The sequence below is a fragment of the Salmo trutta genome, chromosome 15 (assembly GCF_901001165.1).
Source record: "Salmo trutta chromosome 15, fSalTru1.1, whole genome shotgun sequence".
NCBI classification, from domain to species: domain Eukaryota; kingdom Metazoa; phylum Chordata; class Actinopteri; order Salmoniformes; family Salmonidae; genus Salmo; species Salmo trutta.
The window spans coordinates 5,941,574-6,013,662 of record NC_042971.1 but is presented as its reverse complement, the minus strand read 5'-3'; the positions used below and the strand labels follow the sequence as shown (position 1 = coordinate 6,013,662).

General features: G+C 42.7%; 1 protein-coding gene across 1 annotated transcript; it reads left to right on the top strand.

Annotated features, from left to right (window-relative positions):
• The first annotated feature begins 14,873 nt into the window (after window positions 1-14,873).
• On the top strand, window positions 14,874-67,481 carry LOC115149598 (zinc finger protein OZF-like). Its single transcript, XM_029692551.1, has 2 exons — window positions 14,874-15,063; window positions 66,136-67,481. Exons 1-2 carry the CDS (start codon window positions 14,874-14,876, stop codon window positions 67,479-67,481), a joined length of 1,536 nt encoding a protein of 511 aa, XP_029548411.1.
• The last annotated feature ends 4,608 nt before the right edge of the window (window positions 67,482-72,089 follow it).

Below are 72,089 nucleotides of genomic sequence, written 5' to 3'. Positions count from 1 at the left end.
GATATACAGCTAGAGACAATACTGTTAAATATATATCAGAACAAATAGCAGCAGGAATGGTTATACAGCTAGATACACAATACTGTTAAAATATATATCAGAACTAATAGCAGCAGGAATGGTTATACAGCTAGAGACAATACTGTTAAATATATATATAAGTATATTATGTAAACCAGGTATTGCAGGTAAAAACAAATATAATTAACCACATATACAATCACTCACCTGAGCCGCATCAACCCCTCCTGGGACCACCCCAACCCACCCTCCAACCCCTCCTGGGACCACCCCAACCCCTGCTGGGACCATCCCAACCCACCCTCCAACCCCTCCTGGGACCATCCCAACCCACCCTCCAACCCCTCCTGGGACCACCCCAACCCACCCTCCAACCCCTCCTGGGACCACCCCAACCCACCCTCCATCCCCTCCTGGGACCACCCCAACCCCTCCTGGGACCACCCCACCCTCCAACCCCTCCTGGGACCACCCCAACCCACCCTCCAACACCTCCTGGGACCACCCCACCCACCAACCCCTCCTGGGACCACCCCAACACACCCTCCAACCTCTCTTGGGACCACCCCAACCCACCCAACCTGATCGCTATGAAATAAATTACAAAATCAGTAAAAAAAATCACTAAGGCCACATTTGCACTAAATTTATAATGAACGTCAATCAGTTGGGTAAAAAACACACTTGTATAGTTTCAGCTGCAGATAACCAGCTGTCAATTGTTTTATAAATTATATCTATAAAAGTGCTGATCCAATGAGGTGTGGTGGTAGCCATCTTAGGTCCAACATCTGTTTAGCTGCTGTCAAACCTGACAACATTAAACCTATTTTCTGTAATGATAGTGGTGAATGATCATTAAGTGATAACAGTTTGGGGGAACAAGGTATGATGATATCCACTACAGCAGATAAGACAGAGGGTAACTCTTTCCAAAACATGTCCCCTGGTCACTCCCAGTACATCTGATTAAAGGAGCCCAAGGCACCTTGATGACATAGATCACACAGAGGAGAGGTTCTGATGTTCATTACATGATGTTTTCTAGGTGGAAGGTCTTCATTACATAGATCACACAGAGGAGAGGTTCTGATTATCATTAAATGATGTTTTCTAGATGGAAGGTCTTCATTACATAGATCACACAGAGGAGAGGTGATGATTTTCATTAAATGATGTTTTCTAGGTGGAAGGTCTTCATTACATAGATCACACAGAGGAGAGGTTCTGATTTTCATTACATGATGTTTTCTAGGTGTGAAGGTGAACCCTGTGTATGAGATTACAATGTATCAGCTGGTGATTAGGATTGTTAGATGAATCCACTAAGTTCCTGATGAACTCAACTGGTGAGCCTCTTTAGCAGCTAGTTCCATGGACACACTGATTTCAATGTCCTTCACCAAGGTCAGATGACTTTCAGTCAACAGTCGCTTTAGTGTAGCTTCAGTCCGTAGCCCACATACTAGTCTGTCTCTAATGATGTCATTTACAACACCATTCAACTCACAGTGTTCTGATAGTTTCTTTATTGCAGCAGCAAACATTGGTACTGATTCTCCCTCTTCCTAATGTCTCCTGTGTGTCACAGGCAAGCTCATAGCCTGTGGCAAAAATGAGAGGACATCAACAACCAGTATAGGCCGCTGTAGCAGGCATTTAGTGAAAGGATGGAATGACTTAGTGTTACTACCATTTAGTGAAAGGATGGAATGACTTAGTGTTACTACCATTTAGTGAAAGGATGGAATGACTTAGTGTTACTACCATTTAGTGAAAGGATGGAATGACTTAGTGTTACTACCATTTAGTGAAAGGATGGAATGACTTAGTGTTACTACCATTTAGTGAAAGGATGGAATGACTTAGTGTTACTACCATTTAGTGAAAGGATGGAATGACTTAGTGTTATGGAATGACTTAGTGTTACTACCATTTAGTGAAAGGATGGAATGACTTAGTGTTACTACCATTTAGTGAAAGGATGGAATGACTTAGTGTTACTACCATTTAGTGAAAGGATGGAATGACTTAGTGTTATGGAATGACTTAGTGTTACTACCATTTAGTGAAAGGATGGAATGACTTAGTGTTACTATCATTTAGTGAAAGGATGGAATGACTTAGTGTTACTACCATTTAGTGAAAGGATGGAATGACTTAGTGTTACTACCATTTAGTGAAAGGATGGAATGACTTAGTGTTACTACCATTTAGTGAAAGGATGGAATGACTTAGTGTTACTACCATTTAGTGAAAGGATGGAATGACTTAGTGTTACTACCATTTAGTGAAAGGATGGAATGACTTAGTGTTACTACCATTTAGTGAAAGATGGAATGACTTAGTGTTACTACCATTTAGTGAAAGGATGGAATGACTTAGTGTTACTACCATTTAGTGAAAGGATGGAATGACTTAGTGTTACTACCATTTAGTGAAAGGATGGAATGACTTAGTGTTACTACCATTTAGTGAAAGGATGGAATGACTTAGTGTTACTACCATTTAGTGAAAGGATGGAATGACTTAGTGTTACTACCATTTAGTGAAAGGATGGAATGACTTAGTGTTACTACCATTTAGTGAAAGGAAGGAATGACTTAGTGTTACTACCATTTAGTGAAAGGATGGAATGACTTAGTGTTACTACCATTTAGTGGAAGGATGGAATGACTTAGTGTTACTACCATTTAGTGAAAGGATGGAATGACTTAGTGTTACTACCATTTAGTGAAAGGATGGAATGACTTAGTGTTACTACCATTTAGTGAAAGGATGGAATGACTTAGTGTTACTACCATTTAGTGAAAGGATGGAATGACTTAGTGTTACTACCGTTTAGTGAAAGGATGGAATGACTTAGTGTTACTACCGTTTAGTGAAAGGATGGAATGACTTAGTGTTACTACCGTTTAGTGAAAGGAAGGAATGACTTAGTGTTACTACCGTTTAGTGAAAGGATGGAATGACTTAGTGTTACTACCGTTTAGTGAAAGGATGGAATGACTTAGTGTTACTACCGTTTAGTGAAAGGATGGAATGACTTAGTGTTACTACCGTTTAGTGAAAGGAAGGAATGACTTAGTGTTACTACCATTTAGTGAAAGGATGGAATGACTTAGTGTTACTACCATTTAGTGAAAGGATGGAATGACTTAGTGTTACTACCATTTAGTGAAAGGATGGAATGACTTAGTGTTACTACCATTTAGTGAAAGGATGGAATGACTTAGTGTTACTACCATTTAGTGAAAGGATGGAATGACTTAGTGTTACTACCATTTAGTGAAAGGATGGAATGACTTAGTGTTACTACCATTTAGTGAAAGGATGGAATGACTTAGTGTTACTACCATTTAGTGAAAGGAAGGAATGACTTAGTGTTACTACCATTTAGTGAAAGGAAGGAATGACTTAGTGTTACTACCATTTAGTGAAAGGATGGAATGACTTAGTGTTACTACCATTTAGTGAAAGGAAGGAATGACTTAGTGTTACTACCATTTAGTGAAAGGATGGAATGACTTAGTGTTACTACCATTTAGTGACAGGATGGAATGACTTAGTGTTACTACCATTTAGTGAAAGATGGAATGACTTAGTGTTACTACCATTTAGTGAAAGGATGGAATGACTTAGTGTTACTACCATTTAGTGAAAGGATGGAATGACTTAGTGTTACTACCATTTAGTGAAAGGATGGAATGACTTAGTGTTACTACCATTTAGTGAAAGGATGGAATGACTTAGTGTTACTACCATTTAGTGAAAGGATTGAATGACTTAGTGTTACTACCATTTAGTGAAAGGATGGAATGACTTAGTGTTACTACCATTTAGTGAAAGGATGGAATGACTTAGTGTTACTACCATTTAGTGAAAGGATGGAATGACTTAGTGTTACTACCATTTAGTGAAAGGAGGGAATGACTTAGTGTTACTACCATTTAGTGAAAGGATGGAATGACTTAGTGTTACTACCATTTAGTGAAAGGATGGAATGACTTAGTGTTACTACCATTTAGTGAAAGGATGGAATGACTTAGTGTTACTACCATTTAGTGAAAGGATGGAATGACTTAGTGTTACTACCATTTAGTGAAAGGATGGAATGACTTAGTGTTACTACCATTTAGTGAAAGGATGGAATGACTTAGTGTTACTACCATTTAGTGAAAGGATGGAATGACTTAGTGTTACTACCATTTAGTGAAAGGATGGAATGACTTAGTGTTACTAACATTTAGTGAAAGGATGGAATGACTTAGTGTTACTACCATTTAGTGAAAGGATGGAATGACTTAGTGTTACTACCATTTAGTGAAAGGATGGAATGACTTAGTGTTACTAACATCATATTAAACACAACACATTTACAACTGATCTTTTTATTATACTGAACAAAAATATAAACCCAACATGCAACAATTTCAAAGATTTTACTGAGTTACAGTTCATATAAGGAAATAAGTCATTTTAAATACATTCATTAGGCCCTAATCTACAGATTTCACATGACTGGGAATACAGATATGCATCTGTTAGTCAGATACCTTAATAAAATAGTAGGAATGTGGATCAGAAAACCAGTCAGTATCTGGTGTGACCACCATTTGTCTCATGCAGCGCGACACATCTCCTTCACATAGAGTTGATCAGGCTGTTGATTGTGGCCTGTGGAATGTTGTCCCACTCCTCTCCAATGGCTGTGCAAAGTTGCTGGATATTGGCGGGAATTGGAACACACTGTCGTACAGGTCTATCCAGAGCATCCCAAACATGCTCAATGGGGTGACATGTCTGGTGAGTACTCAGGCCATGGAAGAACAGTTTTTTTTCAGCTTCCAGGAATTGTGTTCAGCGACATCGGGTCGTGCATTATCATACTAAAACATGAGGTGATGGGTGAGGATGAATGGCACGACAATGGGATCTCATCACGGTATCTCTGTGAATTCAAATTGCAATCGATAAAATGCAATTGTGTTTGATGTCCGTAGTTTAAGCCTGCCCATACCATAACCCCACCGCCACCATGGGGCCACTCTGTTCACAATGTTGACATCAGCAAATCGCTCACCCGCACAACGCCATACACATGGTCTGCCGTTTTTAGGCCTGTTGGACGTACTGCCAAATTCTCTAAAAAGATGTTCAAGGCAGCTTAGCGATATGAACATTAAATTCTCTATTAACAGCTCTGTTGGACATTCCTGCAGTCAGCATGCCAATTCTCTATTAACAGCTCTGTTGGACATTCCTGCAGTCAGCATGCCAATTCTCTATTAACAGCTCTGTTGGACATTCCTGCAGTCAGCATGCCAATTCTCTATTAACAGCTCTGTTGGACATTCCTGCAGTCAGCATGCCAATTCTCTATTAACAGCTCTGTTGGACATTCCTGCAGTCAGCAAGCCAATTGCACGGTCCTTCTAAACTTGAGACATCTCTGGTATTGTGTTGTGTGACAAAACTGCACATTTTAGAGTGGCCTTTTATTGTCCCCCAGCACAAGGTGCACCTTTATAATGATCATGCTGTTTAAACAGATTGTTGATATGCCACACCTGTCAGGTGGATGGTTTATCTTGGCAAAGTAGAAATGCTCACTAACAGGGATGTAAACAAATTTGTGCACAAAATGTGAGAAAAATCTGCTTTTGGTGGATATGGAACATTTCAGGAATAAACTGGCCCAAACTGGTGTGTGTCATGTGTGTGTGTGTCATGTGTGTGTGTGTCCAGTGGGTGTGTGTCCAGTGGGTGTGTGTCCAGTGGGTGTGTGTCCAGTGTGTGACACAGGGACACTGAGGAGTCCCACATTTCTGAGGTTCAGCAGTGGTCTGAAGGTATGTTAGGTTCAGGAGTGGGTTGCTGAGGTCCAGGAGTGGTCTGAAGGTATGTTAGGTTCAGGAGTGGGTTGCTGAGGTCCAGCAGTGGCCTGAAGGTATGTTAGGTTCAGGAGTGGGTTGTTGAGGTCCAGCAGTGGTCTGAAGGTATGTTAGGTTCAGGAGTGGGTTGCTGAGGTTCAGCATTGACCTGAAGGTATGTTAGGTTCAGGAGTGGCCTGAAGGTATGTTAGGTTCAGGAGTGGGTTGCTGAGGTTCAGCATTGACCTGAAGGTATGTTAGGTTCAGGAGTGGCCTGAAGGTATGTTAGGTTCAGCATTGACCTGAAGGTATGTTAGGTTCAGGAGTGGGTTGTTGAGGTCCAGCAGTGGCCTGAAGGTATGTTAGGTTCAGGAGTGGGTTGTTGAGGTCCAGCATTGACCTGAAGGTATGTTAGGTCCAGGAGTGGGTTGGTGAGGTCCGAGTCTGATGGTTTTCAGGGTGGGGCCTTATGGCCCCCCTCCCAGCAGTGTCTGTGTGGGATAGGACTGTAGTCTGATGGTTTTCAGGGTGGGCCCCTTTGGCCCCCCTCCCAGCAGTGTCTGTATGGGATAGGACTGTAGTCAGAAGGTTTTCAGGGTGGGCCCATATGGCCCCCCTCCCAGCAGTGTCTGTATGGGATAGGACTGTAGTCAGAAGGTTTTCAGGGTGGGCCCATATGGCCCCCCTCCCAGCAGTGTCTGTATGGGATAGGACTGTAGTCAGAAGGTTTTCAGGGTGGGCCCATATGGCCCCCCTCCCAGCAGTGTCTGTATGGGATAGGACTGTAGTCAGAAGGTTTTCAGGGTGGGCCCCTGTGGCCCCCCTCCCAGCAGTGTCTGTATGGGATAGGACTGTAGTCAGAAGGTTTTCAGGGTGGGCCCCTGTGGCCCCCCTCCCAGCAGTGTCTGTATGGGATAGGACTGTAGTCAGAAGGTTTTCAGGGTGGGCCCCTATGGCCCCCCTCCCAGCAGTGTCTTCTCTCTTCAACTGCTGACCTCATCTGGAGTGGAGTTCCACATCCCTCATTGTCCTGGTACCATAGCAACTGGCCTGCCTTATCAGGAACTGAAACCAGACGTGACCCTTTGCCTCCTTCCTTAGAAATATGAATTTTCACCAATAACATGTTTGAACAGAATATGATCTTTCTGCACTTCCCCTTGTCTCACTCAGTAACTTTCCATCCCCAAAGTTCCTCTTCACCCTTCACTGAGCCCTTAACATCTCCATGTATTATTCAGAATGTGATTCAGATTGTTGTGTAATTGTGAGTTGTAATGGAGTCCTTGTTCTCAATGGGACTGCTAAAACAGATAGATAAAGGTGTTAATAAATAAATGCATTCAGCACTAACAGCTCTGAGTGTCTTTCCATCCCCAAAGTTCCTCTTCACCCTTCATTGAGCCCCTTAACATCTCCATGTATTATTCAGTATGTGATTCAGATTGTTGTGTAATTGTGAGTTGTAATGGAGTCCTTGTTCTCAATGGGACTGCTAAAACAGATAGATAAAGGTGTTAATAAATAAATGCATTCAGCACTAACAGCTCTGAGTGTCTTTCCATCCCCAAAGTTCCTCTTCAACCTTCACTGAGCCCCTTAACATCTCCATGTATTATTCAGAATGTGATTCAGATTGTTGTGTAATTGTGAGTTGTAATGGAGTCCTTGTTCTCAATGGGACTGCTAAAACAGATAGATAAAGGTGTTAATAAATAAATGCATTCAGCACTAACAGCTCTGAGTAACTTTCCATCCCCAAAGTTCCTCTTCACCCTTCACTGAGCCCTTAACATCTCCATGTATTATTCAGTATGTGATTCAGATTGTTGTGTAATTGTGAGTTGTAATGGAGTCCTTGTTCTCAATGGGACTGCTAAAACAGATAGATAAAGGTGTTAATAAATAAATGCATTCAGCACTAACAGCTCTGAGTGTCTTTCCATCCCCAAAGTTCCTCTTCACCCTTCACTGAGCCCTTAACATCTCCATGTATTATTCAGAATGTGATTCAGATTGTTGTGTAATTGTGAGTTGTAATGGAGTCCTTGTTCTCAATGGGACTGCTAAAACAGATAGATAAAGGTGTTAATAAATAAATGCATTCAGCACTAACAGCTCTGAGTGTCTTTCCATCCCCAAAGTTCCTCTTCACCCTTCACTGAGCCCTTAACATCTCCGTGTATTATTCAGAATGTGATTCAGATTGTTGTGTAATTGTGAGTTGTAATGGAGTCCTTGTTCTCAATGGGACTGCTAAAACAGATAGATAAAGGTGTTAATAAATAAATGCATTCAGCACTAACAGCTCTGAGTGTCTTTCCATCTCTTCCCTGGTATGAATGAATGATTGTGATGTAATAAATATGTGTTGGTGCTGCAGGCCGTTGCTGCTCCTTGCAACATTGTAAGTTCAACATCATCTTTCTAAAATGTCACTTGCCAAATCTAACAGTAGCCTATCACTATCTAACAGTAACCTATCACTATCTAACAGTAGCCTATCACTATCTAACAGTAACCTATCACTATCTAACAGTAGCCTATCACTATCTAACAGTAGCCTATCACTATCTAACAGTAGCCTATCACTATCTAACAGTAGCCTATCACTATCTAACAGTACCCTATCACTATCTATCACTATCTAACAGTAGCCTATCACTATCTAACAGTAGCCTATCACTATCTAACAGTAGCCTATCGCTATCTAACAGGAGCCTATCACTATCTAACAGTAGCCTATCACTATCTAACAGTAGCCTATCACTATCTAACAGTAGCCTATCACTATCTAACAGGAGCCTATCACTATCTAACAGGAGCCTATCACTATCTAACAGTAGCCTATCACTATCTAACAGTAGCCTATCACTATCTAACAGTAGCCTATCACTATCTAACAGTAGCCTATCACTATCTAACAGTAGCCTATCACTATCTAACAGTAGCCTATCACTATCTAACAGTAGCCTATCACTATCTAACAGGAGCCTATCACTATCTAACAGTAGCCTATCACTATCTAACAGTAGCCTATCACTATCTAACAGTAGCCTATCACTATCTAACAGTAACCTATCACTCGTTTTTATGTTTAACTTTAAATCAGTTAACGGTGTATCAATGAAAATCTGATATAGAGTGGAATGTACTGTTGACCAACCCATATATTTCAGCAGGGAAGTGTTCCTCACACCATCATTTCAAATGGTAGGACATGTGTCCTGTTGAAGCTAACTGGCTGATGGTAGGACATGTGTCCTGTTGAAGCTAACTGGCTGATGGTAGGACATGTGTCCTGTTGAAGCTTACTGGCTGATGGTAGGACATGTGTCCTGTTGAAGCTAACTGGCTGATGGTAGGACATGTGTCCTGTTGAAGCTAACTGGCTGATGGTAGGACATGTGTCCTGTTGAAGCTTACTGGCTGATGGTAGGACATGTGTCCTGTTGAAGCTAACTGGCTGATGGTAGGACATGTGTCCTGTTGAAGCTAACTGGCTGATGAAGGACAATAACCTAGTATGCCTATTTACAGCAGCATATTTGTAACGGTTGTTGCTGTGTTGAATGGACCAAACTGCAGACGGAATGTGGATACTCATCTTTTTAATATATACGAGCAAAGCATCCACAGGAAAAACAATAACTACTAACTACAGGCTAACATGCTACGTACAAACAAAAGACTAGCAGTGTTAGCACAACCACCCACAAACCCAAGTGACAAACATACTCCTAAATATATGACTCCCAATCAGGAACAACGATCCCCAGCTGTTCCTGATCAGGAGTCACAAGACTAACACAGAAACAGACATACTAGACAACACATACAGACTTCTTCTGCCACGTCCTGACCAAAATACTACACCACTACTCCGCTCTGCTGGTCAGGACGTGAAAATATTATTTAATAGTTGTTATACCAAAATTAATTGATGTCAATTGAATAAAAAAATACATAATTTTACATGATAAAGTTCCCAAACTATAACCTACTAAGATAGGCACCTGGCACAATTCTGATTGGTACAGGTTATGAGTCACTTTTGTAGGCATCGTGATTTATGAGTAATGAGAAAACAATCAGCAAAAGCAAATACTTAGATTGAATATGTAGGCAAATTCCATAATCAGTGGACCTGCGTGAGGGGTGTCATGAAGAATGTGGCCGTTTTCAAGGGGCTGATACAGTGTTACCACTATTTAGGGTGTTATGAAGGGGCTGATACAGTGTTACCACTATTTAGGGTGTTATGAAGGGGCTGATACAGTGTTACCACTATTTAGGGTGTTATGAAGGGGCTGATACAGTGTTACCACTATTTAGGGTGTTATGAAGGGGCTGATACAGTGTTACCACTATTTAGGGTGTTTTGAAGGGGCTGATACAGTGTTACCACTATTTAGGGTGTTATGAAGGGGCTGATACAGTGTTACCACTATTTAGGGTGTTATGAAGGGGCTGATACAGTGTTACCACTATTTAGGGTGTTTTGAAGGGGCTGATACAGTGTTACCACTATTTAGGGTGTTATGAAGGGGCTGATACAGTGTTACCACTATTTAGGGTGTTTTGAAGGGGCTGATACAGTGTTACCACTATTTAGGGTGTTTTGAAGGGGCTGATACAGTGTTACCACTATTTAGGGTGTTATGAAGGGGCTGATAGAGGGGCGGAGCTAGCTTGTTGGAGTGAACGGCTGTGTGTGAGAGGCTCCTGCAACCTTTTTGCAAAATAATCTAACTTAACCTACTTTATAGCACTTTTTACAACAAACGTTTCTTTCTAATACAATATTGTAACTTTCTATGTGAAAATGCCGAGTAATAAGCGACCAAAGGACAATAAATCCACTTCGGAGGCCTACTCCCCGCCAAACAACGAGACAGACATGACGGAAGGCACAGGTAACAACGTGACACTTACAGAACTTACCCAGGCTTTGGGAGAACTACGTGTTGCTATAGCTGAGGATCTTAAGGCTACTATTGCTGAACTGGACACTAAAATTGAGAGCACCATTCGAACGGTCGCCTCGCAGGGCCAGAGTATTGTGGACCTTGAGAAAGCTTCTGAATTCAACGCTGGTAGGATCGACGAGTTGGAGAAGCTATGCACGTCATTGCAGGATAGTGTACAGAGGCTTTCTGTGAAAGTGGTCGACCTGGAGGGCCGATCCAGACGTCACAACCTTCGCGTTGTTGGGCTGGCGGAGGGGATAGAGGCTGGCTCTCACCCCACCGACTTCTTTGCCAAGCTATTGAAGGATGCAATGGGATCGGATGTTTTGGCTTCAGATCCCCAACTGGACCGTGCACATCGCGCCCTTGTCCCAGTGCCTCGACCGGGCCAACGTCCTCGCCCAGTAATCATCTGTTGTCGCAGTTTCAAGACCAAGGATCTTATCCTGCGCGAGGCTCGATTGAGGGGCAACCTGTTACATAAAGGGCACCCCTTCCGTGTCTAAGAGGATTATGCGCCCGGTGTGGCAAAGCACCGCGCCGGCTACAGAAATGTCATGACCAAACTCTACAAACTCCATCTTCGCCCAGCCTTGCTCTTCCCTGCAAGACTAAGAATAACCCCGCCTTCCGGAGAGAAGATTTGGCTCTCCTCGGTCTTGGACGCAGAGAAGTTTATCCGGGAATATACGCCAATCCCCCGTACGGGTTAGAGTGCCTTGTCATTGTGTGTTAGGGTCTGCTCATGGACTCGAACCCATACTATACCATAACGGGTGAAACCGTACTAAACGGTCTCGACAGGGCCTGCCGAACATGTAACACGCTGAGCTGACCAATGGAGGGCGGTTAGAGCTCTCATTTAACGTCAGTTTCACTTTAATTCCGACTGGGTTCGGGGTGGTGCCTGTTTGGGAGGCCTTCCAGGTCTGATCATTGACACTTTCGGATGGATATACTCATGTTCCCCCATTTTTGTTTTGTTTCGTTATTTATTTTTCAATTCTTACATTATTCCTATTACCATACCAGTTAGTTATTGCTTGCGGGGGTCTGGGGGTGATGGCTGGGAAGGGCAGGCGCAGACACCTGGATAGCAAGTTGATGTTTTGTGCTGTTCTGCCTTTGTCATAGCCTGGCCCACTCTCACGATTAGATTCCCACCAGCCCTCCGTGGTGCTTGTGTCTGTGTAGGTGTGCGTACATATAATTACTATGTGTACTTTATTATTATTTTCTCTTAGCATTTTAGTATTAGGTATGTGTATATTTTAAATTAGTGTAGATTACTATTCTGGGGTGTGTATGTAGATGTGTGTGTGTGTATCTGTATATATATTTTTTTAAATATTTATTTCTATAAGTATATATTTTTGGATGTGTGTGTATGTGTACGTTGATGTGTATGTGCGTAAGTGTATGTGTGTGTGTATGTGTATGCACGTGTGTACGTATGTGGGTATGCATGTATATACTTGCGCATGGGTGTGTGTAGGTAGGTATGCACGTGTGTGTGTGTGTATATATGTGCACGTGTGTGTATGTATGTATGTATGTATGTATGTATATGTACATGTGTGTGTATGTATGTATGTATGTATGTATGTATGTATGTATGTATGTATGTATGTATGTATATGTACATGTGTATGGATGTATGTTTGTGTATGTGTGTGTGTGTATGTATATGTGTGTATATGTGTTTGTGTGTATGTGTGTGTGTGTATATGTGTGTATATAGGTATGTATGTGTGTATGTATATATATATGTATGTATACGTATATATATCACTATTGTTTTTTTAGTTATTAAAAAGATAATTTTTTAAATTTTATTTAAAAGGGAAAAAAAAAATGTATTTTTTTGAATTTTTATTATTATTAATTATTATTTTTTTGATTGGGGGTACGTTCAATTTATCGAAATCCTTGTTCCTAACCCACAATATGTAATTGTACTGCTGTCTATGTCGGTTGCTGATGGTTTATGTTTAGACCGGCATTGCTTAGCAATGTAATCTTGTGATGCTATATCTTGCTTATCTCAGGGATTGACCCAACATGAAGCTTAATTGCACAATATGTTTAAGTTGCAACTTATTCTGTTTAGGTTTAATAGATGCTATCGGAACACTTTAATCGCGGGAGCCTCCTCAGTTCAGATGTTAGTAGAAGTTCTAGGATAGTGAGAGGTGAACGTATAGTTGGGATTTTATTTTTGTTTTACCTCTTGTTCGAGGTCGCGCCGTGCTTTTTTGGCATCGGCCAGACAATGTGTTTATTATTTTTATTTTCATGTTTTTTTTCTCTCCTTTTTGTGTATGCCTGTTATATGTGGGTTGATGGGAGGGGTAAATGTTGGGGAAAGTAGGGGAACAGGGTGGAGAGTAAAGGTGCTTGCAGGGGGGAGGGGTGGGTTGGATACTGCTCGGGTGTAGGTGCTACATATGCTGATCGTGATGGTTTGGTGCGCTTTCTTACCTTTTTAGTAACTTACATGCTATGCAGGCCACCATAGGAACTACAAATGAGAGGAGGGCGGGGCTTACATTCACTTCCTGGAATGTCAAGGGTTTAAATAAACCAATTAAGAGAGGCAAGGTCCTAGCCCACTTGAAAGCACTCTCGTCTGATATTATATTCTTGCAAGAAACCCATCTGAAAAACAATTCTCATAACAGACTTAAATGTAAGTGGGTGGGGCAAGTGTATCACTCTAACTTCTCTGCCAAAACGAGAGGCACAGCGATTCTGGTACGGAAAGGAATTCCCTTTCAACATAAAACCACTATTGTGGACAAAGAGGGTCGTTATGTGATCGTAATAGAAGAGATCCACTCTACTTCTGTAACTCTACTAAATATCTATGGGCCAAACATTGATAACCCCTCTTTTTTCAAAAGAGTCCTTGCCCTGATTCCAGATATCTCCCATACTAACCTGGTCATTGGAGGGGACCTCAACTGTGTACTAGACCAATATTTGGATAGATCCTCTACCCGGCGAACCCCTACCTCCTATTCAAGCGAATTCTTAAATACCTACATAAACAATTTGAACTTATTTGATATATGGAGGATCTCTAACCCTACGGGTAGGGAATACTCCTTTTACTCTCATGTTCACAATGCTTATACTCGAATTGATTACTTTTTGGTTGATGCTAAACTACTCCCCTATACCTGTAATGTGAGGTATCATGATATTATAATCTCTGACCACAGTCCACTCACCTTCTCCCTGAGATTGGGTGACATCGTACCAAACGAGAGGGTCTGGAGGTTGAATCCTCAGCTCCTCACAGAACCAACATTCTGTGAACATCTTAAAGATCAAATTACATTTTTCTTTGATACCAACGACAACACAGAGACTTCCCCAGCATTACTGTGGGAAACGCTGAAGGCTTATTTGAGAGGCTGTATCATCTCCTTTCAGACTGCCAGGAGTAGGCAAAACAGAAGAGAATTGGTAGAACTGGAGGGACAAATTCACTTACTGGATAGGGAGAATGCTAGACACCCATCTAGGGAGAAACATAAAACAATTGTCTTTAAAATTTAAATACAATCAGATCCTCTCTGCTAAAATTGCTAAATCTTTTCTCTATGCTAAGCAAAAATATTTTGAGTTTGGTGACAAACTGCCCATACGGTTGCAAAACACCTCCTGGCTAGAACATCTTCCAGTTAAGCTATCTTCAGATACATTTACCTACCTTGGAATTGTAGTTACCAAACAATACTCCTTACTATTTAAAGAGAATTTCCCCTCTCTGATGCAAAAACTTAAGGCAAACATACAATTTTGGAGAACTCTCCCAATTTCTCTGCTCGGAAGAATTAATGCCATTAAAATGGTCTTCCTCCCACAACTGCTCTACCTATACCAGAACATCCCAGTATTCATACCTAAATCCTTTCATAAACAACTGGACTCTATTATCAATCCTTTCATCTGGGATTATAAAACACACATGATAGGTAAAAAACACCTCTGTAAAACCAAGATGGAAGGAGGATTGTCGCTCCCAAACTTTATATTTTACTACTGGGCCACCAACCTCCGCGCTGTTACGTTTTTGCTGGATGACGCACACCCGGCACCCAGCTGGCTTAGTATGGAGCGAGAGGAGTGCCACCCCTTCTCTATTGGTGCTGTGATTTTGTCACCTGTCAAGCTGGAGATGTCACTTTACCGTAACAATCCTATTATACATAGCACAGTCCAAATCTGGAAGCAAATTAAAGTCCACTTTGAGCTTAGACCAATATCATTCATGCTTCCTGTTGCCAGGAATCCCTCCTTTGCCCCCTCTAACCTTGATAACACCTTTGAGCGTTGGGGAGAGTTGGGGATAAGTACCATAGGGGATTTATATATAGGGGGGACCTTTGCTTCCTTTGAATCGCTGAGGGAAACTTAATCTTCCCAGAAGTAACTTTATCAGATACCTACAAATTAGAGACTATGTTAGAAAACACCTCCCAACATTTGGGAATGCTAAACCTTCCATGTTTGACGGATGCATAAAAATATGCCCCACCTCAGACAAACTGATATCTTGTATATATGACGCTTTTCAATCTGTTAGCGCACCGTCTACTGATGCCATTAAGGCAAAATGGGAGGAAGAACTAGGGACTGATATTTCGGTGGCAGACTGGGAGGACAGCTTGGAGTATAACCACACCTGCTCCGTTAACTCCAGACATCATCTCATACAATTCAAGGTATTACACAGATTACACTACTCCAAAACCAAACTGCATAGGATATTTCCTGGTACATCCCCTATGTGTGATAAATGCCAGACTGAGCAGGGTACACTACTCCACTGCTTTGCCCTATGCTCTAACTTGTATGGGTATTGGTGTGGAATTTTTGGGGTCCTCTGGAGACTTCAATAGACCCAGACCCGCTTCTGATAATCCTGGGAGTGTCCGATTCCCTAAACGGATTAACCAACTCCCAAAAACAACTCATCTCTTAGTCTCATTTCGGCCAAAAAATTAATCTTGTTGTTTTGGAAAAAGAGGGAAGCGCCCTCTACCAAATTATGGCTCAGCGAATTGGCAAACACTGTACACTTAGAAAGAATTAGATATATTCTGAACAATAAATTATCAACATTTGATCAAATCTGGCAGCCTTTCTTTCCTCTCTTACTTGGACCAGGAGGCGCTGTGAATTTGCACTTTTTAACGCACTCTCAATTGTCATATGGTAATCTACCTTTGGGCAGCATGTGCTGGCCCCGCCACCCGAGCAGTTGGGAGGGGAATAGGGTGGAATAAGGGGGGGATAAAGGGGGGTATAAGTGGGGGGGGTTACATCGACCCTTTTTTCTTTCTACCTGTCCTTGTTTTGTAATATTTGTTTTGTGCCCAGAACTCTGGGTCTTTTGGTTAATGTCTGTTCTCTTATGTTTAGATAAGAACTGTAAACTTGTCTTTTATACCTATACACCATTCTTGTGTATGTGTTCAATAAAAAATATTTGAACGAAAAAAATCAATTGCGAATGACAATAATTCCATAAAGTATTTCAGTAAAAGATTTCCAGCTCTCGCCCTTTCGATAAACACTCGGCATAAAAGGGAAAAATGTAATGCTCTGATCCAGTAGGAATGTCATAAAATACCTGATTACTTCTTATTCTTTGCACAAATAGCCTACAGCTGTGTCTGTCCCGAACTCACAGGCACGGGAAACTGAGGGCCCAGAATATTTTATACAATGTTGCAAGCTTGCTATCTCGAGTTTCGGGCCGACCCAGTTGATATGTTTCAAGTTCGTTGTAGACAGTCCATGTGCAGCCAATGTGATTTTTAGGATATTTATTTTTTAACTGCAGAATGCAATGTTTTTATTATTTATTTAACTTTTATTTATTTAACTTTATGTAGGCTATTATTTTTTTACATAGTTGACAATGGCAATAAAAGTTACTTTTGGATTTGTATAATTTTCATTTAGATTGTCTGTGATTAATCTACATTCTATGATTTTGAAATATTATTATAAATGAAATGAAACTGTTCCACAAAAATGTGCATATGAAAATCATAACTGGCACACAGATTGGTAGAAATGGTCAGATAAATTGGCACTCCAAATGAAAAAGGTTGTCGACCGCTGGTGTAGCCCATTACCGGAAACTTCAGGAGCATAACGGCAGAATTTCTCTCTCTTCTGGTTAGGTTATCTTGATGTCTGGCTCCCTCCAGTCATTTGTGTGTCTTATTTAATCAAACAGCTTAAAGCATCAGACCAGTTCAGTACATATAGTTGATTTTATAAAAACACATGGGGCGATTGGTAGAAAGAACAGATGACTCTTGGTTGACCAAGATTTATTTTAGTTGGGGACAGCACTAGAACATGATTTTGGGGCTCCCGAGTGGCGCAGCGGTCTAAGACACTGCATCTCAGTGCTAGAGGCGTCACTACAGGCTGTATCACAACCGGCCGTGATTGGGAGTCCCATAGGGTGGTGCACAATTGGCCCAGCGTCGTCCGGGGTAGGCCATCATTGGAAATAAGAATTTGTTCTTAACTGACTTGCCTAGTTAAATAAAGGTTACATTTAAATAAATAAAACAATTGTGTTTCATGACAATCCATTTTTTACAGGTATGTCTTGCCTTTAATGTAAGGGCATGAAAAAAAATAGGCTGAATATTATACAATGACTTATCAACAGCTCTAATAATTTGCCTCCACAGGAAATCTACACTGACACTTATAGAATATACTATATAGCCTAGACACCTGGTTAAACTATCATTATGACATCATGGATGAATTCTAGAATATACTATATAGCCTAGAAACCTGGTTAAACTATCATTATGACATCATGGTTGAATTCTAGAATATACTATATATCCTAGAAACCTGGTTAAACTATCATTATGACATCAAGGATGAATTCTAGAATATATTATATATCCTAGAAACCTGGTTAAACTATCATTATGACATCATGGATGGCTAGTCCTTGTATTCATAGTGTAGTCAATTCAGGGGGTAGCCCTGAGCTGAACTCAAACCTGGGTCCAGTGACTGTCAAGCCAACACCTTATAACTGTTACGCCAAGATGTCTGAACTTCTTGAAGAGGTCGCTAGGTGTTGGGTTACGGTTGCTACAATAGCTTTCTCTATGAATGTGAGAGTGGTTACACTTCTCCTTCCCCCATCCCTCAGCTGTTTACCAAACCAAGTCTCTGGGCAGCCATTTTGTTGCTGTTTAAAAAACCCACACAACCCAGCAATCTGCAGTTCAAACAATAACAAAATCTGTCATTCCACCACTGTTTTGGTTATAAGATGATGATGGGGTTGGAGAAATGTAACTACTTTCAAATTCATAGACAGACCTATGGATACAAGGACTGACCATCCATGATATCAACATTATAGTTTTAACCATGTTGAGGCTATACAGTGTTGGTTTACATTGTTTCTAAACATTGGAGTAAAAAAAGCTTATTTGGGGTTCTGATGGGGTACAACAGTTGAACTAAGCTCATGAGGCATGTGTTATATTCTTCAAGAATCAATGGCTATAAATAAATAAATAATTTAAAAGTCTAAAAATGGATGTAGCAATTGCAGATTTAACCTTTAACACCAAACATCAGTTCAACAACTGCAGAGTTTGTGCCTCTGTTTTTAAGACAGTACTTACTAGTGTTAATCAGGGAACGGTTTCTCAAAACCATCTTATGGCCAAGTTCACCGTTAGAACCATTGGACGCCTTAAGATGCGTTTGGGAAACAGGGCCCAGATATCCAGTTTCCTCCTCTTCTTCCTCCTCCTTCTTCTTCGATGTGACAGTCATCTCCCCCTCTTCCTCTTTCACTCCATAAACTGCATCCTCCTCTTTTACTGTAACATCCTCCTCCTCTTTCACTCTGAACGCTTCTTTTTCTTCTTTCACTGTAACGGCCTCACCCTCTACTTCTTGTTTTACTGTGATGTTCTCTTCTTTAACAGGAGGAGAGTAGCTCAGTAACCGCATGGTCGGGGATGTTAGCTAGCTAGGCTAATGCTAACTTAACCAGCCCGCTAGCTGAATAATAACAACAACACCGTAAATATGAAATTAAATCGGAGGACTAACTAGACGACAGAATTGGGTTTAAAACACAGTGGTTAATATACACTAAAGCATCTAAAGAGCTTTATTGGTTCGGCTATTTTGTCTAGCAAGCTACCGAGGTGGCTGAATAACTGCTGCTACTGTTGAAAGAAGCGTTCCGTCCACTACATTATACGTCACACTAACAGCATTACCTTAAAGTCGCACACCGCCATCTGCTGACTGGAGTGGGTAACGCAGTTGAGTAAAATGTATATTTTAATTTTCAGACAACAAGTTAAAGGGTAGGAAGCATGAGTTTTTACTCACCAGTGTAACAACACAGTGTGGTTAAAGACTTAGTAACTGAGTTGTAGTCACAATCTGGTTCCCTATAAGGACAAACAGTTATGATTTAATGTTATTACATATTTATTATATAACATAATATACACTACTGGTCAAAGGTCTTAGAACACCTACTCATTCAAGGGCTTTTCTTTATTTTTACTGTTTTCTACATAGTAGAATAATAGTGAAGACATCAAAACTATGAAATAACACCTATGGAATCATGTAGTAACCAAAAAAAGTGTTAAACAATTCAAAATATATTTTATATTTGAGACTCTTCAAATAGCCACGCTTTGCCTTATTGACAGGTTTGCACACTCTTGGCATTCTCTTAACCAGCTTCACCTGGAATGCTTTTCCAACAGTCTTGAAGGAGTTCCCACATATGCTGAGCACTTCTTGGCTGTTTTTCCTTCACTCTACGGTCCGATTCAGGGAGCCGTCAGTTGGACTCATTTCTCAATGTGTCCACATGACCCGTCAAATAGTAATTAAAGTAATTTGCAATGTCAGGTGGTTTTGGTAATGAATGTTATAATGGATGGGAATTCAAACATGTCTGCCACTTGTGTTGAACCAAAGTTGTCCATAGATGTTTTCCATCAGCCTTGATTTAGTGATGATAATATCCTTTCTTTTTACCTTGGTCACCAGATGTATTCATTTACAATAACTGGTCTAGCTTGGTCACTAGATGTATTCATTTACAATACCTGGTCTAGCTTGGTCACTAGATGTATTCATCTACAATAACTGGTCTAGCTTGGTCACTAGATGTATTAATTTACAATAACTGGTCTAGCTTGGTCACTAGATGTATGTATTCATTTACAATAACTGGTCTAGCTTGGTCACTAGATGTATTCATTTACAATAACTGGTCTAGCTTGGTCACTAGATCTATTCATTTACAATAACTGGTCTAGCTTGGTCACTAGATGTATTAATCTACAATAACTGGTCTAGCTTGGTCACTAGATGTATTCATTTACAATAACTGGTCTAGCTTGGTCACTAGATGTATTCATCTACAATAACTTTGCTCATCAGACAGATCTGTCCGCTACCTTTTTGGTTTCATTACGTTGAACTGTTCCATTTCTCAGCTCATCAATCCCTGGGACATCGTTTGACCTCAGTCTGTTTTCTTAATGGGGCCTTGCTTATCAACAATACTCATAAATCATTTTACAAACACACTCAGTGCCCTTTCAGGATCATTCTCACTACACACTTCCAGCCATCGCACATTCTGAACCTCATCCACAAATGAGTCCTGGCTGAACCTCTTGTAGGGCCTTGGGTAGGTTACTTTAGGATCAGCATTTTGGTATATGAGTCCTGACTGAACCTCTTGTAGGGCCTTGGGTAGATTACTTTGCTATCAGTCTTTGGTATATGAGTCCTGACTGAACCTCTTGTAGGGCCTTGGGTAGGTTACTTTAGGATCAGCCTTTGGCATATGAGTCCTGACTGAACCTCTTGTAGGGCCTTGGGTAGGTTACTTTAGGATCAGCCTTTGGTATATGAGTCCTGACTGAACCTAACCTAAATTATTGTGACTGTCAACTGCTCGGCATACGGAGTATTTACATTTTTTTAAAAACATTTTTTAGACTACTGCTACTCACTGTTTATTTTGTATGAGTCACTTCACCTACATGTACAAATGACCTGGACTTACCTGTACCCCTGCATATAGCCTCGTTATTATTATTTTATTGTTACTTTTTATCTTATTTTATTTATACTTTAGTTTATTTAGTAACTATTTTCTTAACTCTATTTTTTTAACTGCATGGTTGGTTAAGGGCTTGTAAGCGTTTCATTTTAAGGTCTACACCTGTTGTATTCAGCGAATGTGACAAATAACATTTAATTTGGTTTGATTGGTTTGATATTGCAGCCGAAAGTGCAGGCGACTGCCAACTGACTGATCTATAAATCTATAAATCACCTTGCATCATTAATAATTACTCATTATTATTTATAAATCAGTCAGCCATTAACCATTTACCCACAATGCAGCATGGATTTGATGCTCTCGAACATGGCCAGTGGTTTAGTAGATGACATAAAGGCTACGCTGCGAACGCGATATCGTGTGTGGAACATAATCTCTAATAATTTGGCTGTTCTAAATTCTGTGTTGTTCAAAGCCAAGACTAATGAACCTATTTTTGACACAATCAGCTGGAAAGTGTCAATGCTTCAGGAAGTTTTTTCCCCATCACTACTTTTCAGCACATTCTCCGGGAACTAGACTACAGGAGTTTTGTGAGGTTTTCTACCTTGGCTTACTGCTAGGGCGCTAGCTGACTGACATCTGGAATCTATCTATTTTGGATGTTGGGGATTTTCCCTGCCATCATTCTGTATGTCTCTGCTCTTTTGATCTGCAGTCATGTTTTAGTTGGGTTTTGTTAGTTGGGTTCTAACTGGTCTCCATTAGTTGGGCTCCATAGCCGTGCTGATTGGCTGCGCTAGTTAGGCTAATAGCTGGTTGGCTAAATAGCTAATGTCAGCTTGCTGGCTAAGATAACTGCAGACTGTACAGCTAACATTCTTTGATATTTGGTTAAATGGCGTTATGTATTTTCAAAACGTTCGTTTACTTTAATCACTCAAGTCATGAGTGCAAACGATTGGTTTAATTTGAATTTATACATTGGAAGTTATTTCTGTTGTAGTTTACATAATAGGTAATAGGCTGGTCCTCCATATTACTTCACAACTGACATTGTCATTATTCTGAATTCTGATTGGTTTCATGTAATAACTCCAAAAATAGAACAGTGAGGTGTAACTTTGCATTGGGATTTTAAAAATATTTTATTTGATATTTGTCTAAAAAATACAAAACATACACATACAAACGACAACATCATATAAACATTAACTACATCACACCTGCCCAGACCCACTAGAACACACCTCCATCTCCATTAACTACATCACACCTGCCCAGACCCACTAGAACACACCTCCATCTCCATTAACTACATCACACCTGCCCAGACCCACTAGAACACACCTCCATCTCCATTAACTACATCACACCTGTCCAGACCCACTAGAACACATCCCCATCTCCATTAACTACATCACACCTGTCCAGACCCACTAAAACACACCTATCTCCATTAACTACATCACACCTGTCCAGACCCAATAGAACACACCTCCATCTCCATTAACTACATCACACCTGTCCAGACCCACTAGAACACACCTCCATCTCTATTAACTACATCACACCTGCCCAGACCCACTAGAACACACCTCCATCTCCATTAACTACATCACACCTGCCCAGACCCACTAGAACACACCTCCATCTCCATTAACTACATCACACCTGCCCAGACCCACTAGAACACACCTCCATCTCTATTAACTACATCACACCTGCCCAGACCCACTAGAACACACCTCCATCTCCATTAACTACATCACACCTGCCCAGACCCACTAGAACACACCTCCATCTCCATTAACTACATCACACCTGTCCAGACCCACTAGAACACACCACCATCTCCATTAACTACATCACACCTGTCCAGACCCACTAGAACACACCACCATCTCCATTAACTACATCACACCTGTCCAGACCCACTAGAACACACCTCCATCTCCATTAACTACATCACACCTGTCCACTAGAACACACCTCCATCTCCATTAACTACATCACACCTGTCCAGACCCAATAGAACACACCTCCATCTCCATTAACTACATCACACCTGCCCAGACCCACTAGAACACACCTCCATCTCCATTAACTACATCACACCTGTCCAGACCCACTAGAACACACCTCCATCTCTATTAACTACATCACACCTGCCCAGACCCACTAGAACACACCTCCATCTCTATTAACTACATCACACCTGCCCAGACCCACTAGAACACACCTCCATCTCCATTAACTACATCACACCTGTCCAGATCCACTAGAACACACCCCCATCTCCAGCGCCCGCATCAGCACCATTTTATTTCTCTCCTTCACTTTCAACTTTTAGATAATAAAGCATTATACCTTTCAAATGAATTAACAACAGAGGATCGGTTGATTTCCAGGTTTTAATTAAGTATAATATTTAGGATGATTGACGAGAAAAGTATCGTCCAACTCTGGGGGTATCTCACTGCACCCTCAAATGCCATGTCTTGAAATATGCAGACAGACGGATTAAAAGTAAATTTACATTATAATCCTGTACTTCTGACAGCCAACTTTCTAACTCTTCCCATAACTTTATGACATCATAACATTCCCAGAAGGATTATTGAGTCATTGTTAGTTTTACACTGAAGACATGATTCTGCCATTGTGCAGTAGAATTAGGGGATTTTGTCTCTTGTATAATAAGGGACTATCATTTGTCCCAACATCACAGGCAACAGACTTTGTTATAGTTAAAGACTTCCAAAAGTTGTTTAATGGGGTTTCTCCCTGTGCACCTGCCAATGTAAATCCATTGAACGAGACAAGTTACCAGACAGGACATATTGCTAATGCTCTTCCTATTGATAACCCGAATGACAATTAACTAGTGGGTGGTGGTGGTGATGACGGCCTATTGGATTACGTCGTCCATCGGGATTCCCCCCAAAAAAGAAGATTCTCTGGATTGATCACTGGAGTCAGATGTGAAGGAGGAGGTTGATCATCAGGAGTCAGATGTGAAGGAGGAGGTTGATCATCAGGAGTCAGATGTGAAGGAGGAGGTTGATCATCAGGAGTCAGATGTGAAGGAGGAGGTTGATCATCAGGAGTCAGATGTGAAGGAGGAGGTTGATCATCAGGAGTCAGATGTGAAGGAGGAGGTTGATCATCAGGAGTCAGATGTGAAGGAGGAGGTTGATCATCAGGAGTCAGGTGTGAAGGAGGAGGTTGATTATCAGGAGTCAGATGTGAAGGAGGAGGTTGATCATCAGTGAACCTCTAGGATTGTGGCTGGGCTGGCGTTTACACTTCCAGCTTGGTCATATATTTTGATACATTGAATGTTGATATTGTGAAACTATGTTATATATTTGCACCTCCTGTTTCAGGAAGTGATGTCACTAGGTACTGCCCCTATATATACAGTGCATTCAGAAAGTATTCAGACCCCTTCACTTTTTACACATTTTGTTACATTATTCAAACATTTATGAGGAAAACATTGATTTAATCCATCTACACACAATACCCCATAATGACATCACAATACCCCATAATGACATCACAATACCCCATAATGACATCACAATACTGTCACGCCCTGACCAGGTGAACTCGGGTATTTTGGGTCAGGGTGTGTCATGTTGGGTATTTTTCCTTGGTTTGTTTTCTATGTTTGCGTTATAGCCTTGTGTTAGCTCTATGTGGTTTATTTCTATGTTGGGTTCTGTCGATTCCCAATCAGAGACAGCTGTCGCTAGTTGTCTCTGATTGGGATCACATTTAAGTTCCTTTTTCCCCCACGCTGTTTGTGGGGTGTTGCCTCTTTGTGTTTTGAGCAGTTAACGTATCGGCATTTTCTTGGTTTTGTGTACGTGTTTATTTCAGTGTGAAGAATAAACATGTGTTCGCTCCCAGCTGCGCTTTGGTCCGCTTCCTCATCACCCGACGACGATCGTTACAAATACCCCATAATGACATCACAATACCCCATAATGACAAAGCAAAAACAGGTTTTTATAAATGTTTCAAATGTAACTAAAACAACAACTGAAATATCACATTTACATACAGTACCATTCAAGGGTTTGGACACACCTACTCATTCAAGGGTTTTTATTTTTACTATTTTCTACATTGTAGAATAATAATGAAGATATTAAAACTATGAAATAACACATATGGAATCATGTAGTAACCAAAAAAGGGTTAAACAAATCAAAATATATTTTCTATTTGAGATTCTTCAAAGTATTCACAATTTGCCTTGATGACAGCTTTGCACACACTTGGCATAGTTGTGTTGTCTTCACTATTATTCTACAACATAGAGAATAGTTAAAATAAAGAAAAAACATTGAATTTGTAGGTGTGTCCAAACAATTGACCGGTACTGAATATGGATTGTGGAGGAGAACTGATCCTAGATCTGTACAAAGGCATAACATCTACAGCAGGAACAACTGTCTGTGTTAAAAAGGCCCAGCTGGATTTAATTGAGCTATTTAAAATGACATATTTGAATGTGAAATGATTTGTTCTGTTTGTCAATACAAGACAGGGTCTGTGGAGGCTTGGTCTATTAGTGGTAGATTTGGGGGATAATTTGAGTTGGAATAGTGATAGATTTTTGGAGGGACCCTTGTCACTACAGCCAATCAGTGAGCAGCGTCCCTTCCCCCACACCGTAGGCAGTTCTGTTACTCACAACACTTCCCCTGCTTTCCTCAACAATGGAAAAGCCCACTGAACTAAAGCCTTGACATTTTTTACAATTAGGAAATAATATGTCATGTTTTACTCGTACCTCAGCCAGCATTGTGAATGGTTAGGAAATAATATTTCATGTTTTACTAGTACCTCAGCCAGCATTGTGAATGGTTAGGAAATAATATGTCATGTTTTACTCGTACCTCAGCCAGCATTGTGAATGGTTAGGAAATAATATGTCATGTTTTACTCGTACCTCAGCCAGCATTGTGAATGGTTAGGAAATAATATGTCATGTTTTACTCTTACCTCAGCCAGCATTGTGAATGGTTAGGAAATAATATTTCATGTTTTACTCGTACCTCAGCCAGCATTGTGAATGGTGTCTGATGCAGTGACATACTAGACCATGGCAGTAAATCTAATACTTAGGTGTTTTTAGTCAGGCATGAAAGGTCTGGGGTGGTTCTGTGGTTATAAGTTACTGACCTTGGAATACATTTCTGGCCATGCTGGTAGGGTCTGAATCAAACCCAATGTCCACCTGGCATACTGGCAGGGTCTGAATCAAACCCAAAGTCCACCTGGCACACTGACAGGGTCTGAAACAAACCCAATGTCCACCTGGTACACTGGCAGGGTCTGAGTCAAACCCAATGTCCACCTGGTACACTGGCAGGGTCTGAATCAAACCCAATGTCCACCTGGTACACTGGCAGGGTCTGAATCAAACCCAATGTCCACCTGGTACACTGACAGGGTCTGAATCAACCCAATGTCCACCTGGTACACTGACAGGGTCTGAATCAACCCAATGTTAAGGGGAGGGAAGATTGGTCAAGAGGGTGATGATTATTGTTGTTCTACTGCCTGATTGTTATGCAACAACACTGTTTACAAAAGCTTTGTTAAATCAGCACAACAGTTTTCAGCTGTGCTAACATAATTGTAAAAGGGTTTTCTAATGATCAATTAGCCTTTTAAAATGATAAACTTGGATTAGCTAACACAACGTGGCATTGGAACACAGGAGTGATGGTTGCTGATAATGATCCTCTGTACGCCTATGTTGATATTCCATAAACAATCAGCTGTTTCCAGCTACAATAGTCATTTACAACATTAACAATGTCTACACTGTATTTCAGATCAATTTGATGTTATTTTAATGGACAAAAAAAGTGTTTTTCTTTCAAAAACAAGAACATTTCTAAGTGACTCCAACCTTTTGAACGGTAGTGTTAATCATTTTAGAATAAGGCTGTAATGTAACAAAATGTGGAAAAAGTGAAGGGGTCTGAATACTTTCCGAATGCACTGTGTTGTTACATCATGTAGCAGCAGTATAGACCTAGTCTGTTCATTATATACATCTACATGATGTATTGTTACACCATGTAGGAGCAGTATAGACCTAGTCTGTTCATTATATACATCTACATGATGTATTGTTACACCATGTAGGAGCAGTATAGACCTACAGTAGCTGGCTACTTATTTAGATGTTGTTTGACTTAATGAAACTGCCTTAAATGTGCTGTAGTAAACATGTTTTATTCTCACTAATCAATCACCACATTCCTGTCTTTGTATGTCTCAATATAATAGTATTATTTAATTAAATCCATGTAAAATAATCTTTGTCTGAAAATAAAATCTGATCCTCAACTGCGTTTCCCTCCAGTCAGCAGACGGCGATGTGCGTCTTTCAGGCGATGCTGCAGCGTGACGTATAATCTAGTGGACGGTTCTTCATAAACAGCTCGTCAACCACCTCGGTAGCTTGCTAGCCAACATAGCCGAATGATTCAAGATATTTATACGCTTTCGGTCTATATTACCTACTGTGTTTTAGACACACTTCTGTCGTATCTACTTGTTAACCTATTTAATTTAATATTACGTTATTTTTTATTAGTCAGCTATAGTAGCTGGCTGGTTAAGTTAGCATTAGCCTGGTCGCTAATGATAGCTAGCTAGCTAACATCCCCGAACATGAGCTCCCTAAACTACTCCCCTCCTGTTAGAGAAGAGGAGGTCTGCTGGACGGAGAAAGAAGCTCTGGGGCTGAACATTGTCGTGAAAGAGGAGAAGGAAGAGGAGGATGTTACAGTTAAACAAGAGGAGGAAGAGGAGGATGTTACAGTTAAACAAGGAGTAGAGGGTGAGGCTGTTACAGTGAAAGATGAAGAGAAAGACGTTTCAGTTAAACAAGAGGAAGAAGAGGATGATGCAGTGTTTGGAGTGAAGAAGGAAGGAGAGATTACTGTCACATTGAAAGATGAAGAGGAGGAGACAGGAGATCTGATTAACACCAGTAAGTACCGCCTTCAATTAGTTTTTGACTTTGGATATTCGGACTTGGCTCGTCAATACCTCTTCAACGGAGGGTCCTGGGATGATGACTGATATGTCTAGAATCAGACGACGTAGAGAACAAGCTACCCCTTGTTTTCTCCGTTCCGTTTCCTAAAAGTGACTTAACATATATATTTGAGGAGGGTCTATCTGCTGACCGCAGACTGGGGTTCACGGCATGTAGTGATTTTAATGTAGTGATGTTTTACTACACACCGTGACCCCCAATAGAGCCATGTGAGAGTTGGGTTGGCTACACCAAACATTATGGATATACTGACAAGATGTCTCTCCGTCCTAACAAGGGGAGTCGTTGTCCACAAAGCTGCACTGTGGGTTGTCTATCTCCCCCCTATCCTGTCTTTGGATTGGTGGATACATCTTATTATTGTAATCTATTGTTTATATTCTATGAGGGTTGTTGTCGTCAACCGCCTGTATTCAATGGAGAGAGATGCTAAGCTACTAGCATGAATATGCATAGCGATCTGGAGACAAATCCTATAGTGTTTTATCAAATCAAATCAAATCAAATTTATTTATGTAGCCCTTCGTACATCAGCTGAAATCTCAAAGTGCTGTACAGAAACCCAGCCTAAAACCCCAAACAGCAAGCAATGCATGTGAAAGAAGCACGGTGGCAGGGAAAAACTCCCTAGGAAAAACTCCTGAGAAAGGCCAAAAACCTAGGAAGAAACCTAGAGAGGAACCAGGCTATGAGGGGTGGCCAGTCCTCTTCTGGCTGTGCCGGGTGGATATTATAACAGAACATGGTCAAGATGTTAAAATGTTCGTAAATGACCAGCATGGTCAAATAATAATAATCATAGTAATTGTCGAGGGTGCAACAAGCACGTCCGGTGAACAGGTCAGGGTTCCGTAGCCGCAGGCAGAACAGTTGAAACTGGAGCAGCAGCATGGCCAGGTGGACTGGGGACAGCAAGGAGTCATCATGCCAGGTAGTCCTGAGGCATGGTCCTAGGGCTCAGGTCCTCCGAGAGAAAGAAAGAAAGAGAGAAAGAGAGAATTAGAGAGAGCATATTTACATTCACACAGGACACCGGATAAGACAAGAGAATACTCCAGATGTAACAGACTGACCCTAGCCCCCCGACACATAAACTACTGCAGCATAAATACTGGAGGCTGAGACAGGAGGGATCAGAAGACACTGTGGCCCCATCCGATGATACCCCCGGACAGGGCCAAACAGACAGGATATAACCCCACCCACTTTGCCAAAGCACAGCCCCCACACCACTAGAGGGATATCTACAACCACCAACTTACCGTCCGAAGACAAGGCCGAGTATAGCCCACAAAGATGTCCGCCACGGCACAACCCATGGGGGGGGCGCCAACCCAGACAGGAAGACCACGTCAGTGGCTCAACCTACTCAAGTGACGCACCCCTCCCATGGACGGCATGGAAGAACACCAGTAAGTCAGTGACTCAGCCCCTGTAAAAGGGTTAGAGGCAGAGAATCCCAGTGGGAAGAGGGGAACCGACAAGGCAGAGACAGCAAGGGCGGTTCGTTGCTCCAGCCTTTCCGTTCACCTTCACACTCCTGGGCCAGACTACACTTAATCATAGGACCTACTGAAGAGATAAGTCTTCAGTAAAGACTTAAAGGTTGAGACTGAGTCTGCGTCTCTCACATGGGTAGGCAGACCATTCCATAAAAATGGAGCTCTATAGGAGAAAGCCCTACCTCCAGCCGTTTGCTTAGAAATTCTAGGGACAATTAGGAGGCCTGCGTCTTGTGAACATAGCGTACGTGTAGGTATGTACGGCAGGACCAAATCGGAAAGATAGGTAGGAGCAAGCCCATGTAATGCTTTGTAGGTTAGCAGTAAAACCTTGAAATCAGCCCTTGCCTTAACAGGAAGCCAGTGTAGGGAGGCTAGCACCGGAGTAATATGATCAAATTTTTTGGTTCTAGTCAGGATTCTAGCAGCCGTATTTAGCACTAACTGAAGTTTGTTTAGTGCTTTATCCGGGTAGCCGGAAAGTAGAGCATTGCAGTAGTCGAGCCTAGAAGTAACAAAAGCATGGATGAATTTTTCTGCGTCATTTTTGGACAGAAAGTTTCTGATTTTATCAAAGTTGTCGGTATGTCACGTGTCCACATAACAACTTAATCATTACGAAACTTCTGTTAGATCAAGTAAACCTCACGTAGCAAATAAGCCATTCATTTTGTTGTTGACCAAATTCAACACTTTCCACATTGGGTTGATAATTGTTTCCACTTGGATACAGCCTACTGTAACCTACTGGCATGACCTAGAGAGATACAACCTACTGTAACCTACTGGCATGACCTAGAGAGTTACAACCTACTGTAACCTACTGGCATGACCTAGAGAGATACAACCTACTGTAACCTACTGGCATGACCTAGAGAGTTACAACCTACTGTAGCCTACTGGCATGACCTAGAGAGTTACAACCTACTGTAAACTACTGGCATGACCTAGAGAGATACAACCTATTGTAGTCTACTGGCATGACCTAGAGAGATACAACCTACTGTAACCTACTGGCATGACCTAGAGAGATACAACCTACTGTAACCTACTGGCATGACCTAGAGAGATACAACCTACTGTAACCTACTGACATGACCTAGAGAGATACAACCTACTGTAGCCTACTGGCATGACCTAGAGAGTTACAACCTACTGTAACCTACTGGCATGACCTAGAGAGATACAACCTACTGTAACCTACTGGCATGACCTAGAGAGTTACAGCCTACTGTAGCCTACTGGCATGACCTAGAGAGATACAACCTACTGTAACCTACTGGCATGACCTAGAAAGTTACAACCTACTGTAACCTACTGGCATGACCTAGAGAGTTACAACCTACTGGCATGACCTAGAGAGTTACAACCTACTGTAACCTACCGGCATGACCTAGAGAGATACAACCTACTGTAGCCTACTGGCATGACCTAGAGAGATACAACCTACTGTAGCCTACTGGCATGACCTAGAGAGTTACAACCTACTTGCATGACCTAGAGAGATACAACCTACTGTAGCCTACTGGCATGACCTAGAGAGTTACAACCTACTGTAGCCTACTGGCATGACCTAGAGAGTTACAACCTACTGGCATGACCTAGAGAGATACAACCTACTGTTACCTACTGGCATGACCTAGAGATTTACAACCTACTGTAGCCTACTGGCATGACCTAGAGAGTTACAACCTACTGTAACCTACTGGCATGACCTAGAGAGATACAACCTACTGTAACCTACTGGCATGACCTAGAGAGATACAACCTACTGTAGCCTACTGGCATGACCTAGAGTTACAACCTACTGTAACCTACTGGCATGACCTAGAGAGTTACAATCTACTGGCATGACCTAGAGAGATACAACCTACTGTAACCTACTGGCATGACCTAGAGAGTTAGAACCTACTGTAGCCTACTGGCATGACCTAGAGAGATACAACCTACTGTAACCTACTGGCATGACCTAGAGAGATACAACCTACTGTAACCTACTGGCATGACCTAGAGAGTTACAACCTACTGTAACCTACTGGCATGACCTAGAGAGTTACAACCTACTGTAACCTACTGGCATGACCTAGAGAGGTACAACCTACTGTAACCTACCGGCATGACCTAGAGAGATACAACCTACTGTAGCCTACTGGCATGACATAGAGAGATACAACCTACTGTAACCTACTGGCATGACCTAGAGAGTTACAACCTACTGTAACCTACCGGCATGACCTAGAGAGATACAACCTACTGTAGCCTACTGGCATGACCTAGAGAGATACAACCTACTGTAACCTACTGGCATGACCTAGAGAGTTACAACCTACTGGCATGACCTAGAGAGTTACAACCTACTGTAACCTACCGGCATGACCTAGAGAGATACAACCTACTGTAGCCTACTGGCATGACCTAGAGAGATACAACCTACTGTAACCTACTGACATGACCTAGAGAGTTACAACCTACTGTAACCTACTGGCATGACCTAGAGAGATACAACCTACTGTAAGCTACTGGCATGACCTAGAGAGATACAACCTACTTTAGCCTACTGGCATGACCTAGAGAGTTACAACCTACTGTAACCTACTGGCATGACCTAGAGAGATACAACCTACTGTAACCTACTGGCATGACCTAGAGAGTTACAGCCTACTGTAGCCTACTGGCATGACCTAGAGAGATACAACCTACTGTAACCTACTGGCATGACCTAGAAAGTTACAACCTACTGTAACCTACTGGCATGACCTAGAGAGTTACAACCTACTGGCATGACCTAGAGAGTTACAACCTACTGTAACCTACCGGCATGACCTAGAGAGATACAACCTACTGTAGCCTACTGGCATGACCTAGAGAGATACAACCTACTGTAGCCTACTGGCATGACCTAGAGAGTTACAACCTACTTGCATGACCTAGAGAGATACAACCTACTGTAGCCTACTGGCATGACCTAGAGAGTTACAACCTACTGTAGCCTACTGGCATGACCTAGAGAGTTACAACCTACTGGCATGACCTAGAGAGATACAACCTACTGTTACCTACTGGCATGACCTAGAGATTTACAACCTACTGTAGCCTACTGGCATGACCTAGAGAGTTACAACCTACTGTAACCTACTGGCATGACCTAGAGATACAACCTACTGTAACCTACTGGCATGACCTAGAGAGATACAACCTACTGTAGCCTACTGGCATGACCTAGATTTACAACCTACTGTAACCTACTGGCATGACCTAGAGAGTTACAATCTACTGGCATGACCTAGAGAGATACAACCTACTGTAACCTACTGGCATGACCTAGAGAGTTAGAACCTACTGTAGCCTACTGGCATGACCTAGAGAGATACAACCTACTGTAACCTACTGGCATGACCTAGAGAGATACAACCTACTGTAACCTACTGGCATGACCTAGAGAGTTACAACCTACTGTAACCTACTGGCATGACCTAGAGAGTTACAACCTACTGTAACCTACTGGCATGACCTAGAGAGGTACAACCTACTGTAACCTACCGGCATGACCTAGAGAGATACAACCTACTGTAGCCTACTGGCATGACCTAGAGAGATACAACCTACTGTAACCTACTGGCATGACCTAGAGAGTTACAACCTACTGTAACCTACCGGCATGACCTAGAGAGATACAACCTACTGTAGCCTACTGGCATGACCTAGAGAGATACAACCTACTGTAACCTACTGGCATGACCTAGAGAGTTACAACCTACTGGCATGACCTAGAGAGTTACAACCTACTGTAACCTACCGGCATGACCTAGAGAGATACAACCTACTGTAGCCTACTGGCATGACCTAGAGAGATACAACCTACTGTAACCTACTGACATGACCTAGAGAGTTACAACCTACTGTAACCTACTGGCATGACCTAGAGAGATACAACCTACTGTAAGCTACTGGCATGACCTAGAGAGATACAACCTACTTTAGCCTACTGGCATGACCTAGAGAGTTACAACCTACTGTAACCTACCGGCATGACCTAGAGAGATACAACCTACTGTAGCCTACTGGCATGACCTAGAGAGATACAACCTACTGTAGCCTACTGGCATGACCTAGAGAGTTACAACCTACTGTAGCCTACTGGCATGACCTAGAGAGATACAACCTACTGTAGCCTACTGGCATGACCTAGAGAGATACAACCTACTGTAACCTACTGGCATGACCTAGAGAGTTACAACCTACTGTAGCCTACTGGCATGACCTAGAGAGTTACAACCTACTGTAACCTACCGGCATGACCTAGAGAGATACAACCTACTGTAGCCTACTGGCATGACCTAGAGAGATACAACCTACTGTAGCCTACTGGCATGACCTAGAGAGTTACAACCTACTGTAGCCTACTGGCATGACCTAGAGAGATACAACCTACTGTAGCCTACTGGCATGACCTAGAGAGATACAACCTACTGTAACCTACTGGCATGACCTAGAGAGTTACAACCTACTGTAGCCTACTGGCATGACCTAGAGAGTTACAACCTACTGTAACCTACTGGCATGTCCTAGAGAGTTACAACCTACTGTAACCTACTGGCATGACCTAGAGAGTTACAACCTACTGTAACCTACTGGCATGACCTAGAGAGTTACAACCTACTGTAACCTACTGGCATGACCTAGAGAGATACAGCCTACTGTAACCTACTGGCATGACCTAGAGAGATACAACCTACTGTAACCTACTGGCATGACCTAGAGAGATACAACCTACTGTAACCTACTGGCATGACCTAGAGAGATACAACCTACTGTAACCTACTGGCATGACCTAGAGAGTTACAACCTACTGTAACCTACTGGCATGACCTAGAGAGTTACAACCTACTGTAACCTACTGGCATGACCTAGAGAGTTACAACCTACTGGAGCCTACTGGCATGACCTAGAGAGATACAACCTACTGTAACCTACTTGCATGACCTAGAGAGATACAACCTACTGTAACCTACTGGCATGACCTAGAGAGTTACAACCTACTGTAACCTACTGGCATGACCTAGAGAGATACAACCTACTGTAACCTACTGGCATGACCTAGAGAGTTACAACCTACTGTAACCTACTGGCATGACCTAGAGAGATACAACCTACTGGCATGACCTAGAGAGTTACAACCTACTGTAGCCTACTGGCATGACCTAGAGAGTTACAACCTACTGTAACCTACTGGCATGACCTAGAGAGTTACAACCTACTGTAACCTACTGGCATGACCTAGAGAGATACAACCTACTGTAACCTACTGGCATAACCTAGAGAGATACAACCTACTGTAACCTACTGGCATGACCTAGAGAGTTACAACCTACTGTAACCTACTGACATGACCTAGAGAGTTACAACCTACTGGCATGACCTAGAGAGATACAACCTACTGTAGCCTACTGGCATGACCTAGAGAGTTACAACCTACTGTAACCTACTGGCATGACCTAGAGAGATACAACCTACTGTAGCCTACTGGCATGACCTAGAGAGATACAACCTACTGTAGCCTACTGGCATGACCTAGAGAGATACAACCTACTGTAGCCTACTGGCATGACCTAGAGAGTTACAACCTACTGTAACCTACTGGCATGACCTAGAGAGTTACAACCTACTGTAACCTACTGGCATGACCTAGAGAGTTACAACCTACTGTTACCTACTGGCATGACCTAGAGTTACAACCTACTGTAGCCTACTGGCATGACCTAGAGAGATACAACCTACTGTAGCCTACTGGCCTGACCTAGAGAGATACAACCTACTGTAGCCTACTGGCATGACCTAGAGAGATACAACCTACTGTAGCCTACTGGCATGACCTAGAGAGTTACAACCTACTGTAACCTACTGGCATGACCTAGAGAGTTACAACCTACTGTAACCTACTGGCATGACCTAGAGAGTTACAACCTACTGTTACCTACTGGCATGACCTAGAGTTACAACCTACTGTAGCCTACTGGCATGACCTAGAGAGATACAACCTACTGTAGCCTACTGGCATGACCTAGAGAGATACAACCTACTGTAGCCTACTGGCATGACCTAGAGAGTTACAACCTACTGTAGCCTACTGGCATGACCTAGAGAGTTACAACCTACTGTAGCCTACTGGCATGACCTAGAGAGATACAACCTACTGTAGCCTACTGGCATGACCTAGAGAGATACAACCTACTGTAGTCTACTGGCATGACCTAGAGAGTTACAACCTACTGTAACCTACTGGCATGACCTAGAGAGATACAACCTACTTTAGCCTACTGGCATGACCTAGAGAGATACAACCTACTGTTACCTACTGGCATGACCTAGAGAGTTACAACCTACTGTAACCTACTGGCATGACCTAGAGAGATACAACCTACTTTAGCCTACTGGCATGACCTAGAGAGATACAACCTACTGTAGCCTACTGGCATGACCTAGAGAGTTACAACCTACTGTAACCTACTGGCATGACCTAGAGAGATACAACCTACTTTAGCCTACTGGCATGACCTAGAGAGATACAACCTTCTGTAACCTACTGGCATGACCTAGAGAGATACAACCTACTGTAACCTACTGGCATGACCTAGAGAGTTACAACCTACTGTAACCTACTGGCATGACCTAGAGAGATACAACCTACTGTAGACTACTGGCATGACCTAGAGAGATACAACCTACTGTAACCTACTGGCATGACCTAGAGAGATACAACCTACTGTAACCTACTGGCATGTCCTAGAGAGTTACAACCTACTGTAACCTACTGGCATGACCTAGAGAGATACAACCTACTGTAACCTACTGGCATGACCTAGAGAGTTACAACCTACTGTAACCTACTGGCATGACCTAGAGAGTTACAACCTACTGGCATGACCTAGAGAGTTACAACCTACTGTAACCTACCGGCATGACCTAGAGAGATACAACCTACTGTAACCTACTGGCATGACCTAGAGAGATACAACCTACTGTAACCTACTGGCATGACCTAGAGAGTTACAACCTACTGTAACCTACTGGACTGACCTAGAGAGTTACAACCTACTGTAACCTACTGGAATGACCTAGAGAGATACAACCTAATGTAACCTACTGGCATGACCTAGAGAGATACAACCTACTGTAACCTACTGGCATGACCTAGAGAGTTACAACCTACTGTTACCTACTGGCATGACCTAGAGAGATACAACCTACTGTAGCCTACTGGCATGACCTAGAGAGTTAAAACCTACTGTAACCTACTGGCATGACCTAGAGAGATACAGCCTACTGTAGCCTACTGGCATGACCTAGAGAGATACAACCTACTGTAACCTACTGGCATGACCTAGAGAGTTACAACCTACTGTTACCTACTGGCATGACCTAGAGAGATACAACCTACTGTAACCTACTGGCATGACCTAGAGAGTTACAACCTACTGTAACCTACTGGCATGACCTAGAGAGTTACAACCTACTGTAACCTACTGGCATGACCTAGAGAGATACAACCTACTGTAACCTACTGGCATGACCTAGAGAGATACAACCTACTGTAACCTACTGGCATGACCTAGAGAGATACAACCTACTGTAACCTACTGTCATGACCTAGAGAGTTACAACCTACTGTAACCTACTGTCATGACCTAGAGAGATACAACCTACTGTAACCTACTGGCATGACCTAGAGAGATACAACCTGCTGTAACCTACTGGCATGACCTAGAGAGATACAACCTACTGGCATGACCTAGAGAGTTACAACCTACTGTAACCTACTGGCATGACCTAGAGAGATACAACCTACTGTAACCTACTGGCATGACCTAGAGAGATACAACCTACTGTAACCTACTGGCATGACCTAGAGAGATACAACCTACTGTAACCTACTGGCATGACCTAGAGAGTTACAACCTACTTTAACCTACTGGCATGACCTAGAGAGATACAACCTACTGTAGCCTACTGGCATGACCTAGAGAGTTACAACCTACTCTAACCTACTGGCATGACCTAGAGAGGTACAACCTACTGTAGCCTACTGGCATGACCTAGAGAGATACAACCTACTGTAACCTACTGGCATGACCTAGAGAGTTACAACCTGCTGTAACCTACTGGCATGACCTAGAGAGTTACAACCTACTCTAACCTACTGGCATGACCTAGAGAGTTACAACCTGCTGTAACCTACTGGCATGACCTAGAGAGTTACAACCTGCTGTAACCTACTGGCATGACCTAGAGAGATACAACCTGCTGTAACCTACTGGCATGACCTAGAGAGATACAACCTACTGTAACCTACTGGCATGACCTAGAGAGATACAACCTACTGTAACCTACTGGCATGACCTAGAGAGTTACAACCTACTGTAACCTACTGGCATGACCTAGAGAGGTACAACCTACTGTAACCTACTGGCATGACCTAGAGAGTTACAACCTACTGTAGCCTACTGGCATGACCTAGAGAGATACAGCCTACTGTAGCCTACTGGCATGACCTAGAGAGATACAACCTACTGTAACCTACTGGCATGACCTAGAGAGTTACAACCTACTGTAACCTACTGGCATGACCTAGATAGTTACAACCTACTGTAGCCTACTGGCATGACCTAGAGAGTTACAACCTACTGGCATGACCTAGAGAGATACAACCTACTGTAACCTACTGGCATGACCTAGAGAGTTACAACCTACTGTAGCCTACTGGCATGACCTAGAGAGATACAACCTACTGTAACCTACTGGCATGACCTAGAGAGTTACAACCTACTGTAACCTACTGGCATGACCTAGAGAGATACAACCTACTGTAACCTACTGGCATGACCTAGAGAGATACAACCTACTGGCATGACCTAGAGAGTTACAACCTACTGTAACCTACTGGCATGACCTAGAGAGATACAACCTGCTGTAACCTACTGGCATGACCTAGAGAGATACAACCTACTGTAACCTACTGGCATGACCTAGAGAGATACAACCTACTGTAACCTACTGGCATGATCTAGAGAGATACAACCTACTGTAACCTACTGGCATGACCTAGAGAGTTACAACCTACTGTAACCTACTGGCATGACCTAGAGAGATACAACCTACTGTAACCTACTGGCATGACCTAGAGAGATACAACCTACTGTAACCTACTGGCATGACCTAGAGAGATACAACCTACTGTAACCTACTGGCATGACCTAGAGAGTTACAACCTACTGTAACCTACTGGCATGACCTAGAGAGATACAACCTACTGTAGCCTACTGGCATGACCTAGAGAGTTACAACCTACTCTAACCTACTGGCATGACCTAGAGAGGTACAACCTACTGTAGCCTACTGGCATGACCTAGAGAGATACAACCTACTGTAACCTACTGGCATGACCTAGAGAGTTACAACCTGCTGTAACCTACTGGCATGACCTAGAGAGTTACAACCTACTCTAACCTACTGGCATGACCTAGAGAGTTACAACCTGCTGTAACCTACTGGCATGACCTAGAGAGTTACAACCTGCTGTAACCTACTGGCATGACTTAGAGAGATACAACCTGCTGTAACCTACTGGCATGACCTAGAGAGATACAACCTACTGTAACCTACTGGCATGACCTAGAGAGATACAACCTACTGTAACCTACTGGCATGACCTAGAGAGTTACAACCTACTGTAACCTACTGGCATGACCTAGAGAGGTACAACCTACTGTAACCTACTGGCATGACCTAGAGAGTTACAACCTACTGTAGCCTACTGGCATGACCTAGAGAGATACAGCCTACTGTAGCCTACTGGCATGACCTAGAGAGATACAACCTACTGTAACCTACTGGCATGACCTAGAGAGTTACAACCTACTGTAACCTACTGGCATGACCTAGATAGTTACAACCTACTGTAGCCTACTGGCATGACCTAGAGAGTTACAACCTACTGGCATGACCTAGAGAGATACAACCTACTGTAACCTACTGGCATGACCTAGAGAGTTACAACCTACTGTAGCCTACTGGCATGACCTAGAGAGATAAAACCTACTGTAACCTACTGGCATGACCTAGAGAGTTACAACCTACTGTAACCTACTGGCATGACCTAGAGAGATACAACCTACTGTAACCTACTGGCATGACCTAGAGAGATACAACCTACTGGCATGACCTAGAGAGTTACAACCTACTGTAACCTACTGGCATGACCTAGAGAGATACAACCTGCTGTAACCTACTGGCATGACCTAGAGAGATACAACCTACTGTAACCTACTGGCATGACCTAGAGAGATACAACCTACTGTAACCTACTGGCATGATCTAGAGAGATACAACCTACTGTAACCTACTGGCATGACCTAGAGAGATACAACCTACTGTAACCTACTGGCATGACCTAGAGAGGTTACAACCTACTGTAACCTACTGGCATGACCTAGAGAGATACAACCTACTGGCATGACCTAGAGAGTTACAACCTACTGTAACCTACTGGCATGACCTAGAGAGATACAACCTACTGTAACCTACTGGCATGACCTAGAGAGTTACAACCTACTGTAACCTACTGGCATGACCTAGAGAGTTACAACCTACTGTAACCTACTGGCATGACCTAGAGAGATACAATCTGCTGTAACCTACTGGCATGACCTAGAGAGATACAATCTGCTGTAACCTACTGGCATAACCTAGAGAGATACAATCTACTGTAACCTACTGGCATGACCTAGAGAGGTACAACCTACTGTAACCTACTGGCATGACCTAGAGAGATACAACCTACTGTAACCTACTGGCATGACCTAGAGAGATACAACCTACTGTAACCTACTGGCATGACCTAGAGAGATACAACCTACTGTAACCTACTGGCATAACCTAGAGAGATACAATCTACTGTAACCTACTGGCATAACCTAGAGAGATACAATCTACTGTAACCTACTGGCATGACCTAGAGAGGTACAACCTACTGTAACCTACTGGCATGACCTAGAGAGATACAACCTACTGTAACCTACTGGCATGACCTAGAGAGATACAACCTACTGTAACCTACTGGCATAACCTAGAGAGATACAACCTACTGTAACCTACTGGCATGACCTAGAGAGTTACAACCTACTGTAGCCTACTGGCATGACCTAGAGAGTTACAACCTACTGTAACCTACTGGCATGACCTAGAGAGATACAACCTACTGTAACCTACTGACATGACCTAGAGAGATACAACCTACTGTAACCTACTGGCATAACCTAGAGAGATACAACCTACTGTAACCTACTGGCATGACCTAGAGAGATACAACCTACTGTAGCCTACTGGCATGACCTAGAGAGTTACAACCTACTGTAACCTACTGGCATGACCTAGAGAGATACAACCTACTGTAGCCTACTGGCATGACCTAGAGAGTTACAACCTACTGTAACCTACTGGCATGACCTAGAGAGTTACAACCTACTGTAACCTACTGGCATGACCTAGAGAGATACAACCTTCTGTAACCTACTGGCATGACCTAGAGAGATACAACCTACTGTAACCTACTGGCATGACCTAGAGAGTTACAACCTACTGTAACCTACTGGCATGACCTAGAGAGATACAACCTACTGTAACCTACTGGCATGACCTAGAGAGTTACAACCTACTGTAACCTACTGGCATGACCTAGAGAGATACAACCTTCTGTAACCTACTGGCATGACCTAGAGAGATACAACCTACTGTAACCTACTGGCATTACCTAGAGAGTTACAACCTACTGTAACCTACTGGCATGACCTAGAGAGATACAACCTACTGTAACCTACTGGCATGACCTAGAGAGTTACAACCTACTGTAACCTACTGGCATGACCTAGAGAGTTACAACCTACTGTAACCTACTGGCATGACCTAGAGAGATACAACCTACTGGCATGACCTAGAGAGATACAACCTACTGTAGCCTACTGGCATGACCTAGAGAGTTACAACCTACTGTAACCTACTGGCATGACCTAGAGAGATACAACCTACTGTAACCTACTGGCATGACCTAGAGAGATACAACCTACTGTAGCCTACTGGCATAACCTAGAGAGATACAACCTACTGTAACCTACTGGCATGACCTAGAGAGATACAACCTACTGTAGCCTACTGGCATGACCTAGAGAGTTACAACCTACTGTAACCTACTGGCATGACCTAGAGAGATACAACCTACTTTAGCCTACTGGCATGACCTAGAGAGATACAACCTTCTGTAACCTACTGGCATGACCTAGAGAGATACAACCTACTGTAACCTACTGGCATGACCTAGAGAGTTACAACCTACTGTAACCTACTGGCATGACCTAGAGAGATACAACCTACTGTAGACTACTGGCATGACCTAGAGAGATACAACCTACTGTAACCTACTGGCATGACCTAGAGAGATACAACCTACTGTAACCTACTGGCATGTCCTAGAGAGTTACAACCTACTGTAACCTACTGGCATGACCTAGAGAGATACAACCTACTGTAACCTACTGGCATGACCTAGAGAGTTACAACCTACTGTAACCTACTGGCATGACCTAGAGAGTTACAACCTACTGGCATGACCTAGAGAGTTACAACCTACTGTAACCTACCGGCATGACCTAGAGAGATACAACCTACTGTAACCTACTGGCATGACCTAGAGAGATACAACCTACTGTAACCTACTGGCATGACCTAGAGAGTTACAACCTACTGTAACCTACTGGCATGACCTAGAGAGATACAACCTACTGGCATGACCTAGAGAGATACAACCTACTGTAGCCTACTGGCATGACCTAGAGAGTTACAACCTACTGTAACCTACTGGCATGACCTAGAGAGATACAACCTACTGTAACCTACTGGCATGACCTAGAGAGATACAACCTACTGTAGCCTACTGGCATAACCTAGAGAGATACAACCTACTGTAACCTACTGGCATGACCTAGAGAGATACAACCTACTGTAGCCTACTGGCATGACCTAGAGAGTTACAACCTACTGTAACCTACTGGCATGACCTAGAGAGATACAACCTACTTTAGCCTACTGGCATGACCTAGAGAGATACAACCTTCTGTAACCTACTGGCATGACCTAGAGAGATACAACCTACTGTAACCTACTGGCATGACCTAGAGAGTTACAACCTACTGTAACCTACTGGCATGACCTAGAGAGATACAACCTACTGTAGACTACTGGCATGACCTAGAGAGATACAACCTACTGTAACCTACTGGCATGACCTAGAGAGATACAACCTACTGTAACCTACTGGCATGTCCTAGAGAGTTACAACCTACTGTAACCTACTGGCATGACCTAGAGAGATACAACCTACTGTAACCTACTGGCATGACCTAGAGAGTTACAACCTACTGTAACCTACTGGCATGACCTAGAGAGTTACAACCTACTGGCATGACCTAGAGAGTTACAACCTACTGTAACCTACCGGCATGACCTAGAGAGATACAACCTACTGTAACCTACTGGCATGACCTAGAGAGATACAACCTACTGTAACCTACTGGCATGACCTAGAGAGTTACAACCTACTGTAACCTACTGGCATGACCTAGAGAGTTACAACCTACTGTAACCTACTGGCATGACCTAGAGAGATACAACCTACTGTAACCTACTGGCATGACCTAGAGAGATACAACCTACTGTAACCTACTGGCATGACCTAGAGAGTTACAACCTACTGTTACCTACTGGCATGACCTAGAGAGATACAACCTACTGTAGCCTACTGGCATGACCTAGAGAGTTACAACCTACTGTAACCTACTGGCATGACCTAGAGAGATACAGCCTACTGTAGCCTACTGGCATGACCTAGAGAGATACAACCTACTGTAACCTACTGGCATGACCTAGAGAGTTACAACCTACTGTTACCTACTGGCATGACCTAGAGAGATACAACCTACTGTAACCTACTGGCATGACCTAGAGAGTTACAACCTACTGTAACCTACTGGCATGACCTAGAGAGTTACAACCCACTGTAACCTACTGGCATGACCTAGAGAGATACAACCTATTGTAACCTACTGGCATGACCTAGAGAGATACAACCTACTGTAACCTACTGGCATGACCTAGAGAGATACAACCTACTGTAACCTACTGTCATGACCTAGAGAGTTACAACCTACTGTAACCTACTGTCATGACCTAGAGAGATACAACCTACTGTAACCTACTGGCATGACCTAGAGAGATACAACCTGCTGTAACCTACTGGCATGACCTAGAGAGATACAACCTACTGGCATGACCTAGAGAGTTACAACCTACTGTAACCTACTGGCATGACCTAGAGAGATACAACCTACTGTAACCTACTGGCATGACCTAGAGAGATACAACCTACTGTAACCTACTGGCATGACCTAGAGAGATACAACCTACTGTAACCTACTGGCATGACCTAGAGAGTTACAACCTACTGTAACCTACTGGCATGACCTAGAGAGATACAACCTACTGTAGCCTACTGGCATGACCTAGAGAGTTACAACCTACTCTAACCTACTGGCATGACCTAGAGAGGTACAACCTACTGTAGCCTACTGGCATGACCTAGAGAGATACAACCTACTGTAACCTACTGGCATGACCTAGAGAGTTACAACCTGCTGTAACCTACTGGCATGACCTAGAGAGTTACAACCTACTGTAACCTACTGGCATGACCTAGAGAGTTACAACCTGCTGTAACCTACTGGCATGACCTAGAGAGTTACAACCTGCTGTAACCTACTGGCATGACCTAGAGAGATACAACCTGCTGTAACCTACTGGCATGACCTAGAGAGATACAACCTACTGTAACCTACTGGCATGACCTAGAGAGATACAACCTACTGTAACCTACTGGCATGACCTAGAGAGTTACAACCTACTGTAACCTACTGGCATGACCTAGAGAGGTACAACCTACTGTAACCTACTGGCATGACCTAGAGAGTTACAACCTACTGTAGCCTACTGGCATGACCTAGAGAGATACAGCCTACTGTAGCCTACTGGCATGACCTAGAGAGATACAACCTACTGTAACCTACTGGCATGACCTAGAGAGTTACAACCTACTGTAACCTACTGGCATGACCTAGATAGTTACAACCTACTGTAGCCTACTGGCATGACCTAGAGAGTTACAACCTACTGGCATGACCTAGAGAGATACAACCTACTGTAACCTACTGGCATGACCTAGAGAGTTACAACCTACTGTAACCTACTGGCATGACCTAGAGAGGTACAACCTACTGTAACCTACCGGCATGACCTAGAGAGATACAACCTACTGTAGCCTACTGGCATGACCTAGAGAGATACAACCTACTGTAACCTACTGTCATGACCTAGAGAGTTACAACCTACTGTAACCTACTGTCATGACCTAGAGAGATACAACCTACTGTAACCTACTGGCATGACCTAGAGAGATACAACCTGCTGTAACCTACTGGCATGACCTAGAGAGATACAACCTACTGGCATGACCTAGAGAGTTACAACCTACTGTAACCTACTGGCATGACCTAGAGAGATACAACCTACTGTAACCTACTGGCATGACCTAGAGAGATACAACCTACTGTAACCTACTGGCATGACCTAGAGAGATACAACCTACTGTAACCTACTGGCATGACCTAGAGAGTTACAACCTACTGTAACCTACTGGCATGACCTAGAGAGATACAACCTACTGTAGCCTACTGGCATGACCTAGAGAGTTACAACCTACTCTAACCTACTGGCATGACCTAGAGAGGTACAACCTACTGTAGCCTACTGGCATGACCTAGAGAGATACAACCTACTGTAACCTACTGGCATGACCTAGAGAGTTACAACCTGCTGTAACCTACTGGCATGACCTAGAGAGTTACAACCTACTCTAACCTACTGGCATGACCTAGAGAGTTACAACCTGCTGTAACCTACTGGCATGACCTAGAGAGTTACAACCTGCTGTAACCTACTGGCATGACCTAGAGAGATACAACCTGCTGTAACCTACTGGCATAACCTAGAGAGATACAACCTACTGTAACCTACTGGCATGACCTAGAGAGTTACAACCTACTGTAACCTACTGGCATGACCTAGAGAGTTACAACCTACTGTAACCTACTGGCATGACCTAGAGAGATACAACCTACTGTAACCTACTGGCATGACCTAGAGAGATACAACCTACTGTAACCTACTGGCATGACCTAGAGAGATACAGCCTACTGTAGCCTACTGGCATGACCTAGAGAGATACAACCTACTGTAACCTACTGGCATGACCTAGAGAGTTACAACCTACTGTAACCTACTGGCATGACCTAGAGAGTTACAACCTACTGTAGCCTACTGGCATGACCTAGAGAGATACAACCTACTGTAACCTACTGGCATGACCTAGAGAGATTACAACCTACTGTAACCTACTGGCATGACCTAGAGAGTTACAACCTACTGTAACCTACTGGCATGACCTAGAGAGGTACAACCTACTGTAACCTACCGGCATGACCTAGAGAGATACAACCTACTGTAGCCTACTGGCATGACCTAGAGAGATACAACCTACTGTAACCTACTGGCATGACCTAGAGAGTTACAACCTACTGTAACCTACCGGCATGACCTAGAGAGATACAACCTACTGTAGCCTACTGGCATGACCTAGAGAGATACAACCTACTGTAACCTACTGGCATGACCTAGAGAGTTACAACCTACTGGCATGACCTAGAGAGTTACAACCTACTGTAACCTACCGGCATGACCTAGAGAGATACAACCTACTGTAGCCTACTGGCATGACCTAGAGAGATACAACCTACTGTAACCTACTGACATGACCTAGAGAGTTACAACCTACTGTAACCTACTGGCATGACCTAGAGAGATACAACCTACTGTAAGCTACTGGCATGACCTAGAGAGATACAACCTACTGTAGCCTACTGGCATGACCTACAGAGTTACAACCTACTGTAGCCTACTGGCATGACCTAGAGAGATACAACCTACTGTACCTACTGGCATGACCTAGAGAGTTACAACCTACTGTAACCTACTGGCATGACCTAGAGAGTTACAACCTACTGTAACCTACTGGCATGACCTAGAGAGTTACAACCTACTGTAACCTACTGGCATGACCTAGAGAGATACAACCTACTGTAGCCTACTGGCATGACCTAGAGAGTTACAACCTACTGTAGCCTACTGGCATGACCTAGAGAGTTACAACCTACTGTAACCTACTGGCATGACCTAGAGAGTTACAACCTACTGTAACCTACTGGCATGACCTAGAGAGTTACAACCTACTGTAACCTACTGGCATGACCTAGAGAGATACAGCCTACTGTAACCTACTGGCATGACCTAGAGAGATACAACCTACTGTAACCTACTGGCATGACCTAGAGAGATACAACCTACTGTAACCTACTGGCATGACCTAGAGAGATACAACCTACTGTAACCTACTGGCATGACCTAGAGAGTTACAACCTACTGTAACCTACTGGCATGACCTAGAGAGTTACAACCTACTGTAACCTACTGGCATGACCTAGAGAGTTACAACCTACTGGAGCCTACTGGCATGACCTAGAGAGATACAACCTACTGTAACCTACTTGCATGACCTAGAGAGATACAACCTACTGTAACCTACTGGCATGACCTAGAGAGTTACAACCTACTGTAACCTACTGGCATGACATAGAGAGATACAACCTACTGTAACCTACTGGCATGACCTAGAGAGTTACAACCTACTGTAACCTACTGGCATGACCTAGAGAGATACAACCTACTGGCATGACCTAGAGAGTTACAACCTACTGTAGCCTACTGGCATGACCTAGAGAGTTACAACCTACTGTAACCTACTGGCATGACCTAGAGAGTTACAACCTACTGTAACCTACTGGCATGACCTAGAGAGATACAACCTACTGTAACCTACTGGCATAACCTAGAGAGATACAACCTACTGTAACCTACTGGCATGACCTAGAGAGTTACAACCTACTGTAACCTACTGACATGACCTAGAGAGTTACAACCTACTGGCATGACCTAGAGAGATACAACCTACTGTAGCCTACTGGCATGACCTAGAGAGTTACAACCTACTGTAACCTACTGGCATGACCTAGAGAGATACAACCTACTGTAGCCTACTGGCATGACCTAGAGAGATACAACCTACTGTAGCCTACTGGCATGACCTAGAGAGATACAACCTACTGTAGCCTACTGGCATGACCTAGAGAGTTACAACCTACTGTAACCTACTGGCATGACCTAGAGAGATACAACCTACTTTAGCCTACTGGCATGACCTAGAGAGATACAACCTACTGTAGCCTACTGGCATGACCTAGAGAGTTACAACCTACTGTAACCTACTGGCATGACCTAGAGAGATACAACCTACTTTAGCCTACTGGCATGACCTAGAGAGATACAACCTTCTGTAACCTACTGGCATGACCTAGAGAGATACAACCTACTGTAACCTACTGGCATGACCTAGAGAGTTACAACCTACTGTAACCTACTGGCATGACCTAGAGAGATACAACCTACTGTAGACTACTGGCATGACCTAGAGAGATACAACCTACTGTAACCTACTGGCATGACCTAGAGAGATACAACCTACTGTAACCTACTGGCATGACCTAGAGAGATACAACCTACTGTAACCTACTGGCATGACCTAGAGAGTTACAACCTACTGTAACCTACTGGCATGACCTAGAGAGTTACAACCTACTGTAACCTACTGGCATGACCTAGAGAGATACAACCTACTGTAACCTACTGGCATGACCTAGAGAGATACAACCTACTGTAACCTACTGGCATGACCTAGAGAGTTACAACCTACTGTTACCTACTGGCATGACCTAGAGAGATACAACCTACTGTAGCCTACTGGCATGACCTAGAGAGTTACAACCTACTGTAACCTACTGGCATTACCTAGAGAGATACAGCCTACTGTAGCCTACTGGCATGACCTAGAGAGATACAACCTACTGTAACCTACTGGCATGACCTAGAGAGTTACAACCTACTGTTACCTACTGGCATGACCTAGAGAGATACAACCTACTGTAACCTACTGGCATGACCTAGAGAGTTACAACCTACTGTAACCTACTGGCATGACCTAGAGAGTTACAACCTACTGTAACCTACTGGCATGACCTAGAGAGATACAACCTACTGTAACCTACTGGCATGACCTAGAGAGATACAACCTACTGTAACCTACTGGCATGACCTAGAGAGATACAACCTACTGTAACCTACTGTCATGACCTAGAGAGTTACAACCTACTGTAACCTACTGTCATGACCTAGAGAGATACAACCTACTGTAACCTACTGGCATGACCTAGAGAGATACAACCTGCTGTAACCTACTGGCATGACCTAGAGAGATACAACCTACTGGCATGACCTAGAGAGTTACAACCTACTGTAACCTACTGGCATGACCTAGAGAGATACAACCTACTGTAACCTACTGGCATGACCTAGAGAGATACAACCTACTGTAACCTACTGGCATGACCTAGAGAGATACAACCTACTGTAACCTACTGGCATGACCTAGAGAGTTACAACCTACTGTAACCTACTGGCATGACCTAGAGAGATACAACCTACTTTAGCCTACTGGCATGACCTAGAGAGTTACAACCTACTCTAACCTACTGGCATGACCTAGAGAGGTACAACCTACTGTAGCCTACTGGCATGACCTAGAGAGATACAACCTACTGTAACCTACTGGCATGACCTAGAGAGTTACAACCTGCTGTAACCTACTGGCATGACCTAGAGAGTTACAACCTACTCTAACCTACTGGCATGACCTAGAGAGTTACAACCTGCTGTAACCTACTGGCATGACCTAGAGAGTTACAACCTGCTGTAACCTACTGGCATGACCTAGAGAGATACAACCTGCTGTAACCTACTGGCATGACCTAGAGAGATACAACCTACTGTAACCTACTGGCATGACCTAGAGAGATACAACCTACTGTAACCTACTGGCATGACCTAGAGAGTTACAACCTACTGTAACCTACTGGCATGACCTAGAGAGGTACAACCTACTGTAACCTACTGGCATGACCTAGAGAGATACAACCTACTGTAGCCTACTGGCATGACCTAGAGAGATACAGCCTACTGTAGCCTACTGGCATGACCTAGAGAGATACAACCTACTGTAACCTACTGGCATGACCTAGAGAGTTACAACCTACTGTAACCTACTGGCATGACCTAGATAGTTACAACCTACTGTAGCCTACTGGCATGACCTAGAGAGTTACAACCTACTGGCATGACCTAGAGAGATACAACCTACTGTAACCTACTGGCATGACCTAGAGAGTTACAACCTACTGTAGCCTACTGGCATGACCTAGAGAGATACAACCTACTGTAACCTACTGGCATGACCTAGAGAGTTACAACCTACTGTAACCTACTGGCATGACCTAGAGAGATACAACCTACTGTAACCTACTGGCATGACCTAGAGAGATACAACCTGCTGTAACCTACTGGCATGACCTAGAGAGATACAACCTACTGTAACCTACTGGCATGACCTAGAGAGATACAACCTACTGTAACCTACTGGCATGATCTAGAGAGATACAACCTACTGTAACCTACTGGCATGACCTAGAGAGATACAACCTACTGTAACCTACTGGCATGACCTAGAGAGATACAACCTACTGGCATGACCTAGAGAGTTACAACCTACTGTAACCTACTGGCATGACCTAGAGAGATACAACCTACTGTAACCTACTGGCATGATCTAGAGAGATACAACCTACTGTAACCTACTGGCATGACCTAGAGAGATACAACCTACTGTAACCTACTGGCATGACCTAGAGAGTTACAACCTACTGTAACCTACTGGCATGACCTAGAGAGATACAACCTACTGGCATGACCTAGAGAGTTACAACCTACTGTAACCTACTGGCATGACCTAGAGAGATACAACCTACTGTAACCTACTGGCATGACCTAGAGAGTTACAACCTACTGTAACCTACTGGCATGACCTAGAGAGTTACAACCTACTGTAACCTACTGGCATGACCTAGAGAGATACAATCTGCTGTAACCTACTGGCATGACCTAGAGAGATACAATCTGCTGTAACCTACTGGCATAACCTAGAGAGATACAATCTACTGTAACCTACTGGCATGACCTAGAGAGGTACAACCTACTGTAACCTACTGGCATGACCTAGAGAGATACAACCTACTGTAACCTACTGGCATGACCTAGAGAGATACAACCTACTGTAACCTACTGGCATGACCTAGAGAGATACAACCTACTGTAACCTACTGGCATAACCTAAAGAGATACAATCTACTGTAACCTACTGGCATAACCTAGAGAGATACAATCTACTGTAACCTACTGGCATGACCTAGAGAGGTACAACCTACTGTAACCTACTGGCATGACCTAGAGAGATACAACCTACTGTAACCTACTGGCATGACCTAGAGAGATACAACCTACTGTAACCTACTGGCATAACCTAGAGAGATACAACCTACTGTAACCTACTGGCATGACCTAGAGAGTTACAACCTACTGTAGCCTACTGGCATGACCTAGAGAGTTACAACCTACTGTAACCTACTGGCATGACATAGAGAGATACAACCTACTGTAACCTACTGACATGACCTAGAGAGATACAACCTACTGTAACCTACTGGCATAACCTAGAGAGATACAACCTACTGTAACCTACTGGCATGACCTAGAGAGATACAACCTACTGTAGCCTACTGGCATGACCTAGAGAGTTACAACCTACTGTAACCTACTGGCATGACCTAGAGAGATACAACCTACTGTAGCCTACTGGCATGACCTAGAGAGTTACAACCTACTGTAACCTACTGGCATGACCTAGAGAGTTACAACCTACTGTAACCTACTGGCATGACCTAGAGAGATACAACCTTCTGTAACCTACTGGCATGACCTAGAGAGATACAACCTACTGTAACCTACTGGCATGACCTAGAGAGTTACAACCTACTGTAACCTACTGGCATGACCTAGAGAGATACAACCTACTGTAACCTACTGGCATGACCTAGAGAGTTACAACCTACTGTAAACTACTGGCATGACCTAGAGAGATACAACCTTCTGTAACCTACTGGCATGACCTAGAGAGATACAACCTACTGTAACCTACTGGCATTACCTAGAGAGTTACAACCTACTGTAACCTACTGGCATGACCTAGAGAGATACAACCTACTGTAACCTACTGGCATGACCTAGAGAATTACAACCTACTGTAACCTACTGGCATGACCTAGAGAGTTACAACCTACTGTAACCTACTGGCATGACCTAGAGAGATACAACCTACTGGCATGACCTAGAGAGATACAACCTACTGTAGCCTACTGGCATGACCTAGAGAGTTAGAACCTACTGTAACCTACTGGCATGACCTAGAGAGATACAACCTACTGTAACCTACTGGCATGACCTAGAGAGATACAACCTACTGTAGCCTACTGGCATAACCTAGAGAGATACAACCTACTGTAACCTACTGGCATAACCTAGAGAGATACAACCTACTGTAACCTACTGGCATGACCTAGAGAGTTACAACCTACTGTAACCTACTGGCATGACCTAGAGAGATACAACCTACTGTAACCTACTGGCATGACCTAGAGAGATAACACCTACTGTAACCTACTGGCATGACCTAGAGAGATACAACCTACTGTAACCTACTGGCATGACCTAGAGAGATACAACCTACTGTAACCTACTGGCATGACCTAGAGAGTTACAACCTACTGTAACCTACTGGCATGACCTAGAGAGTTACAACCTACTGTAGCCTACTGGCATGACCTAGAGAGTTACAACCTACTGTAGCCTACTGGCATGACCTAGAGAGATACAACCTACTGTAGCCTACTGGCATGACCTAGAGAGATACAACCTACTGTAGCCTACTGGCATGACCTAGAGAGTTACAACCTACTGTAACCTACTGGCATGACCTAGAGAGATACAACCTACTTTAGCCTACTGGCATGACCTAGAGAGATACAACCTACTGTTACCTACTGGCATGACCTAGAGAGTTACAACCTACTGTAACCTACTGGCATGACCTAGAGAGATACAACCTACTGTAGCCTACTGGCATGACCTAGAGTTACAACCTACTGTAACCTACTGGCATGACCTAGAGAGATACAACCTACTTTAGCCTACTGGCATGACCTAGAGAGATACAACCTTCTGTAACCTACTGGCATGACCTAGAGAGATACAACCTACTGTAACCTACTGGCATGACCTAGAGAGTTACAACCTACTGTAACCTACTGGCATGACCTAGAGAGATACAACCTACTGTAGACTACTGGCATGACCTAGAGAGATACAACCTACTGTAACCTACTGGCATGACCTAGAGAGATACAACCTACTGTAACCTACTGGCATGTCCTAGAGAGTTACAACCTACTGTAACCTACTGGCATGACCTAGAGAGATACAACCTACTGTAACCTACTGGCATGACCTAGAGAGTTACAACCTACTGTAACCTACTGGCATGACCTAGAGAGTAACAACCTACTGGCATGACCTAGAGAGTTACAACCTACTGTAACCTACCGGCATGACCTAGAGAGATACAACCTACTGTAGCCTACTGGCATGACCTAGAGAGATACAACCTACTGTAACCTACTGGCATGACCTAGAGAGTTACAACCTACTGTTACCTACTGGCATGACCTAGAGAGATACAACCTACTGTAACCTACTGGCATGACCTAGAGAGTTACAACCTACTGTAACCTACTGGCATGACCTAGAGAGTTACAACCTACTGTAACCTACTGGCATGACCTAGAGAGATACAACTACTGCATAACCTGTAACCTACTGGCATGACCTAGAGAGATACAACCTACTGTAACCTACTGGCATGACCTAGAGAGATACAACCTACTGTAACCTACTGTCATGACCTAGAGAGTTACAACCTACTGTAACCTACTGTCATGACCTAGAGAGATACAACCTACTGTAACCTACTGGCATGACCTAGAGAGATACAACCTACTGTAACCTACTGGCATGACCTAGAGAGATACAACCTACTGGCATGACCTAGAGAGTTACAACCTACTGTAACCTACTGGCATGACCTAGAGAGATACAACCTACTGTAACCTACTGGCATGACCTAGAGAGATACAACCTACTGTAACCTACTGGCATGACCTAGAGAGATACAACCTACTGTAACCTACTGGCATGACCTAGAGAGATACAACCTACTGTAACCTACTGGCATGACCTAGAGAGATACAACCTACTGTAGCCTACTGGCATGACCTAGAGAGTTACAACCTACTCTAACCTACTGGCATGACCTAGAGAGGTACAACCTACTGTAGCCTACTGGCATGACCTAGAGAGATACAACCTACTGTAACCTACTGGCATGACCTAGAGAGTTACAACCTGCTGTAACCTACTGGCATGACCTAGAGAGTTACAACCTACTCTAACCTACTGGCATGACCTAGAGAGTTACAACCTGCTGTAACCTACTGGCATGACCTAGAGAGTTACAACCTGCTGTAACCTACTGGCATGACCTAGAGAGATACAACCTGCTGTAACCTACTGGCATGACCTAGAGAGATACAACCTACTGTAACCTACTGGCATGACCTAGAGAGATACAACCTACTGTAACCTACTGGCATGACCTAGAGAGTTACAACCTACTGTAACCTACTGGCATGACCTAGAGAGGTACAACCTACTGTAACCTACTGGCATGACCTAGAGAGGTACAACCTACTGTAGCCTACTGGCATGACCTAGAGAGATACAGCCTACTGTAGCCTACTGGCATGACCTAGAGAGATACAACCTACTGTAACCTACTGGCATGACCTAGAGAGTTACAACCTACTGTAACCTACTGGCATGACCTAGATAGTTACAACCTACTGTAGCCTACTGGCATGACCTAGAGAGTTACAACCTACTGGCATGACCTAGAGAGATACAACCTACTGTAACCTACTGGCATGACCTAGAGAGTTACAACCTACTGTAGCCTACTGGCATGACCTAGAGAGATACAACCTACTGTAACCTACTGGCATGACCTAGAGAGTTACAACCTACTGTAACCTACTGGCATGACCTAGAGAGATACAACCTGCTGTAACCTACTGGCATGACCAAGAGAGATACAACCTACTGTAACCTACTGGCATGACCTAGAGAGATACAACCTACTGTAACCTACTGGCATGACCTAGAGAGATACAACCTGCTGTAACCTACTGGCATGACCTAGAGAGATACAACCTACTGTAACCTACTGGCATGACCTAGAGAGATACAACCTACTGTAACCTACTGGCATGATCTAGAGAGATACAACCTACTGTAACCTACTGGCATGACCTAGAGAGATACAACCTACTGTAACCTACTGGCATGACCTAGAGAGATACAACCTACTGGCATGACCTAGAGAGTTACAACCTACTGTAACCTACTGGCATGACCTAGAGAGATACAACCTGCTGTAACCTACTGGCATGACCAAGAGAGATACAACCTACTGTAACCTACTGGCATGACCTAGAGAGATACAACCTACTGTAACCTACTGGCATGACCTAGAGAGTTACAACCTACTGTAACCTACTGGCATGACCTAGAGAGATACAACCTACTGTAACCTACTGGCATGACCTAGAGAGTTACAACCTACTGTAACCTACTGGCATGACCTAGAGAGATACAACCTACTGTAGACTACTGGCATGACCTAGAGAGATACAACCTACTGTAACCTACTGGCATGACCTAGAGAGATACAACCTACTGTAACCTACTGGCATGTCCTAGAGAGTTACAACCTACTGTAACCTACTGGCATGACCTAGAGAGATACAACCTACTGTAACCTACTGGCATGACCTAGAGAGTTACAACCTACTGTAACCTACTGGCATGACCTAGAGAGTAACAACCTACTGGCATGACCTAGAGAGTTACAACCTACTGTAACCTACCGGCATGACCTAGAGAGATACAACCTACTGTAGCCTACTGGCATGACCTAGAGAGATACAACCTACTGTAACCTACTGGCATGACCTAGAGAGTTACAACCTACTGTTACCTACTGGCATGACCTAGAGAGATACAACCTACTGTAACCTACTGGCATGACCTAGAGAGTTACAACCTACTGTAACCTACTGGCATGACCTAGAGAGTTACAACCTACTGTAACCTACTGGCATGACCTAGAGAGATACAACCTACTGTAACCTACTGGCATGACCTAGAGAGATACAACCTACTGTAACCTACTGGCATGACCTAGAGAGATACAACCTACTGTAACCTACTGTCATGACCTAGAGAGTTACAACCTACTGTAACCTACTGTCATGACCTAGAGAGATACAACCTACTGTAACCTACTGGCATGACCTAGAGAGATACAACCTACTGTAACCTACTGGCATGACCTAGAGAGATACAACCTACTGGCATGACCTAGAGAGTTACAACCTACTGTAACCTACTGGCATGACCTAGAGAGATACAACCTACTGTAACCTACTGGCATGACCTAGAGAGATACAACCTACTGTAACCTACTGGCATGACCTAGAGAGATACAACCTACTGTAACCTACTGGCATGACCTAGAGAGATACAACCTACTGTAACCTACTGGCATGACCTAGAGAGATACAACCTACTGTAGCCTACTGGCATGACCTAGAGAGTTACAACCTACTCTAACCTACTGGCATGACCTAGAGAGGTACAACCTACTGTAGCCTACTGGCATGACCTAGAGAGATACAACCTACTGTAACCTACTGGCATGACCTAGAGAGTTACAACCTGCTGTAACCTACTGGCATGACCTAGAGAGTTACAACCTACTCTAACCTACTGGCATGACCTAGAGAGTTACAACCTGCTGTAACCTACTGGCATGACCTAGAGAGTTACAACCTGCTGTAACCTACTGGCATGACCTAGAGAGATACAACCTGCTGTAACCTACTGGCATGACCTAGAGAGATACAACCTACTGTAACCTACTGGCATGACCTAGAGAGATACAACCTACTGTAACCTACTGGCATGACCTAGAGAGTTACAACCTACTGTAACCTACTGGCATGACCTAGAGAGGTACAACCTACTGTAACCTACTGGCATGACCTAGAGAGTTACAACCTACTGTAGCCTACTGGCATGACCTAGAGAGATACAGCCTACTGTAGCCTACTGGCATGACCTAGAGAGATACAACCTACTGTAACCTACTGGCATGACCTAGAGAGTTACAACCTACTGTAACCTACTGGCATGACCTAGATAGTTACAACCTACTGTAGCCTACTGGCATGACCTAGAGAGTTACAACCTACTGGCATGACCTAGAGAGATACAACCTACTGTAACCTACTGGCATGACCTAGAGAGTTACAACCTACTGTAGCCTACTGGCATGACCTAGAGAGATACAACCTACTGTAACCTACTGGCATGACCTAGAGAGTTACAACCTACTGTAACCTACTGGCATGACCTAGAGAGATACAACCTGCTGTAACCTACTGGCATGACCAAGAGAGATACAACCTACTGTAACCTACTGGCATGACCTAGAGAGATACAACCTACTGTAACCTACTGGCATGACCTAGAGAGATACAACCTGCTGTAACCTACTGGCATGACCTAGAGAGATACAACCTACTGTAACCTACTGGCATGACCTAGAGAGATACAACCTACTGTAACCTACTGGCATGATCTAGAGAGATACAACCTACTGTAACCTACTGGCATGACCTAGAGAGATACAACCTACTGTAACCTACTGGCATGACCTAGAGAGATACAACCTACTGGCATGACCTAGAGAGTTACAACCTACTGTAACCTACTGGCATGACCTAGAGAGATACAACCTGCTGTAACCTACTGGCATGACCAAGAGAGATACAACCTACTGTAACCTACTGGCATGACCTAGAGAGATACAACCTACTGTAACCTACTGGCATGATCTAGAGAGATACAACCTACTGTAACCTACTGGCATGACCTAGAGAGATACAACCTACTTTAACCTACTGGCATGACCTAGAGAGTTACAACCTACTGTAACCTACTGGCATGACCTAGAGAGATACAACCTACTGGCATGACCTAGAGAGTAACAACCTACTGTAACCTACTGGCATGACCTAGAGAGATACAACCTACTGTAACCTACTGGCATGACCTAGAGAGTTACAACCTACTGTAACCTACTGGCATGACCTAGAGAGTTACAACCTACTGTAACCTACTGGCATGACCTAGAGAGATACAATCTGCTGTAACCTACTGGCATGACCTAGAGAGATACAATCTGCTGTAACCTACTGGCATAACCTAGAGAGATACAATCTACTGTAACCTACTGGCATGACCTAGAGAGGTACAACCTACTGTAACCTACTGGCATGACCTAGAGAGATACAACCTACTGTAACCTACTGGCATGACCTAGAGAGATACAACCTACTGTAACCTACTGGCATGACCTAGAGAGATACAACCTACTGTAACCTACTGGCATAACCTAGAGAGATACAATCTACTGTAACCTACTGGCATAACCTAGAGAGATACAATCTACTGTAACCTACTGGCATGACCTAGAGAGGTACAACCTACTGTAACCTACTGGCATGACCTAGAGAGATACAACCTACTGTAACCTACTGGCATGACCTAGAGAGATACAACCTACTGTAACCTACTGGCATAACCTAGAGAGATACAACCTACTGTAACCTACTGGCATGACCTAGAGAGTTACAACCTACTGTAGCCTACTGGCATGACCTAGAGAGTTACAACCTACTGTAACCTACTGGCATGACCTAGAGAGATACAACCTACTGTAACCTACTGACATGACCTAGAGAGATACAACCTACTGTAACCTACTGGCATAACCTAGAGAGATACAACCTACTGTAACCTACTGGCATGACCTAGAGAGATACAACCTACTGTAGCCTACTGGCATGACCTAGAGAGTTACAACCTACTGTAACCTACTGGCATGACCTAGAGAGATACAACCTACTGTAGCCTACTGGCATGACCTAGAGAGTTACAACCTACTGTAACCTACTGGCATGACCTAGAGAGTTACAACCTACTGTAACCTACTGGCATGACCTAGAGAGATACAACCTTCTGTAACCTACTGGCATGACCTAGAGAGATACAACCTACTGTAACCTACTGGCATGACCTAGAGAGATACAACCTACTGTAACCTACTGGCATGACCTAGAGAGATACAACCTACTGTAACCTACTGGCATGACCTAGAGAGTTACAACCTACTGTAACCTACTGGCATGACCTAGAGAGATACAACCTTCTGTAACCTACTGGCATGACCTAGAGAGATACAACCTACTGTAACCTACTGGCATGACCTAGAGAGTTACAACCTACTGTAACCTACTGGCATGACCTAGAGAGATACAACCTACTGTAACCTACTGGCATGACCTAGAGAGTTACAACCTACTGTAACCTACTGGCATGACCTAGAGAGTTACAACCTACTGTAACCTACTGGCATGACCTAGAGAGATACAACCTACTGGCATGACCTAGAGAGATACAACCTACTGTAGCCTACTGGCATGACCTAGAGAGTTACAACCTACTGTAACCTACTGGCATGACCTAGAGAGATACAACCTACTGTAACCTACTGGCATGACCTAGAGAGATACAACCTACTGTAGCCTACTGGCATAACCTAGAGAGATACAACCTACTGTAACCTACTGGCATAACCTAGAGAGATACAACCTACTGTAACCTACTGGCATGACCTAGAGAGTTACAACCTACTGTAACCTACTGGCATGACCTAGAGAGATACAACCTACTGTAACCTACTGGCATGACCTAGAGAGATACAACCTACTGTAACCTACTGGCATGACCTAGAGAGATACAACCTACTGTAACCTACTGGCATGACCTAGAGAGATACAACCTACTGTAACCTACTGGCATGACCTAGAGAGTTACAACCTACTGTAACCTACTGGCATGACCTAGAGAGATACAACCTACTGTAACCTACTGGCATGACCTAGAGAGATACAACCTACTGTAACCTACTGGCATGACCTAGAGAGTTACAACCTACTGACCCTACTGGCATGACCTAGAGAGTTACAACCTACTGTAACCTACTGGCATGACCTAGAGAGATACAACCTACTGTAACCTACTGGCATGACCTAGAGAGATACAACCTACTGTAAACTACTGGCATGACCTAGAGAGATACAACCTACTGTAGGCTACTGGCATGACCTAGAGAGATACAACCTACTGTAACCTACTGGCATGACCTAGAGAGATACAACCTACTGTAACCTACTGGCATGACCTAGAGAGATACAACCTACTGTAACCTACTGGCATGACCTAGAGAGTTACAACCTACTGTAACCTACTGGCATGACCTAGAGAGATACAACCTACTGTAACCTACTGGCATGACCTAGAGAGTTACAACCTACTGTAACCTACTGGCATGACCTAGAGAGATACAACCTACTGTAACCTACTGGCATGACCTAGAGAGATACAACCTACTGTAACCTACTGGCATGACCTAGAGAGATACAACCTACTGTAACCTACTGGCATGACCTAGAGAGATACAACCTACTGTAACCTACTGGCATGACCTAGAGAGTTACAACCTACTGTAACCTACTGGCATGACCTAGAGAGATACAACCTACTGTAACCTACTGGCATGACCTAGAGAGATACAACCTACTGTAACCTACTGGCATGACCTAGAGAGTTACAACCTACTGACCCTACTGGCATGACCTAGAGAGTTACAACCTACTGTAACCTACTGGCATGACCTAGAGAGATACAACCTACTGTAACCTACTGGCATGACCTAGAGAGATACAACCTACTGTAACCTACTGGCATGACCTAGAGAGATACAACCTACTGTAGGCTACTGGCATGACCTAGAGAGATACAACCTACTGTAACCTACTGGCATGACCTAGAGAGATACAACCTACTGTAACCTACTGGCATGACCTAGAGAGATACAACCTACTGTAACCTACTGGCATGACCTAGAGAGTTACAACCTACTGTAACCTACTGGCATGACCTAGAGAGTTACAACCTACTGTAACCTACTGGCATGACCTAGAGAGATACAACCTACTGTAACCTACTGGCATGATCTAGAGAGATACAACCTACTGTAGCCTACTGGCATGACCTAGAGAGATACAACCTACTGTAACCTACTGGCATGACCTAGAGAGATACAACCTACTGTAACCTACTGGCATGACCTAGAGAGATACAACCTACTGTAACCTACTGGCATGACCTAGAGAGATACAACCTACTGTAACCTACTGGCATGATCTAGAGAGATACAACCTACTGTAGCCTACTGGCATGATCTAGAGAGATACAACCTACTGTAGCCTACTGGCATGACCTAGAGAGATACAACCTACTGTAGCCTACTGGCATGACCTAGAGAGTTACAACCTACTGTAACCTACTGGCATGACCTAGAGAGTTACAACCTACTGTAACCTACTGGCATGACCTAGAGAGATACAACCTACTGTAACCTACTGGCATGACCTAGAGAGATACAACCTACTGTAGCCTACTGGCATGAACTAGGGAGATACAACCTACTGTAGCCTACTGGCATGACCTAGAGAGATACAACCTACTGTAACCTACTGACATGACCTAGAGAGATACAACCTACTACAACCTACTGTAACCTACTGGCATGACCTAGAGAGTTACAACCTACTGTAACCTACTGGCATGACCTAGAGAGTTACAACCTACTGTAACCTACTGGCATGACCTAGAGAGATACAACCTACTGTAGCCTACTGGCATGACCTAGAGAGTTACAACCTACTGTAACCTACTGGCATGACCTAGAGAGTTACAACCTACTGTAACCTACTGGCATGACCTAGAGAGATACAACCTACTGTAACCTACTGGCATGACCTAGAGAGATACAACCTACTGTAGCCTACTGACATGACCTAGAGAGATACAACCTACTACAACCTACTGTAACCTACTGGCATGACCTAGAGAGTTACAACCTACTGTAACCTACCAGCATGACCTAGAGAGTTACAACCTACTGTAGCCTACTGGCATGACCTAGAGAGATACAACCTACTGTAACCTACTGGCATGACCTAGAGAGATACAACCTACTGTAACCTACTGGCATGACCTAGAGAGATACAACCTACTGTAACCTACTGGCATGACCTAGAGAGACAACCTACTGTAACCTACTGGCATGACCTAGAGAGATACAACCTACTGTAACCTACTGGCATGACCTAGAGAGATACAACCTACTGTAACCTACTGGCATGACCTAGAGAGATACAACCACTGGTAAACTTTTTTCACACTTTTATGGGGTATTGTGATGTCATTATGAGGTATTGTCTGAAATGCAGGGTCTGAATGCATGTTGTTGTATGTCCCAGATATATATTTAAAAAAATGTATTTTCTTTCAACCAATTGATTTGTTGAAATGTTATGACGTGTATTTTTTCATAGACACACCCCATGTGTTTAATAAAATCAACTGTATGTGCAGAACTTGAACTGAACTGATGCTTCAAGCGTTTGATTAAATAATTAACACACACAAATGACTTGAGGAAGCCAGAGGTCAATATAACCAGAAGAAAAGAACCAATTCCCCACCTGCTGCTGGCCTTCGTTAATTCTGACGTTATGCTCCTGAAGTTTCCGGTAAAATAGGCAAACTTTTTCCATTTCCGTTTGAAGTGCCAATTTATCTTACCATTTCTACCGAGGTACAACACCTGTTTGGCCCCACCCCTTCCTGGGTCGGTGAAGAGCGGTATTACATTGAAGGAATAAATCCGAGCCTCACGCTCATCACCTGTGGAAGGCGGGGCTTCCAGCGAGGCGTGGATTTAATAGTATGTTGTACCTAGTTTCCCTCCTTCAGGGAACAGTAGTTATAGTCATAACATTAAGCTTGTCATATGATGAACTTCAACTTAAATACTGGATCTTGCTGTCAGACAGTTTTTTGTATTCAGATCTCTGAAATGCTCTCTAACTACTTAACATTTAGTGTCTCCTTATATTACGCTGGGAAAACAGTTTTCATGGGCACAGAAATCCTAAATCATTTCAGAGTATGCAAAATCTAATGGTTTTAACTGAGTCACCTTAACTTTATTGACAACACCCAAATGGATTACTGTCATTAATGTGGTTCTTCAATAATTACACATAATACTGTAGCTGTTTAGTTACAGTCACGTGTTCAACTATCATCAGCTCATCTAGGAAATCATTTCCTGAATGACAGTCACATGACAAACATCACGACATGCAACAACAACCAAAGTGATTCTTCATTCATTACTCTGGTAAAGACAGTTATGCTGTGCTCCACATTTGATCCAACATCCATAACAAATTGGTGTTTATAATGTTTTTGTCTGCTTGATTTACAGTGGGGTCTCGTTAGTCTGTTTGGACACAGAGATACTTAGCTCATAATGTGTAGAGAACTGTTCCTTGATGGATAGGCTATTGTACAACACACAGAGCTATTTTCCTTTATTCAGGACATTTAGAATGACAACACATTACAGAGTAGCCTAGTGGGATTATTCACAAAATGATCTGGTGATCAGGTTATGAAATGTCATGACAAAGACATTTTAGTTTCCATGTTTCACCTGAAATATTAAATGATTTATAGTCCTAGGTCTATGTTATTGTTTGGTGAAGTTATGGGCCAATTTGTTAAACACTTAGTGTAAAAACCCTCATTGTCAGGCTGTTGGCAAAGCTAGCCAAAGAGCATTTTAGTGGTTGAAGTGTTTAAGTATAAAGCAGTTGATTTGAGACAAAAACACAAACATATTAACCTGTTGGGGACCCTTTCGAGATAGGATCCCGTTAACGGGATTGCTTGACAAGTTAGCATGGCGCGAAATTCAAAACAGCAAAAATCTAATAATTTCAATTTCTAAAACATACGACTATTTTACACCATTTTAAAGATACAATTCTCCTTGATGTAACCACATTGTCCGATTTCAAAAAGGCTTTACAGCGAAAGCAAAACATTAGATTAAGTTAGGAGAGTACATAGACAAAAATAATCACAGACATTTTCCAAGCAAGCATATATGTCAATAAAACCCAAAACACAGCTAAATGATGCACTAACCTTTGATGATCTTCATCAGATGACACTCTTAGGACATTATGTTACACAATACATGTATGTTTTGTTCGATAAAGTTAATATTTATATCCAAAAACAGCATTTTACATTGGCGTGTGACGTTCAGAAAATGTCATAAAATGTTTTGCCTCCAGAACTCCCGGTGAATGAGCACAATGAGCACACATATTACAGAGATACTCATCATAAACGTTGACAAAATACATAACAATTATTTTAAGAATTATAGATAGACTACTCCTGGATGCAAACGCTGTGTCAGATTTTAAAATAGCTTTTCGGCGAAAGCACAGTTTTCAATATTCTGAGTACATAGCTCAGCCATCACGGCAAGCTATTCAGACACCCGCCAAGTTCGAGGCAAACTAAACTCAGAATTAGTATTAGAAATATTGTATTACCTTTGCTGATCTTCGTCAGAACGCACTCCCAGGACTGCTACTTCCACAAGAAATGTTGTTTTTGTTCCAAATAATCCATATTTATGTCCAAATACCTCAGTTTTGTTTGTGCGTTAAGAGCACTATCCAAAGGAATAACACGCGAGCGCGGAACCAGAGACAAAAATTTTAAATGTTCCATTACAGTACTTAGAAGCATGTCAAACGCTGTTTAAAATCAATCTTTATGGTATTTTTCTCATAGAAAAGCGATAATATTCCAACCGGACAATAGCGTATTCATTTCAGAAGAAAAATAAGGAAAGGCGCGCTCACGTGACTGCGCATTTCCAAACCCTTTGTCCTCCACTCAGTAACTGAGCTCCTATATTCTGCCCGGTTACTGGATACGTATGAAACAACTTTCGGAGGGCTTTTGACAGCCAATGGAAGCCTTAGGAAGTGCAACGTGACCCCTAAGTATTTGTAGTTTCTCTAGGTATTCAAAAGTAGAACTACAGTTCTCAGACCTTACACTTCCTGGTTGAAATTTTCTCAGGTTTTTACCTGCCATATGAGTTCTGTTATACTCACAGACACCATTCAAACAGTTTTAGAAACTTCAGTGTTTTCTATCCAAATCTACTAATAATATGCATATTCTATTTCCTGGGCAAGAGTACTAACCAGTTTAAATTGGGTACGTTTTTCATCCGGCCGTGAAAATACTGCCCCCTAGCCCCAAGAGATTCAAGCGAGCCTTACAATTATAATCCAAAAGTAAAATGTGAAATGCACTCATAAGCTACCGGTAAATGGAGGCTATTTTTGCTGTCAGCCTATGAGAACTCCCCTGAGTTTTCCACCATGGTGGTGAATTAGTGAATAGACACAGAACTTAATGTGAGTTTCCTTGAGTAGCACTCCTGATCTTGCGCTGATAGTGAGCTGTAATATTCAGAATACATTGTGAAAAACTAAAATCTTCGCTCACCATTTTTGCTCCAGGCAGATATACTACATCCATAACTAGTGGTTTCCTCTTTAGCAGATATACTACATCCATAACTAGTGGTTTCCTCATTAGCAGATATACTACATCTATAACTAGTGGTTTCCTCATTACCAGATATACTACATCCATAACTAGTGGTTTCCTCATTACCAGATATACTACATCCATAACTAGTGGTTTCCTCATTACCAGATATACTACATCCATAACTAGTGGTTTCCTCATTACCAGATATACTACATCCATAACTAGTGGTTTCCTCGTTACCAGATATACTACATCCATAACTAGTGGTTTCCTCGTTACCAGATATACTACATCCATAACTAGTGGTTTCCTCATTACCAGATATACTACATCCATAACTAGTGGTTTCCTCATTACTAGATATACTAGCAGGGAGGGGATTCTGCAACCAAAATTGTGTGCGCACTTTAACCATCTGACATTGTCGTTCACACAGGAGAGAGATGTGACTATCGTGGATCCTCTGGGGAGCCTCAACAACATCATGATGCTGACAAGTTAGAGAAGAGTCTCTCCACATCAGAACACCTCAAGAAACACCAGCAGAGACCCACAGGGAAGAAATCTCATTGCTGCTCTGACTGTGGGAAACGTTGCAAATATTCATCAGACCTTAAAATACACCAGCGAGTACACACAGGAGAGAAGCCTTATAGCTGTAATCAATGTGGGAAGAGTTTTACTCATTCAACCAACCTGATATCACACCAGAGAACACACACAGGAGAGAAACCTTATAGCTGTGATCAATGTGGGAAGAGTTTTACTCAGTCAAGCGCCCTGAAATCACACCGTAAACTACACACAGGAGAGAAACCTTTTAGCTGTGATCAATGTGGGAAGAGATTTGTTAAGTCTAGCAATCTGACAGTACACCAGAGAACACACAAAGGAGATAAACCTTTTAGTTGTAATCAATGTGTGAAAGGTTTTATTACGTCTAGAGATCTGACTGTACACCAGAGAACACACACAGGAGAGAAACGTTATAGCTGTGATCAATGTGGGAAGAGTTTTATTACATCTAGCCATCTGACTAGACACCAGCGAGTTCACACAGGAGAGAAACCATTCCACTGTTCAGATTGTGGAAAAAGATTCTCAACTTCACAGATTTTGAAGATGCACCAGAGAACACACACAGGAGAGAAATCTTATAGCTGTGATCAATGTGGGAAGAGTTTTACTCAGTCAAGCTCCCTGATATCCCACTGTAAACTACACACAGGAGAGAAACCTTTTATCTGTGATCAATGTGGGAAGAGATTTATTAATTCTAGCAATCTGACAGTACACAAGAGAACACACACAGGAGAGAAACCTTTTAGTTGTAATCAATGTGGGAAAAGTTTTATTACATCTAGCTATCTGACTATACACCAGCGGAGACACACAGGAGAGAAACTTCACCACTGTTCAGATTGTGGAAAAAGCTTTTCAACATCACATACTTTGAAGATGCTCCAGAAATCACACACAGGAGAGAAATCTTATAGCTGTGATCAATGTGGGAAGAGTTTTACTCAGTCAAGCTCCCTGAAATCCCACCATAAACTACACACAGGAGAGAAACCTTTTAGCTGTGATCAATGTGGGAAGAGATTTATTATGTCTGGCAGTCTGACAGTACACCAGAGAACACACACAGGAGAGAAACCTTATAGCTGTGATCAATGTGGGAAGAGTTTTACTACATCTAGCTATCTGACTATACACCAGCGGAGACACACAGGAGAGAAACCTTATAGCTGTGTTCAATGTGGGAAGAGATACTCTGATAAAAGTTATCTGTTCAAACATCAGAAAATACATACATGAAGGAGTTGTTTCATGATATCAATGATATCTCACAATGTAGAATGTTTTAACATTGTAGTAGGAGTATTTTAATGATGTCACAATGTAGAACCCTAAACGTTTGTCCCCTGTTCTATTGATTTCAACATGATATGGATATTAGCCTCAGGGGGAAAATCCAGGCTCTGAATTGGATGAGTTACTATTTATGAGATTTAACAAAAAGTGACTAACAAAAAAAGAGCTGTGTTACACTTACCATGTTGGTGACCCACTGGAATCACAATGTAGCTAGCTGTTTTCTACAGTAACCGGTGATGTGCACATTCTTCCCAGATTCCATGTGGGTTTTGAGTTGTTCGTTTTAACAAGACGTGCAACCTCATCTCCCTCCTGTAACATAAATGATTTCAACATGATATCGATGAGTGATGACATAAGTGTTGTGTTCCTTTGTTTAGTGATCCCTACATTTAAATTCATCACTCCAAAATGTAGCTGACTGTCTTCTGCAGGTTGACCTCTAACCAGTGAGGTAAAATATATATCCCATTTCAATGTTTTTTTTTTAGTTGTGTTAGTTTCCTGATTTCCCAATTAATCGATATCAGTGATTTATTGCTACTTGTCAAAACAACAGTGTTTCTGGTGCTTGTGCAGTTTATAAGGTGCTTGTTTAAAATAAATACAAGTGACATAATTATTGTGGCAGATGTTTGTTTATATAGTATGACCCATTTTATGTTTAGGTTTTCAATTTATCACAAACTGTTTCTGCATATTGGTTATTGATTTGGACACGTTAAAAATGTGTTTTGACATTGGGGCTATCCCACCTAGCAACATGTCATTGAAAAGAAGACTAATATACGTCCGGTATCTTCATTGTAAATGAGGATTTGTTCCTAACTGACTAATTTACAATGACGGCCCAGTGGGTTAACTGCCTTGTTCAGGTGCAGAACAACAGATTTTGACCTTGTCAGCTCAGGGATTCGATCCAGCAACCTTTCGGTTACTGTTAAATGAAGGTTTACATTTTTTTAAATACACATGGACGCAGCCTATACACCTATAATCAATTTTATTAACAATCTGACATCACTCCAGTATTTCTTTGCAACGTTCAAGTGCTAATTGTCTTTATTCCACTACTGAAGAAGCAGGACTCAAATCACCTCATATTTCAAACATTCAGCCTGACAAAAGATACGTTTTATTATTTCATGCCTCACCCTTAAGTTAATTATTGCCAATACATATTAACAAAGGGGTGTACATTTGGTTTGATATTTAATATTTACAATTCATGAAACATTTAGTAATCATAATTATTTATGCAACCAATTGACAATTTTTGGGTACAATTATATTGACATTGTTATCCTGCTTTTAGAATATCAGGGATCGTTCTCAGATGTGCCAACCCAAATGTACTAGAGCATGACATTGGGGACTGGGCCCCGATCCAACAACATGCCTATCGAGATATTGCAGGAGTTTGCTCTTGAAATCAGACATGACTAATACAATTTGATTTGATTTTTGTTTGGGCTCGGGGACGAAAGTTCTAGAAGCTAGTGAGTTTTAGGAAGACGAGAGTTCTAGAAGCTAGTGAGTTTTAGGATTCTATAGAAGAAAAAGGAGAAAAATTATATGATTGTATATTATTAATTAGAAGTACGTGTTTTTTGTTGTTTTTAATTGTTGACATCCAGTAGACACCATGTTTATATTGGTGAAGGTGAATCATTGTAGTTGATTATAATGTGAAATGGAAGTTGTTTTCTGTTGGTGGTGAGCAAACTTGTCCAACAAAAATATAGGATATATTTGTTGTCATAAGGGGGAAGGTGTTACAGGCTTTGGTTTTTCCATTTATGTTTTGAGGTTGGACTTTAGCACGTCTAGCCCGTCAGCACGTCTAGCTCGTTAGCACGTCTAGCTCGTTAGCACGTCTAGCTCGTTAGCACGTCTAGCTCGTTAGCAGGTAGGACGCACTGATTGGTGTCACCTTGTTAGTCAGTATGTGTTACACCTGTGCTGGCTTGTCCATCTCGTTAGTGGGAAGGTGTTTCACCTGAGTTGGTCCAGGTTCTATTTAAGAGTGTCTGGCCCAGTGCTCCAGTTGTCTTGATACATGTGGAGAGTCAACACCTTTAGTTGCTCCACCTTTTTGGTTTGCTTCCTGTCTTTAAGTTTGGTGTGGGTTTTTCTTTTGTTTGTCTCTTCTTGGGCAGATTTAGTGGGTCTCATGGTGGGTGTCTTTTAGGTCCCAGTTGTTGTTACTAGTCAACTTTCAGTGGACACCCCCATAGTGTCTTTCAGAGCCCCTCCTAAAACCCCACCTGTTTAGTTGTGGTTGTTGTCAGTGACTCTTTGTTTGTTCCCCTCTTCTATTTTAGGGATATTTGCTGTGGATCTTAGCAAGAAACAATGTAGTAAAACAAGCTGATATTTTGGGTTGGATGTTGCATCCAATTCTTAGTATTTTAATCAATGGCATTTCATCAGAATGCTCATTAGTCTTTCAGTTGTTATTATTGTTTTTTATCCTCATATTTGTGTACTAAATATTTCGGATTATTTTCATCGTTTTTTCCTGTGAAGCCATTGTGTTGCATCCATGTCTGACATGTGCTGTATAAATAAAGCTTGATTTGATTTGAACATATTGTAAAACAAATTAACCCAATGACTGACCAATCAACAAACTCTTGGTCCACCTTAGTATGAAAAACTGTATCAATCCCACTTTTCCAGCCTGCTGAAGGCGTGGTGGAGTGGTAAACACCACCCCCGGATCTACCAGGGGCTTGAGGTGGTCTCCCACAGCTCTGCTTATGTCATGTTCTGTGGCCTTGCTGTTCCATTTCTTGACTGCCCCTGCAACACAGAAACACATTTAGTCATATTATATGAAACACTCAAAGTAATGGATATGGAGCATCTACGGCCTCAGTTACACCTGGCACTTAAATGTGACTTCTGTCATCTGATCACTCCAAGCTGCATTAGGTTCAGATCTACCAGGATGGGCCTTTGACAAAGTCTGGACACAGTCAGGCCACTGAATATGCATCAGCAATGTAAAGAGATGGGGTGAATGTGTGGGGACAAGTACATTCCACACAAATTACCATAATATCAAAGAACAAATGTGTGTGTCTGAGGGGAAATTAACTTTCATACAGCCAGAAGGGGTGAGAAATTACACCAATATCAGTGGACAATTTGCACTAATGTAAATAAACATAGATGATGGAACATATTCCCTTTAGCTGACGTGATGAACCGCTAAGGGAACAAATATTTACCATCTAAACCATGTGTGACCTCTCACCTCTCTGGCTGTAGAAGTGTTCTTCCTAACCAGTCCCTCAACAGCTCTCTGACTGAGCTCCACCCTCACTGGGTCTTTATGAGTCTAATCTGGTCTCCTTCAACATGGTGAGCCTCCTTATGAGTCTAATCTGGTCTCCTTCAACATGGTGATCCTCATTATGAGTCTAATCTGGTCTCCTTCAACATGGTGATCCTCATTATGAGTCTAATCTGGTCTCCCTCAACATGGTGAGCCTCATTATGAGTCTAATCTGGTCTCCTTCAACATGGTGAGCCTCATTATGAGTCTAATCTGGTCTCCTTCAACACGGTGAGCCTCATTATGAGTCTGATCTGGTCTCCTTCAACATGGTGAGCCTCATTATGAGTCTAATCTGGTCTCCTTCAACACGGTGAGCCTCATTATGAGTCTGATCTGGTCTCCATCGACATGGCGAGCCTCATTAATTGTCTGATGAAAAAGAAACCCACACACTGATCAGTATCAATCAGCCTTTTGTTTTCTTTCAAGTTATTAACTAATGATTAACACACACAAGTTCTCAGATGTGTGAGTGCTTTACCTATTTCTAACAGTATCATTTCAAATGGAGAAAACATCTCAGCAAAATGGAAACAATGTGGGAGGATTAGTAAATCCTGTTTCACTATCGAAATTACAAACCCCATGCACAAGTGCATTGGACACGCCTATGAAGCCAATACTAATCCCATCATGTCTGCATTGGATACGCCTATGAAGCCAATACTAATCCCATCATGTCTGCATTGGACACGCCTATGAAGCCAATACTAATCCCATCATGTCTGCATTGGACACGCCTATGAAGCCAATACTAATCCCATCATGTCTGCATTGGACATGCCTATGGGCCGGCAAGTAGCCTAGTGGTTAGAGAATTGGGCCAGAAACCAAAAGGTTGGTGTATCGAATCCCGAGCTGACAAGGTAAAAATCTGTCGTTCTGCCCCTGAACAAGGCAATTAACCCACTGTTCCCCGGTAGGCTGTCATTGTAAATAATAATTTGTTCTTAACCGTCTTGCCTAGTTAAATAAAGCTTAAATTAATAAAATAATGTTTAAATGTAGCAGAATTAAATACCCACAACATTCATTCTGGGGGAACTAGATTGACTCAGTTCACAGACTGTCAGCCAGACAGTGATTGTGCATCAATATCATCAGACTAAATTAGAGTAACAACCAAATAAAACAGACAAACAGGGAATGTTCAATGACCCAAAAAGACACTATAGTTGATTGTGTGAATCCACTTTATTTCC

Bases quoted from the DNA above. Each gene is read 5' to 3' on its own strand.
- LOC115149598 (XM_029692551.1), top strand. From the start codon at position 14,874: ATGGAAGGAGGATTGTCGCTCCCAAACTTTATATTTTACTACTGGGCC. The intron at 15,064-66,135 runs GTAACAATCCTA...CCTCTGGGGAGC, and splicing joins GCTGGAGATGTCACTTTACC to CTCAACAACATCATGATGCT.